The sequence below is a fragment of the Schistocerca americana genome, chromosome 4 (genome assembly GCF_021461395.2).
Source record: "Schistocerca americana isolate TAMUIC-IGC-003095 chromosome 4, iqSchAmer2.1, whole genome shotgun sequence".
NCBI lineage: Eukaryota > Metazoa > Arthropoda > Insecta > Orthoptera > Acrididae > Schistocerca > Schistocerca americana.
In genome coordinates this window covers 459,528,149-459,600,237 of record NC_060122.1, presented here as the reverse complement: position 1 = coordinate 459,600,237, position 72,089 = coordinate 459,528,149, and positions in this window count along the sequence as shown.

The window sequence follows — 72,089 nt, the reverse complement described above, 5'->3', positions numbered from 1 at the left end:
TTCTTTACCTGTCGATAAAAAAAATGTGCAGGTTTGCACTAGCGTTGTTAATTTGTGGGATCACTTTAACACTGCATGATGGCAATCCTTTGTCTAGAAAAATCTGGTCGTGTAATAATGGATTTGTTTGTCCTCCCGACGAGTCAGTTAGCAGAGGAAATACGTTCTGCTGTACGTAGGGCTTCAAATCATCAGTCGAAAAGTTTTTGTAGATGGCTGTTATGTGTTTCGCAGTCTGATGAAGTAGCAACGACATTTCTGTATTTTGCTTTCGCCTTTCCTTTTCATGATTGTATGAAAACATTAATAAAGACAATATTTTGGGCTTCAGTTTATTTTCAATGTAAGTAACGTAAAAACTGAAAATAAAGAAGATTAAATTGTTTTTGTACAGCGTCTCGATCCCGAGACCCTCCCATTACGAACTCACACTGTTTAATGTGCGCCAACAAACGAGAGGCTACATTAACATAAATGGCTCATGCCTCGCCCTACCAGCATCAGAAACTTTTTTTCTAAACGCTACATTTTTTGGAGCTCCTATTCCGTCACTTTCATTTTTGACCAAGCCGTGCGTATGCCATAACTTTGGAGGAAATTGGTAAGGTCGAGTGGTTGTGGTCCCCTTGGCAATCGTCAACAGTTCTTGGAAGTAAATGCACGTTTATCGAACTAGTGATCGCGATCTATTGCAGTAACTACTGCTGGAAGAAAATGGATGAAGACATTCTACATCAACAGTTACGTAACTGTAAAGCTAAACACATCACCATCGTCTTTTATTAAACGAATGTGGTTCATATTACTCGTACATAACATGTTAGAGTGCTTATACGTCTGAGTCTAATTCAAAACATTTGTGTAATTTAAATTTTAATCAGCCTATTGGCGTAATTTAAAGTAATACCTATGCGTTCCTTTCAGGGGGAAAACATGAATGAAAATTCCAGCACTGGTACAAACACTAAAACGCCTGCAGTGTTCAGTAACAGGTTTTTCTCGCGGAAGTGAAGTTGTTTTCTCAGTTCACAGCCCCAAAAAAGGAAAATTAAGGACTAAATTAAACTGCTGCCAGGAAAGACCCGATATTTACAAAACAAAGTAGCCTCATTGTTATCTGAAACTAGCAGCTTGGCAGTTCACAGCTTACACATGTGAACAGGAATTTAAAACCTTATGGGATAAGTTTGTAACTGAAGCGTTTCCTTTTGTGAAAGTTTCCATTTAGTCGGTTGGAGCCGTAGTCGTCGGCAACTGTCGGTCGCGTCTACTCGCAACGCTTGACTTCATACAAACCGAAGGAGCCGCCCTCTGCTTTCCTTTGTGTATACTACCTATTCTGTGACGCAACTAAGGAAATGATCGCCTTGCTGTGGATCGTCTGTGTCAGTAAACGTAACACATTGGAAATTCTATGCATGCGCCCGGGATATTTTATCGAAGGTGCCACTTATTGAATGGGGCTCATTTACACTTAGAGTGGACGTTCCCCAGTTTCTAAGACTAATCTTTTTCGCTCAGATAGCTTATTTTATTACAGAAGTTTTTATAACAGTTGTAACTGTGACACGGTGGTTGAAGTAAGCCATTCCGTGATACATTCTCACGGCTTTTGTACCATTTTCGACGACAGTATATGGAATGGAATTATCGACGAATATTTGAGGAAGCGGTACATCGTTCTCTGTCTAGCAGAAAAAAGGACTTCATTCTCTTTCGAGACATACTGACGGTGTTCTTGGAACAAGTGTCATCAAACATTGATGAAAATGAATGGATGGTGGCAGATTAATCAGTTAATTGGTTACACGTTACACAGGTCATTCGAACGATTCTTTTATCAAAATGATGTGGAACGAGTCAATATACAGGATATGTATACAAGATTAGCGCTAACATTAATGAGCCGCGCGGGATTAGCCGAGCGGTGTAAGGCGCTGCAGTCATGGACTGTGCAGCTGGTCCCGGCGGAGGTTCGAGTCCTCCCTCGGGCATGGGTGTGTGTGTTTGTCCTTAGGATAAATTAGGTTGTGTGTAAGCTTAGGGACTGCTGACCTTAGCAGCTAAGTTGCCTAAGGTTTCACACACATTTGAACATTTTTTGAACATTAATGAACAAATTATTAATTATAGTCCTAGTCGTGCAAATACACTTTCTTTACTGTTTACTAACTTTTGATTAGAAATTCGTCAATGGAAGAATGGGTTCAAATGGCTCTGAGCACTATGGGACTTAACTTCTAAGGTCATTAGTCCCCTAGAACTGAGAACTACTTAAAGCTAACTAACCTAAGGACATCACACACATCCATGCAAGAGGCAGGATTCGAACCTACGACCGTAGCGGTCGCACGGTTCCAGACTGTAGCGCCTAGAACCGCTCGGCCACACCGGCCGGCCGTCAGTGGAACAGAAGGAGTTGTTTAAGAGAAACGATTTTGAAATTAGATTTAAAACTTGTTTCGCTACTTGTCTGAAATTTGATGTTATTGGGCAAATAAATTGTTTCTTAAGCCACTGACAGCTTTAACTATATGTAATAAAGTTCACCTTCCCCCTCCAGTGTTGTAGGTCTGGACATCGCTGTTCTTCTCAAATTGTGACGAATTATTTGTGCGAATTTCATTAGCGAATATATGTATTGCGGCGACACAGTTAAAATTCCTTCGCAATCATTACTTCCTTTCTAAGTTATGAGTTACTCCAGAAAATTATTCCGCAAGACATTACTGAGAGGAAATATGCAAATTATGTCAGGATGCTGACATTTTTGTTTCCAAGATCAGCAATTATGCGAATATTAAGGTAGCTGAACATATTTGTTTGAGATGTTATGTAATGTGCTTCTTCCAATTCAGGTTTTCTTCAAGACGTACACCCAAAAAATTTGGAGCATTGTACACTATTTACTGACTCCATCTCATGTGCTGCATCATTTGTTCGTATGATTCTGTTTGTTGTACAGAACTGAATGTAGTGTGTTTTTCAAAATTTAGGAAGAGTCCATTCCCAGACAAGCACTTATTAATTCTTTAGAAAATATCGTTTACGAACACTTCTGTTGCTTTCTCTCTAACGAGATTTATTGCAGTACTAGTATTGTCTCTAAAAATTACCAATGTACCAATGTTGAAAAAGTCATTCACATATATAAGGACTAGGAGTAGAACCGTAATTAACCCCTGCGCGACTCCGTTTGTGATTTTCTCCCGGTCGCCGCTCGGAATGGCCGCGCGGTTTAAGGCACCATGTCACGGACTGCGTGGCCCCTCCCGCTGGAGGTTCGAGTCCTCACTCGGGCATGGGTATGTGTGTTGTTCTTAGCATAATTTTGTGTAAGTAGTTTGTAAGTTTAGGGACCGATTACCTCACCAGTTTGGTCCAATAGGAATTCACACACACACACACACACACACACACACACACACACACACACACACACGCACGCACACACATTTCCCCGGTCATTAAAATTTTTTACCTTTCCGACATTCTCTGAATCATTCAGTTCCCCACCGAAAGCACATCGGCGAAACATGGGGTAAAGGGGGTGATGTTCTGGTGAACCACGTGCTTAGCTCCAGTTAAGGTCTCTAGTGTTTCTCTCCTTTTCGATGTATTGTTGCGGAGGTATATGAATCTTTATATTACAACTGTTATTGCTGTTCTTCAATGTGAAATTGTAACTGCTATTCGTCTATACTCAATTAATTGCATCAATTTTTCGCGTTGATTCTGCACTGTAAGAAACGTCTATTAATTTTTATGCCCTGTAAATGTCAATTTTTTTGCGTGTGTAACGCTTATATTTTTGTACTCTCTAATCTGAGTGCAGTAGAGTATGTTAGTGAAAGAATCTGCAACACACAGCATTTATTCTTGAGCACTGAATATCATAGTCCTTTTGGTAAAAGTGCGTCGTGATACGTTTTCTACGCTTGAAGAGCACAGCAATAACGTGCACTGTTTCTGTTTGTGGCTGAGAGTGTTGCTCCTGTCACGGTGACATTTTGTGGGAAGGAGATCAAATTAAAGACGAAATCCATGATTAATCGTCTTGAGTTGTAAATTATTCCTGCTTTTACGGCACCAGTTGTTAATATACAAACCGTACCTACTATACAACCTTCATTAATAATTTCAGACATTTTGTCGAACACTGGTATCACTTCTGTACTTGTTCCAACAGTTTCCTTGCAATACTTGCGTCTTTCCTGCACCCTCGATATTCTATCCCAAACGTTACTTTTACCAACGCTTTGCACGCACAGTCAAATCTTTTGTCGTCGCTCGCGTTACTGCTGTCTTCCGACTCAGATTAACCTAGCACACTTTCTTCGGGTGCCTCTACTTGCGTCACGTGTTGTGACAATGAAACATACACCTTTCACGTGATCGTCAGAGAACTGCAACACTATTCTGCGCTTTTTCTTTCCTTAACAGTACTTCTGCAATTAGGCATCTACAGGGTGTTTCAAAAATGACCGGTATATTTGAAACGGCAATAAAAACTAAACGAGCAGTGATAGAAATACACCGTTTGTTGCAATATGCTTGGGACAACAGTACATTTTCAGGCAGACAAACTTTCGAAATTACAGTAGTTACAATTTTCAACAACAGATGGCGCTGCGGTCTGGGAAACTCTATAGTACGATATTTTCCACATATCCACCATAAGTAGCAATAATATGGCGCAGTCTCTGAATGAAATTACCCGAAACCTTTTACAACGTGTCTGGCGGAATGGCTTCACATGCAGATGAGATGTACTGCTTCAGCTGTTCAATTGTTTCTGGATTCTGGCGGTACACCTGGTCTTTCAAGTGTCCCCACAGAAAGAAGTCACAGGGCTTCATGTCTGGCGAATAGGGAGGCCAATCCACGCCGCCTCCTGTATGTTTCGGATAGCCCAAAGCAATCACACGATCATCGAAATATTCATTCAGGAAATTAAAGACGTCGGCCGTGCGATGTGGCCAGGCACCATCTTGCATAAACCACGAGGTGTTCGCAGTGTCGTCTAAGGCAGTTTGTACCGCCACAAATTCACGAAGAATGTCCAGATAGCGTGATGCAGTAATCGTTTCGGATCTGAAAAACGGGCCAATGATTCCTTTGGAAGAAATAGCGGCCCAGACCAGTACTTTTTGAGGATGCAGGGACGATGGGACTGCAACATGGGGCTTTTCGGTTCCCCATATGCGCCAGTCCTGTTTATTGACGAAGCCGTCCAGGTAAAAATAAGCTTCGTCAGTAAACCAAATGCTGCCCACATGCATATCGCCGTCATCAATCCTGTGCACTATATCGTTAGCGAATGTCTCTCGTGCAGCAATGGTAGCGGCGCTGAGGGGTTGTCGCGTTTGAATTTTGTATGGATAGAGGTGTAAACTCTGGCGCATGAGACGATAGGTGGACGTTGGCGTCATTTGGACCGCAGCTGCAACACGGCGAACGGAAACCCGAGGCCGCTGTTGGATCACCTGCTGCACTAGCTGCGCGTTGCCCTCTGTGGTTGCCGTACGCAGTCGCCCTACCTTTCCAGCACGTTCATCCGTCACGTTCCCAGTCCGTTGAAATTTTTCAAACAGATCCTTTATTGTATCGCTTTTCGGTCCTTTGGTTACATTAAACCTCCGTTGAAAACTTCGTCTTGTTGCAACAACACTGTGATCTAGGCGGTGGAATTCCAACACCAGAAAAATCCTCTGTTCTAAGGAATAAACCATGTTGTCTACAGCACACTTGCACGTTGTGAACAGCACACGCTTACAGCAGAAAGACGACGTACAGAATGGCGCACCCACAGACTGCGTTGTCTTCTATATCTTTCACATCACTTGCAGCGCCATCTGTTGTTGAAAATTGTAACTACTGTAATTTCGAAAGTTTGTCCGCCTGAAAATGTACTGTTGTCGCAAGCATATTGCAACAAACGGTGTATTTCTATCGCTGCTCGTTTAGGTTTTATTGCCGTTTCAAATATACCGGTCATTTTTGAAACACCCTGTACATCACCGGACGCGTGCGGTACGCAGTGCCGTCTCGGTGCAGTCGTCCACTTCACAGGTGAGTCACAGCTCCTATGGTGGGTATAATGACGGCGCAGTAATGCAGTTTGGCGCGTGACTAAACAAGCGAAGCATATCTAGCACCACTGTTGTGTGCTCGGCGCGCTGACGTAATTATTGAACGAAAACAAAACTGGCGGCACTGTATGCCGCCACGCGCCCGCCGCAGGCTTTAGGCGGTTTCCCACGCTCGTTTAGGCAAAAAATTTGCCTCGAAGAGTACGGTACACAAACAGTTAAAGTACAATCTCACATAAAACAAAGTTTAAACGATACACAAACAGACGGTGCCTTCACTCTCTTAGATTACCTTAACGACTCTGACGTCAGGGAAGCCATATAAGAACCAATTCAAGGAATAAAATAAAATTTTCCAAATTCTGTATGATGTTCGCGCTTTTTAATGTTTGTTCTCTGTGGTGATGCGTGTGGGTCGACTGGGATTCCGCAGTAACCGCTGCAAGCTGCCTGCCATGCTTGCGAACTCAAAACACTATTAATTTAACAAACAATTCTATGCCTTATAGGTCGTCAACACAAAAGAATGACATTCGTGATAACATTCTCTCACGCTGCTTAGAGCGCATGCAGATGAATTTTAACGAAACAGATTCTCAAAATCAAAAAGAAATTCATACAAAAGGGGCAGTGACCCAATTCACATTTCTAATTAGTCAAAATGTTTCTTGCAGTGGCACCTGTTTTAGTACAGAACCACCATCACAGAGAGAGTAATATAGAACCCTGTGACGATATAGTGTCACTTCATCAGACAGTTGTAGGACAAAATGGAGAAATTTAAAACTTTGAATTAGAATATTAATTTATTTATCTTGGAAATAACTTCTGAGATCAAAGTAGTCCCAATCACTGGACATGGGATGAGACAATTTACATTAATAAACAGCGTTAAATCAAAATTAATTCTGAAACGATGCTTAAACGCATGAGGTACCTCAACATTATGTGGAAGGCGGCTATTTAAAAAGCAAATTATTTTTCAAAGCCTCAGAAATGCAGAAATATTGAGGATGATCGACATACGATCTCAGTTCTAAAACTTTTCTACAGAGAGAAAACTCACGTCGCAAATTGAGAGCTGCGCAGATGAAAAGCAGGGCAAACGCAAATCGCCACACTTAACACGAAAACAGCGGAAATAGCGTATGGCTGGGGCCGAACGCCTCCTACAGGCTGTTTCCGTAAGATCGGGCTAAAATGTAACACGATAGAGAATGCTCCACTGAACACTTTGAGACAGGGGACCTGGGGTCGGAGAAGCCAGCTTAAGGAGATATGGAAGTAAACTTGTCTACCGCTTTGTCTAGGAGTACTGTTTTCCGGCTTATTTACAACTAACATGCGTACACGTTCATATTTACTGTGCTGTTTATTTACATGTACGCTATGTATTCGGAGACCTGGCTGACAATGACTTACAAGTTCGTGGCGCCCTCCATCGGTAATGTTGGAATTCAATATGGTGTCGGCCTAGCTTTAGCCTTGATGACAGCTTCCACTCTCGCAAGCATACGTCCAATTAAGTGCTGGAAAGTTTCTTGGGGAATGGCAGCCCATTTTTTAAGGAGTGCTGCGCTGGCGAGCGGTATCGATGTCAGTCTGTGAGGCCTGGCACGAAGTCGGCTTTCCAAAACATCCCAAAGGTATTCTATACGATTCAGGTCAGGAATCTGTGCAGGACAGTCCATTACAGGATGTTACTGTCGTGTAACCACTCCGCCATAGGCGGTGCATTATGAACAGCTGTTCGATCGTGTTGAAAGATGCAATCGCCATCCCCGAATTGCTCTTCAACGGTGGGAAGAAAGAAGGTGCTTAAAACGTCAATGTAGACCTGTGCTGTGATAGCGCCACGCAAGACAACAAGGGGTGCAAGCCCCCTCCATGAAAAACACTACCACCACCGAATTTTACTGTTGGCACTACACACGCTGGCAGATAACGTTCACCGGTCGCTCGACCATGAAATCCAAGTTCTATCAACTCCCGCCTAACTATCATACTACTTGCAGTGGATCCTGATGCGGTTTGGAATTCCTGTGTGCTGATCTGGATAGACGTCTGCATATTACACATTACGACCCTCTTAAACTGTCGGCGGTCCCTGTCAGTCAACAGACGAGGTCGGCCTGTACGCTTTTGTGCTGTACGTGTCCCTTCACGTTTCCACTTAGCTATCATATCTGAAACAGTGGACCTGTGGATGTTTAGGAGTGTGGGAATCTCGCGTACAGACGTATGACACAAGTCACACCCAATCAGCTGACCACGTTTTCGAAGTTTGCGAGTTCTGTGGAGCGCCTCATTCTGCTCCCTCACGATGTATTACTACTGAGGTATCTGATGTGGAGTACTTGGCAGTAGCTGGCAGCACAATGCACCTAATATGAAAAACGTATGTTTTTGGGGGTGTCCTGATTCTTTTGAGCACATATTGTACATTCATTATTTTCTGCAGGGAAACAAGGAGGACTAGCCTGATTACCAGGAAGTAATGATTCAGGGTTTGTTTACATTACTAGTGCATAAAGTGGTTCTGTGGTATTGTGTTTACACTCTCCCATGACAGAAAGTGTTATAATCAACGACAGACCCATTCATTACTGACTGCTACAATGGAGCAGTACTGGTACAGTATTTCCTGGTAGCTACATTGGATGGGGAGGTCCTATTACGTTACCTGTAAGGTCGCCTGACCTGAACCCCTTGGTTATTTCCTATCGAAACATCTTAGGTAACTTGTGTATACGGAGATGGAATTAGTGGCCAGAATTGAAGCTGCCTGTGATGCTGTTCCAAACACACCAGGGATATTTGTCAGGTTACGTCAGTATCTTTTACACCGATGTCATGCTTGCATTGAGATTGATGACGGTCAGTTGTAAGGTGTCATGCAAATTCAACACCTTCCATGAAAACCCTGACATGATAAGCAAATCCAGTAGTATGTCACATAGCTCCGAATAAATCGTGACATTAAATTAACCAAAGTAATACGAGTAACGAGTGAGCAAATGGAATACCACAGACTAACACAAGAATGCCTAAATGCATGTCATACCTTCCCACTGAGAGACAGACGCAGTTACGAGGGGAGAAACGAGAACAGAAGCCGAGAGCAGAACCGTGTTAAGCGAGAAGGCCCTACGATAAGGGACGGACGGACACCCACGTCGCCAGCTAACCGCTAGGGCTACACCACCCGCAAGTTTTAGCGTGAGACTTTTTCGCGTCTCTGTTACGTCAGGACCACCCGCCAGCCCATGTTAAAAGATAGAGCCCTCCAGAAGAACAGTATAGATCTTACGATAACACAAAAAGGGCTACACCACCCGCAAGTTCTAGCGTGAGACGTTTTCGCGTCTCTGTTACGTTGCAAACTTTAAAAAACATTACCCCACCACGAAAAGTATAACATTTCTCATTGGATAGACAGAATTTTTGTAGGTGGAGCTTAAGGTTAACATTGAGACCCTGATTGGTCAGATGAAAACACAGCCAGATAGTTTTTTTTTAAACCAACTTCGGTAAATTGTAGTAATGAGAAGTTAGGAGAGAGTTGCTTCCGAGACAGCGAGGTGAGCGGAGCTGTGCTGCCCGCCGCCCACTGACGAACACCGACAAGGTAATGAACGCACGCGATGCCGCATAACAGCACATAAAGCTTCACTCAGAACTGCAGAAGTCTCATCCGTTACACCCCCTTTTTACGTAATACTAGTGTCGATCGTCAATTAAAGCTCATGGTGTTTACATTTGCCACTTGAAGTAAAAATATGAAACTCGATGATTTTTCTGTTATATAGTTATTGAGAAGCCACATCAGCCACTGTGATTTACGACAAGTTAGATAAGTAATTAAAGATAATTGAGGCTCACTGTAGACCATTTTGATAGTTCTCTCTCTTGTGAAACTTAATTTAAACCTAGATTATAGATGTTATATGGCATAGGTCATCCTTCAATCCATTGTAGAACTTGGAAACCCTTTCAGGGAATATTCGTTCACATTTTTGTTGAACGCAGTTGGTTTTTACCATCCTGTATTAAAACATTTCCTTTTATCAATAGTGCAATTTATAAACGATGTTTTGTGAGTAGAATAAAATTTCCAATGGTAAACTTAACAGCTTTTTCGACGTTATTTTACCAGCTAACTAAAAATAGGAAAGCCTTGAACCCCTTCCACTAAATTTAGTTAGTATTAAGATTCCTTTACAGGGAGTGCAGTGGAGCTGACGCTGAAATCATTAAGTATTTGGTTGTATCATCGCTAGAATATATTGCTTCCCCCTACTTATACCTCCCGAGGAGATCACGAATGTAAAATTAGAGAGATTAGAGCGCGCACGGAGGCTTTCAGACAGTCGTTCTTCCCGCGAACCATACGCGACTGGAACAGGAAAGGGAGGTAATGACAGTGGCACGTAAGGTGCCCTCCGCCACACACCGTTGGGTGGCTTGCGGAGTATAAATGTAGATGTAGATGTAGATGTAGATGTAGTCTCACTGAACTCTTCTGAATTCTACATGTCATGTGTGGTCTGATGTCTCCTTACCAGCAACAGGTCCCAGGTTCAAACTAGTCAATTCCCTAAAAAACACGCTCACAGCGTCGTTGCGCGAAAGTGGTAGGGAGACACAATATAGAACAAACGGACACCACGCAGAATGTTTAGACAGTTTCAGCACATTTTGTAAAATACAGTAGAAACGGTACGATCATTGAGTCAATGATGGTACTTACAGTTAACTAATATCAATAAAAAAAGTACATAGTAGTGTGATTTTATTCCTATTATCTCCTTAAGCTGGCTTCTCCGATCGCACATTTCCGACCTCAAATTGTTCAGTGGAGCAACCTCTATGCTCTGTTAAATTTTTGCACACTCTTACGGAAACACCCTGTAAATCTCTGCGACAAAACCTCCTCTCGCGGTCCGGACACCGCTCCTCTATGCTATCGGTAAAGGGGAGGAATTGCAAGTTTTTCCAACCGTGAATTTCTCAGCACTTTCCGAAATACAATGGGAACACACAGAAATTTCTTCACAAGAGCATGTTGTATTTGATTGCAGCTGGCGATGGGCGCGAAATGCAGCTCTTTTCCCACTCTATGTACGCTTAAATCGCAATGGCTTATTATTTGCATAGGCTCCTAGGAAAGTCCGTGGGGCTTTCTGGTTACGCCTCAGAGACCACTTCTAGTTCGCAAAGCTCACAATAGACGGTTTTATAGTAGTGCGGTCTGGGATAACTGTTACCTGTAGCAGCCTTCTCACGCGGCTATACTATCCTTAAGGGAATTCAGGAAAACCTCCTGAATATCCTCTACTCGACAAACCAGTGTGTAAAGCATGCGTCGTGCATCTCCCGCCACATTATAGCAACTGTGAATTTCAAAAGCACGAACTCGAGGTTTCGTAAGCCATGTTTCTCCATCCAGAACATTAAGGAAAATACAACAGCAACGAATTTATTTATTGTTCCTTAGGGACATGTCACTAACGAGTTATGTCACACCCGAAACGGTAGACCCCGCACTAGATGAGGTAAACGGTAGTGAAATGAATAAAGAAGAAGGTCAGCTTATTGGACATTATCTAGCTAGTGTTACAAATATTAAACGGTAGAAGTACTGCCTTTATGCAGGTTTTCTCCATTTTTTCCATTTTTCTTTTGGACTTATCATGTTTAATGCCAGCCTGTTGATGCTCAAAGAGGTAATGTTGACCTATTGCTTAGCAAAAAACTAATGTGTTTCTTTGAAAATAAAATAATTTCTGTGTAGGAAAAGACTAGATTTAAGACATTTACCTTTGTATTGACACCCATACATAAAGGAATTATTGATTCATAGACATACGTCATTATTAAAATTTTTGTAAAGTAATGGACTTTCATAACTGCACAGTCGAAAATGGTGTAGCCATAATATTATTTTGCAAATTTTGCACTGTTATAATAGTATGATCATGGAAGAATGATAGTTGCTCCATTAATGGTAAAGCTCGATGTTGAAGGGATAAATTTGATCATGTTGCCAATGATTCTTTTTCTAATAAAAGGTCACACCTTTATTTGTAGAGCTTAAATAACTTTATTCCACGTATTGCAGACGCGATTGCTTAACATAGTGAGGTAAGGGTAAAGTTCTGCGTTCTGATCCTAGACAGGCCAGTCATACCCAACCGACCGTCGTGTCATCCTTTGACAATGGAGACATAGGAAACGATACTTAGGGGCATGTGTTCAGAACACTGCTCTTCCAGTCGTCGCCGGGTTTCTTGACCTTGGAACAGCTACCAGCACGGTCGAGTCGCTTTTCAGTTGCCCTCCAGCCGAGGTAAAGTATGGTGCGACATTATGGGAGGAAGGATAATTGGCCCCCATTTTATCGATGGCAACCTAAATGGTGCAATGTATGCTGATTTCCTACGTAATGTTCTACCGATGTTACTACAAGACGTTTCACTGCATGACAGAATGTCGATGTACTTCCAACATGATGGATGGTTCAAATGGTTCAAATGGCTCTGAGCACTATGGGACTCAACTGCTTTGGTCATCAGTCCCCTAGAACTTACAACTATTTAAACCTAACTAACCTAAGGACATCCTGCCCGAGGCAGGATTCGAACCTGCGACCGTAGCAGCAGCGCGGCTCCGGCTTGAGCGCCTAGAACCGCACGGCCACCGCGGCCGGCCATGATGGATGTCCGGCACATAGCTAGCGTGCGGTTGAAGCGGTATTGAATAGCATATTTCATGACAGGTGGATTGGTTGTCGAGGCACCATACCGTGGCCCGCACGTTCACCGGATCTGACGTCCCTGGATTTCTTTCTGTGGAGAAAGTTGAAGTATATTTGCCATTGTGATCCACCGACAATGGCTGACAACATGCGTCAGCGCATTGGCAATGCATGTGCGAACATTACGGAAGGTAAACTCCTCGCTGTTGAGAGGAATGTCGTTCACGTATTGCTAAATGCATTGAGGTTGACGGACATCAATTTGAGCCTTTATTGAATTAATGTGGTATATACAGGTAGTCACGCTGTAACAGCATGCGTTCTCAGAAATGATAAGTTCACAGAGGTACTTGTATCACATTGGAACAACCGAAATAAAATCTTGAAACGTACCTACGTTCTGTATTTTAATTTAAAAAACCTACGTGTTACCAACTGTTCATCTTAAATTGTGAGCCAAATGTTTGTGACTATTACAGCGGTATCTAGCACAAAGCGAAAAAAGTGGTCCAAGTGAAACGTTCATATTTCTTTACGTACTACGCGAACACGTAAATAAAAGGGGGTTCCTGTTTACATAAAACGCAGTTGATATCCGTGTGACCTACGGCAGCACCATCTAGCAGGCCAACCATAGCGCCATCTCGTTTCCCCCTTCGTTCTTTGTAGTTTTTTCGTTTGACGCTTATTGCGTGAGATAATAGGCCCGGTCACGATCAATCGCTCTGAGCACTTAACTTCTGAGGTCATCAGTCCCCTAGAACTTAGAACTACTTAAACCTAACTAACCTGAGGACATCACACATATCCATGCCCGAGGCAGGATTCGTACCTGCGACCGTGGCGGTCACGCGGTTCCAGACTGAAGCTCCTAGAACCGCACGGTCATACCAGCCGGCCGTACTGCATCAGTTGGATCCTTCTCGACATGGTGATACCCTGAATCCTGCAGTAAATCCATCATACTGCCGAATTAAGATGTTGCAGGCAAAAGAACAGTAGCGTTTCCCTCGTCAGCAGATAATATCACTACCTCAGAGTCTTCTCTTGAACAACGGGGACCTTTTCTTGTTTCACTGTTGATATTCTGCTTGGTTGCGTTCGTCCTAGTAATGGCCCTACAAGTCTTTCGCAAAACTTCTTCAGCAGTCGCACTGGGAAGTTTCAAGACTCCTTACTCAACAACAGTAATAAAAGCCTTTACAACCAAGGTTTCTGGCAAAACACACACTATTAATAAACTAAAATTTAATTGTACTATATACGCCGCTATGAAGCAATTTGTATATACTGTAATTATCTAACAAAAAATATTATTTAATTTTGTGTAAAGGACATTCGTTATTATTGTAATATTTTCTGTAGTACTATTCTCGATGTATTTATGATTCTAATGTTTCTATACTCATAATGTAATTACGAAATATGTCAATATCTGCAATAAGAAAAATGTAAAATACAGCCGCAGATTGCAAAGAGACATTAACGGTTCAGTGGTATAAATAGGAATACATTACATAGTGTGCATTCTTTGTCTTCTTCCTCGAGAGCTGAGAGAGAGAGGAACCTGTGACGTAGCATTTTATGAATGGGTAGACTTTTTTTGTCTGTATCTAGATTTAGCCGCCATTAGAGGAGAAATTACAAACTAATGTAAGTTGAATTATTGTTGTGGTCTAAATACATTATAATTTATCAAAAGTGTGTATTACTAATGTAAATTAGCTTGCCCGTGTCATCTATAATATTTCTTTAAAGAATTTTCAGCATTTTTAGCAATTATCGCTGGTGTTGCTGGGCTGTGTCGCGACCGAGCGATTTGCAGCGGCGGCACATTTAAAAAATTGTTCCACTAAAAAAAATTAACCAAACCCGTAAATCGGGAGCAGATAAAAATTAGCAGTGAATTAAGTAAATGTTTTTCCTTTACAGCGATCCTGAGACTGACGGAATTTATTACTAGTTTCACATTTGTGCATTCATAGGCGGATAGTTAACGTTGAAATTTAACAATTTGTTGGTTCTTTCAAATAACTTAAATGTATAGTGAAGTGTGTTTTATCAATGATAATTAAACGTCGGCTTTGGCAATATTTAACCATTTTCTGCTAATAGAGACAGTCTTGTGTTCCATAGCTAACGCCGGGAAAGAGTTCAGTAAATATCTTTAAAAAAAACCCACTGCATTTAGAAAATGTGTGCCAAGGCCTAGTTACGTAAAAGATATAATTCTCAACTAAATATTCTTAATCAGTTAATATGAATTTATCAGCATGAGAGGGATGACTAAGTTCACGTAATTTTAAATGTACTTAATTTTGTCTAAATGAATTTTTATTACCACACGTAATTAAGAGGTTCTACAACAAAGTTCGTACGTACTGAAAGAAAGAAAGAGCAAATAACAAAAACAATTGTGGACGACAAGTGTAGTCCCTTTTCCAGCACCGATATCGCAAAGTCACTTAGTTGTTTGTCTGCGAAATTAAACACAGTGCATGGTTTATACTCTTGCGATAACTGGCGTGTAAGGCGATGGAACTAGGAAATTTGACGTGCCCCAGCCTGCTGCATCGTCCAGTCCGAAAACCACCACGTAGCGCTGTCCACACACTCCCAGGAATCCGCTAACGGACGCGAGAGGTGTTCAGATGTAGTGAATGCAATGTCCTGAAGACTATCTAATTCTCGCCCAGTATATCAGATTCTTTCTCTCACCAATGCCATGTTGACTAGTTGTTTGATCCTCTTTGACGGCCGCAGAGCCTCTAAAATGAGTAAACTTGGCGAATGTCGGAGTAGTTTTCTGGTCCCAACATCTCAATAAAAATGTGGGAGAGCACAATAGTCTATTTCTCTTGTTGCGAAGTTTATCGAACTCACGTATTCTGTTGACCATCTCCTCCCCGTAAACTCTGCCAGCGCGCGCGCCGGGCCGCGGTATCCGTCCGCGCTTCTCCCGCGACCTTAGCCCGTTTCTCGGCAGGGGGCAGTGGTGTCGTCCTACTCTGTGATTCGTCTATGATGATTTTAGAGCCCCACCTCTTGGTGGGCCACTGCAGCACTTGCAGCGCAGTCAGTAAGCGCTTGAAGATGACGAGCAGCAGTCTCATTCAAATATTGTGCAGCTTCCACATTATCGGACGCGACGCGAAGTCGTCGCCTGAAGATGACGTGTAGGAAACTTGTTGAAACGTTGCTACAGAACGACGCCTTGTCTCGGCTGATAACCCGAGAGGACTTCATTACCTAATTATTATCAGAATTACAATGGGACTTGATTTATTTTCATTAGTAACATAGAAACGAGTCGACTGGGAACATAGACTTAGTCCACCAACACCCATCTACTCCTTCAACCTCTGAGAATGTGAAACAGCAATTACAGGCAGTTATTCATGCAATGTTTTTTCTACTTCCTATGTAAGACTTGGTCTATCAGTGACGTTGGATAGTGGTGACTACAGCTGCCAATGATTTTATTATGGGATACACCTTCAATTTTCATACTAATTACCCACTCAGCTGTGTTTATTGTTTACTTTATTTGCAGTCTATTTGGAGTTACTTTATGCTTCATCTCCAGGCGTTTAACCACAGTCATCGAAATCAAACAAACTCGCAAGTATTCCTTGTTGCTACGTCTACATTTGTGACCTTATATTGTATGGGTATTCCATGTGCCACTGCCGCCGTGTCCCGTTCCAGACCCGAATGGTGTGCGGTGAGATGTAACCGCCTTAGATGTTTTAGTACATTATTCGATTCATACTTTAGTGGAAAATCAGATAAAAGTAGCCAACAGGTCCGAACACTCAGTACAGAGAAAACAGTACATAGTTCTGGCAATACCGACCATGACCTTCTTCCGTGCGATTGCAGACATATTCCCCGAACTCTTACGGAACTTGGTAAGAATGCCTTACACGAGTAATGAGTGTGCAGGGGTGGGACACTACGAATGTAGTGTGTGGACATACAAGGTAAGAATGTGGGTCTCGCGGGAGGCGTCCGCAAGATACTCCCTACAGTCGCGCTATGCTCTGCGCCCTCGGGGGCTCAGATGGATAGAGCATCTGCCATATAAGCAGGAGATCATGGGTCCGAGAGCCGGTCGGGGTACACACTTTCACCTCTCCCCGTTGATATGTATCAACGCCCGCCAGCAGCTGAAGATATTAATGTAATTCTAATTCCCTTTGAATTGTTCCGCGCGCCCCTAAGTAGACTATTGCGACCACTCGTACTGCGGCAAAGCGCGGGCAGTAGAGACAACCAAAACACTATAGATATAAGCTACAGCTCACATTTTACGTTCTGTATTATACCAATTATTTCATTTTCGTGCGATATATAACGAATCCAAGTAACATTAAACAACGGAGTACGCGTCACTCGCATATTATCATTATAGACTGTTAATTAAACAAATGTCAGTACAAAACAAAATAATTACATTACTGACTAAAAGTGTTAACTCTGTACTGAAACGTATATAATGTCGCTAATACTTCGAAATGATAAGATCGAAATACACGAATCTATCCGCTTGTTTTTGGAGAGGGTCCGCCTTGAACAAAATCTTCTATAAAACAGGCAAAATGCTTTTTGGTACTTGTACACATATACGAGTACATTTTAGTTTTTTTTTGTAGACTATTTACGTTTTTGAAAACAGACAGAATTTTGTATGTATACCTTGTTACCACTTGTTGATTTCCTGGATGTTATGTTATTTAACTCATTTCTTTGTTTCACATTTTATCATCTACAACCATATAGAACTTAATGTAGAACAGTTATTTACTTCGAAAATTTACAACTGGGCATGTTATGGTTCTGCCTGCAATTGAGCAATAATGGGTAGAAGATTGTGTGCGTGTTTGTGTGTGTGTGTGTGTGTGTGTGTGTGTGTGTGTGTACGTGTTCACTAAATGTTTTGCTGACTTTTGCTTGTTTCTCCATTATCTTCACTATGAAGGCCGGCACTAAATAACTTTCAATCGCATTGTTTCCAAACTACAGAAACAAGATGGCGGACAGCTGAACAGTTTTCTGCGCGGCAGTTTTGAATCTTTGTGTGTTGTATCTGTTATTGTGTGTGTGTGTGTGTGTGTGTGTGTTTGTGTGTGTGTGTTTGTGTGTGTGTGTGTGTGTGTGTGTGTGTGCGGGTGGGTGGGCGCGTTTGGAAGGGAGGTCTGGGGTGTTTAGGGGTTAGTGTTGTCAGAGAGCAGAGTTCCATTGCAGAGAACTGCGTATTCATTTATTACTTGTTTCCTTCAATTATGGCTTTTTGTGTTTGACAGTTTTCTTCAGTTACCGGTTTTTGTGGGGAATTGTTGCTGCATTTGAGAATTTTGAAGTCAGTGGTGATGTTGCTTGCGCTGTATTTCATGTATCTAAGTTTTAGGAAACGTACAATGATAGTTGTTACTTCTTAATGCTGTTCTGTGTTCAGTGTATCTGGTATTACAGTTTCTACCTGTCTGTCCTACATAAATTGATTTTCAGTCTTGGCGTGTGGTAAATACTGGATGTGTTGAATAAAATTCGAAGGGGGTTGTCGCAGCAGCGAGACGCGGTGGACGTTAGGCTGGTTACCGACAGAGGGCAGTGACACTATCGGTCATCCTCATTGCAGTACTGGCCGTGCCGTGGTCTGTGGTGGACCGTACTAGCCCTGGGTTTGTTTTGACGGAAGCAACGCTCGTGAGTGGGCGACAAGGTGTGATACTTAATGCTGATGGCGGCACCGGGGCTTTGCTGCGTCTGGAGGACAGTGCAGCCGAGCAGAGGCCTGAATACCACCGCCTGCATCCTATCACCGTGCCGAGACTTCTGTCTGCCCTGCTACCTTCAGCTGTGTTATCTGTGGTGTGTAAACTGCTTTCCCATCCAGGATCGTTCTTGTACAATTAACTGTTGGGTGGTCCTTCACGACTCTCGCTTTACCTGTGATATCTGAAATGCAGCGTCGCGTTTGTGTGTCGGAGTTCCTCGCCCTGTAGGTGCCGTTGTGCTAACAAGTACTACCTTTGTCTGTTGCGTAATTTACTGGGTCTAGCTTTCGAAAGCTGTCTAAACTCTTCGAACTGGTTAGAGCTTGCGTCTGGGAAATTTTTCTGGAGCACTCAAAAATGTTCAGATGTGTGTGAAATCTTATGGGACTTAACTGCTAAGGTCATCAGTCCCTAAGCTTACACACTACGTAACCTAAATTATCCTAAGGACAAACGCACGCACCCATGGCCGAGGGAGGACTCGAACCTCCGCCGGGACCAGCCGCATGCTGGAGTACTGTCAATTTATTTAAAGCCCAGTGCCTGACAAGTTCTATAAACGCGATTGTGGTGAAGTCTGTTATTTTGTTTGAAGAATGTTGTATTGACTAGCAGCGTGTGTAACCTTAATTGTGAGTCAATAAGTGCTGGTCAAGATTTTTCTTTCAGCACTTGATTACGCATTGGTTACCTTTGCTCAACTGCGTGTGCAAACAGCTCAAACTATGCAGTGGCATTTTAGTTTTAATTATGAAGGTGTAATTTTATCTTGACCCTATAATTAACTACGCGGTTACTTCTTTGAATACTGCTGGAATATTTCCATAAGCCTCCTACTTAAATCATTTGATGGTTAAAGTATTGCCATTCGTTTTAATGATTTCAGGCTTTTCGACTGTTTATCAACTTCTACGTTAATATCTGATGTACAGTAACATCTTGCATGCAATGGTTGGCTGCCTTCACAGTTGGTGTCAAACGAGCCATGTTCCAATAGTATGTGTGGTGTATTATAGAAAGAACTTGTCTTCTAAGCCGGCTGGGCTGCGCCTCACGCGTTGCCGGACGACCAGTACAAATATGTGGATCTACGCCCATGGAAGGCTGATAAGTTTGAGCACTGCTGTAAAGATGTATGTATTCTACCTTTAAAGGCGTTTTTTACGATTTAAAATTGTAGCTTGTAATAGATTTTTTGGTGTTTTAAGCTATTCTAAAGATTTAAAACCCTCTCGGAGCGGCCAAGCTTCTTAGTTCTCTTTCAAATAATGTCGTCTAAAGTATTTGCACTGTAACGTCTTTTCTTAAAACCTTTTTTTTCTTTCATTAAAAAAAAAGAAAGCTATTTTTTGGAACTAAGTTTTACCACAAGAAAGAGCAAAAGTTACAGGTAAAAAATTTCTTTTATTAAAGGAAGTCATTGCCACTTGTCTTAACTTAGAATACAGGGCGTACATAAAGTCTGGGAACACTTTCAAATATTTATTGCTCAAGAACTAAACATTGTACAGATGTCATACTAATCGCATTTTGAAGAGAAACTCTGAAAGATTTTTCTTACAAACAATCGATATGCGAACCACGAGTGACCCGGCAGACGTCAGTAATTCTTGCCATACCCGTCCCGGCATGGCATCGTCGACTGTGGCACTCGCTTTCCGTATTCTCTCCCGGAGCTCTGCTACATCACGTGGTAGAGGCGGTACATACACCAGATCTTTAATGTGTCCACACAGAAAAAAGTCACACAGATTGAGATCTGGTGATCGGGGAGGCCATTTCATGAAACAGCTGTCCCCTTCTGTAGCATCGCCGATCCATCGATGCAGCTAGGTGCTCAGGTACCCATGCACTTCACAATGAGAATGGGGTGGAGCCGCATCCTGCTGAAATATGAACGGAGAATCCAATTACATTTGAGGCATCAGCCATTCCAGCAACATGACCAAGTAGGAGTGTCCAGTGACAGTGCTTTCGGCGAAGAAGAATAGGCAGTATAGTTTTCGACGTGACAAGGCACAAAAAACATTTACCTGTGGGAAATCACGCTCAAATTCAGTGCATTCGTATGGATGATTTGTAGCCCAGAATCGACAAGTGTGCCTGTTCACTTTCGCATTAGTGTGAAAAAGTTGCTTCGCCGCTAAAAATTAAGCGATCAACAATGCCATCCTCATTCAATTGTTGCTAATGTGAACAAAACACAAAGCGCTTGTCTTTGTCGTCGTCATTGAGTTTGTGCACTAATCCAATTAGAATGGTTTCATAGACAGCTTGTGTCGCAGGACTTTCCACACTGTCACTGGAGCCATTTCGAGTTCACGGAATGCACGACGCACCGATTTCTTTGGACTCATTATGAACGACTCTCGTACGCGCTCCACATTCACTTCACTCACACTGAGACGCCGGGCACAAGCAACCCGTCGTAACGAATTTGTTGTGCCAGTGGTAAATGTTCTTCCTTGTTGGTGGCTTCTTACCGTACTTCGTTCTAAACATCCGTTGAACAGCTGTAGCACACTTGTTTTTCTCGAACTCCAACACACAGAAAGCTCGCTTAGCACCTGAACTCGCCATGTATGTGACTAGCTCTGACTATCGGCAAATTACCAAACTACGCTTGACAGTATACATGAAAACGACATTCAGGATTCCTCTTCAAAATGACACATGGATGATATCTGTACAATGTTTGGTTCTTCTGCAATAAATAATTGAAACTGTTCGCGGACTTTATGTACACCCTGTATATGTTCTAAAACGTTACGCTTATTGCTTTGCAAGCTTTTTCTGATTTTTTGACTTTATTTATCATTTGAAAAATTCATAAGTTTTAATACCACTGTGTCTCTGTTTGTTGTTTCGGTGCCTGGTAAGTAAAGTTTGTTGTTGAGAATCGTCTGTGGACTTCATCCTTTCACTCCCCACAGCTTCGAGGCCCGCTAACAAAAAATCAAAATGACTCTTTGTAATGTAAAGTACTGTGTACATGAGAGAATTTAACGAATTTTGAGATAAACAGGAATATAAATAAATTTACGAGAGACTGTATGGTGTATGAGGCTGACTAAATATTTATATCAGGGAACTGAATTTAATAAAAGAAAGAGATATCAGCGATCGTAATGAAGAATATGGAATACCTTGTTACATACAGTCGTTTAAAAACTGGTTTAGTTGTAAGACTATAATTTTGAAAAGGCATAAAAAGATTATAAACAGGAGGGCGGATGCTACCGCATGGCTCATTATCATGGTAGTCACAGGTATCGTTTATTATTGTTTCAGGATCTGTAATGTCGTACTTTTGGCTCGTCGTTATCACGCCCACAGTCCTGCTACGTATTACCCCGTTTGAAATGCTTTGATTTTTTTTTTTTTTGTATTAAACACCACAGTTCACGTGAAGCAGAATGTTTTTATTTGCGCGTTTTCTTATGTACCAAGCTCCGAGGACCGAATACCATCCCATAGTGAAGTTAAATATATTTTGCATTTATAGCATACGATTCTGCAATGATTATTAATCCACTAATTAAGAAGTAAACTTTTCTACATAGTGTTCAGGTCTATTATACAAAAAGCGGTTACGTCAGGGTAGGGCTGTTACGTTATAACGATAAGACCGACTACTGGTGCGAGAACGAATTCTCTAATAGTGCCGTAATGATATTTTCGCGAAATATACGTAGAAGATAGCATATCTCACTTGAGCCTTCCACCAATGTACGCCCTCGCAATTTCAACAGGAAACCACTTCGTAATGAACAACGCTCCTCTTGCAGCCAATGCTACTGGAGTTGGATAAACATATCCGTGTAACTTTAACCCCTAATAAATAAACCAATAGCCGGCCGAAGTGGACGTGCGGTTAAAGGCGCTGCAGTCTGGAACCGCGCGACCGCTACGGTCGCAGGTTCGAATCCTGCCTCGGGCATGGATGTGTGTGATGTCCTTAGGTTAGTTAGGTTTAAGTAGTTCTAAGTTCTAGGGGACTGATGACCTCAGAAGTTTAGTCCCATAGTGCTCAGAGCCATTTGAACCATTTGAACTTCTGAACGTCACAGGCATTCCAATATCGTATTTATCCGCCGACACCGAGCAACGGCCTTTCAAATAAAATGTCTCCCCTGTACGGGAACGTATCTAATAAATCTACAAGTGTAGGTTGTAACACGTGGATGACGATGTATGGAAGTTTGGGTCTGACCTTGAGTTGCCCTCGTATAACCTAATGGCCATACTGCCTTTAATAGTGGAGCAGCTAAGACATATCTGTATCCTGGCGGCGAAGCGCTCGAGGAAGAGCGGTACCTGCGTATCTTACTTGTTGACACGAAATCAATGGCACATACGCTTCGAAAACTACGGTACATTTTACGTTCTCCAGGAAATATGCACTCCCGAAAGCATTCGAAATTGGACGTTTCTTGAGAGAAGAAGTGAGTATTAATTACTAGGAGCTCACCGGAATTCATTTATCGATCGTGAGCAGCACTATTTACGTCAAGATGATCGATGGCGCAACGTGTGAAATGATTTTAGAAGCCGCCGTACGAGGATTCAAGTTTCGCCATTCTGGTGGTCGTGTGAGCGACGCGTTAGTGGCTCATGCGGGTCTCGGCGTGCGCACGATTCGAACCTTTGACCTACTCTTCGAAGTACCTGAAGTGCTGATGATTGAATCACTGCAGCCACATGGTAGAGTAATTAGTCATACGCCCGAGCGCTGGGCACGTTTTAGCACGTATCCAGTGCTCAACGGTGTTCGTTAGGTGCTAATCCCTCTTACAAAACCCTCCTGTCTAATATGGACTGGCGTAGAGCCATTTTCATCTACGATGTCCAACCACGGTCGTGCTCTGGATGTGGTGGTGAAGGACATCTTCGATCTGAATGCACGATGAGGAGACTCGCGCAGCTACCCAACAGTGACTTGCCGAAGCAGGCCACACCGACGTCACTACCACTGACATACGCGAAGGCGTTCCACAAGTAGGTGACGCCAAGCGCATATTCGAAACACCGCAGTTGTCGGAGAGGCCATCAGGCCGCAATGATGCTGAGACGCTCCAGTCCCAGACGTTGCAGCTGATAGATCTCGAGGACGATTACACAAAAGATGATATGGAAACTGAAATGGAGAGGTCCACGGAGGCTGCAGCAACGGTGAAGCAACAGGAGCAGCACGATTCAATAACGCCGGAGATCAAGATCAGGGCGCGTAAAACAACCCTCCCCGAAGCGTCGCAAGAAGCGCCGCCTCGACTGGAGATTCGTCCCCTCCTCATATTGAGATACATGACGACTCTGACAATATGGGCCTGTCTGTCGTGGACCAACAGCCACAGGATGTTGCTGAAGAAGGCATTCGGGCAGTGAAAGAATGGTGTGTCGTTCCGACGATCCGTCCCCTCAGGCGTCCGTAGACCCTTCAGTAACGACGGATGACGCTGTGGAAACTGCACGAACGCCGCATACCAATACAGCCCCCAGCGTAGATGAGACCGACTGGCTGCTCATGACGGCGATATCACCGATGTGACTCCTCGCCTTGGTGGGGACACTTCCACAACTGAGCGCAACTAATGCCGCGGGAGGACGTCGGACGGGAAACCTTATGAGGACGTATAATGAGACCACCAAATTTGTAAATTTTCGCCAGTTCGCTGTGCACGGACGACGGATACGTCGACCCCGGCATACAAAATAGGGTTCAAAATGGTTCAAATGGCTCTGAGCACTATGGCACTAAACTTCTGAGGTCATCAGTCCCCTAGAACTTAGAACTACTTAAACCTAACTAACCTAAGGACATCACACACATCCATGCCCGAGGCAGGATTCGAACCTGCGACCGTAGCAGTCCCGCGGTTCCGGGCTGCAGCGCCTAGAACCGCAAGACCACCGCGGCCGGCACAAAATAGGGACAGTTAATTTTAATATTATTAGATTCCCTGTGGAACAACAGCCTTTCGGGGCCATGCTGTATGCCTCAGAAGTGGAGATAATGACGCTGCAGGAGATCAGTACTAATGCGTTCCAGAAAGTACACGGGTACATCTTTTCCACAGTGCCGCGCTCAGACAACGATAGTGGAATAGCAATGTTGACCCGAGAGGGCTCGCAGTTCGGGAACTGGACTATTATGAGTATTGGCGATAGCAGTTTATGGGATCAGTATTGTCAACCTTTTCGCCTCATCCGAAAAAAAAGACGAGAACGTGCGAAATAGTATTCGGAAGATATTGTGCACTTATTTACCGGCAAATTCGATCATTTACTGATATACGTAACTTCAATTGTGTTTGGGCCCCAAAGGACCTTTCGTAAGCTACAAGCAATATGCCGGGAAATGGACTTTTCCGACAGATGGGGAAGAATCCATGGGAACGGGGCGGGATACACGTTTTTATTAGTGAGTCGGCAAGCCTACTAGACCGGATACATGTCTCTGCAGGTCTGTGAGATAAGATAGGCTGTGCTGAACGATGGCCCACTGCCTTTAACGACCATCTAGCATATTTGTGTACCATCTCCCTTCCTCAACAACACGTGTGGGGAAGCTGCGGCAGGTGGAAGCGCAATTCGTCAAGTCGAGGATATACGAGCGAGGTGCCAATGGCACGTTCCAGCTTACGCTTCACCGGTGGTTAATATTTGCTAAACCGATGAGACGAAGACCTCCTATACAATACGGTCGGAATAAGACGAGATAGATAAGAGACACTGTTGATTGTTGTTATTACACCATGCTTCGTGAGTTCTCATTTCAGTATCCGTGTCCAGCTCATCACGTAGAAGTTAATCGTGTCTAGGCACGTGTCCTGTCGATCACGCGACGTCGACTGAAAGACACCCCGATCCGGGCAAGGCGTCTAGACAACATCCCTGGGGCACGCACTTCGATGCATCACGTGTCGCGAGATCACAAACGTTACCGCCGATCATTAGTCGCAGTCCTTCATGACCCAGAGGGACATCACCTGATGAGACAGAAGGACATTGCGGCTTGACTTTTTGGAGCGTTTCCGCCACTCCTTTGCCGGTGCGCCGACGGACCACCAGGTGGAGTTCGACATATTCCAACAGTTGCCACTACGACTAAGATGGATAAGGCAGCACTAATGGAGCCCCTCATAGGAGATGAAATAATTGGGAACACTCAAAAAAGGAGCATCAAATAAATCAACAGCACCGTATGGGATAACGTTAGAATTTTATCGAGAATCACAGAAATGATGATGCAACAATGGGTACCGATGTACAATGAAAGAATGCGTCCTTACATGCGCGTGCTGCTTAATTTTATGACGGGTTTTCTCCTTCCCATTCCAAAGTCGACAGGAAGTCGTAGTGCGAATCAATATCGGCCGCTCATCATGCTCAACAACTCCTAGCGTCTAGTCTTAAATTGGTGATATCGAGAGAGATCTCCCCTAATCAGCCATGCCTAGGTGTACGAAGCAACATCCACTCAACTATAAGTGAATATCGTGACGTCATATCTCTTGCAAAAACGTGTCGAATGCGAGCAACTCTAATATCAGCGGACGTTGATTGTGCTTTCGACAGGATAAACCATTATTTTTTATCGTCAGTTATAAGCTGCGTAGCGGTTCCACCGGTCTTAATCTCCATAGTTACGAGACTGATCCGAGGAGCAACATCAAACATAATGCTAAACGAACAAGGTGCGGGCTCAGTTCACATCCGACAAAGGTGCCTGCTTTCAGTGGTGCTTTTTGCAACAGCACACGAGCCGCTGACGCATGTTATGCGACGCTCTCTCACTGGAATAACGCTACGTGAGACCTCATTCGTTTATCGAGCTTACGCGAACGACCTGATACTCCTCGTCCGCTTCGGGCGTGAGGTGCATCAGGTCATCAGGTGTTGAGCACCTCAGTACTTACGGGATGGCGGCATTTAGTGTCGTTAGCATGACAAAGTCCAGAATACTACATATTAGACGAGGCCTGGAAGACGTGCCGGGACCGTTCCAGAGGGTTGAGACGCTGCTGTGCCTAGGGATCACATTACTCGTTCTTTGCGGCGGTCAGCGGAGGAGAGTTGTCGGTGGCTACTGTAGAATGCTCAAGTGTCCATACGCAACAATTCTTTGAGAGCCCTCGACGAGGTCATATGTGCAGCGTACACCACCGTTCACCTTGCTTACGATTGCCACATTTAGCGCATATCATACCAATACCGAAGAATATCTCGGACCACCTAATGGCTGCCTTTAGATACTGTGTCAGTAGAGAGATGTTATTTAATATCAAGTATGACACGTTAACCCTACCCTTTCGGTGCAGTGACGTCAAACTTTAGAACGTGCGTATCAAAGCTTTGGCAATTTATCTACGAGCAGTGGTTCGGAATTGGCAATAGCGGAAACACACCATTACATCAGCTCTGTTAGATGAACTTTCGGCGTCGTTTGAACCTCTGATAGCGGTGAGCAACATCTCGCCCTCACTTGAATACATAACCTCATTTATTGTGGATTATACTTATGTCCGCCGGGAAGTATCTTCCTTGAGAACACCCGAGACTCATCGCTACCCGATGAGTCACCACGTCTGCAACGTCATGGAAATCATACATCCAAGGAGAGCTTGCCAGCACATCTCGTGCGCAGTGCATACGCCACTGCTTTCAAAGGCAGATCCATCTACGTGGTATATCCTCGTCAACCGTAAGATCATTGTACGCCATTCATATGATTTATTCTCCCCTTCGCATAACCTGTGGTTTGCTGCACACGGAAATATATTGTTTAGTGTGTGCCGCGGCGAGGGACGTTTGGATGCTGACGCGTCGTATACTGGCCTTCCTTCGGCACACCACCGACACTGAAATAGCTGACAGCGGTGGCCGAGCGGTTCTAGGCGCTTCAGTCCGGAACCTCGCGACTGCTACGGTCACAAGTTCGCATCCTTCCTCGGGCATGGATGAGTGTGATGTCCTTATGTTAGTTAGGTTTAAGTAGTTCTAAGTTCTAGGGGACTGATGACCTCAGATATTAAGTCCCATAGTGCTCAGAGACATTTGAACCAGTTTTTGAACGCCGAAGTCACGTCAGATGCACTCTTTTTACGGGACACGAAGTTCTTTCCCAGACATAAGACGCGTGAGGTCAGCTGGATCACAGGAAATGCGACGCGATCCATGTTTTCGAGAAATGTATTGTCTGTGATGAGTTATTGGATGTACCTGCAAGAACGATATGACTTCTTACGTTATCTAACGAAATACAGAACTTATTTTGCCAACTGTCACGGAACTTTATTTCACAACCAGCCCGGCAGATGAGATTTCCCAGGATTGAGACCACTCGTGAAACCGAACGTGCACGTTTTATGAATATTGGAATACTGCACAGCGAGAAGACGACTGGCCGCCTGCTTTTGGTGCCAAATGTGATTGGATAATGTTTGCGAGTCCCACGAACGATGATACACAGTTACAATGACACACATAATATTCCGGTAAATGGTCGCCACCCAAAATATTGGTGTCACCCCATTGGTGGGGGTAATTAGGTTTATCCGGCTGGATGCAATATCTAATAATGCATCACCGCGTGTTGCTGGGAATGTGATGCAGGTGAGTATTTTCTTTTGGCTCCCGCCAGTGACGAGAATTGTCACCTGTCTTTCCTTTTCGTTGTATTAAAAAAATAATAAAAGAAAATAAAGCAGTATAAATGAAGCAATACCTTACTTCCTACCAAAAAAGCCTTAGTATCTTTTAAAAAATGATAACAGGACCGCTCGTAATAAGCGGGAAATCTGGGTTAGAGTGCCGGTCCAGCACAAATTTTCACTGTCGTCATTCCATTACACAGTTGCTGGTTGTCCATGTTCGCAACTGTGAATATCTTTCAAGTATTTCATAACGGTTGTAGTCGGCGCAATGCCTGTTCCTTCGGACTTGCATGCATATCCGAACGAACATTGCACTGAACTACACAAGCACTGTAATATCGTACTCTCACTTTGCTGTTGTTTTCGTTCATTTATGAAGATTTCTCCACGTTTCTTCTCTTTTTCTTGAAAACCCTTGTTTTTTATGTTGTTTATGAATTTTATTTTATTCTGAATGTCTTGTTTAGTTCATCCCTCACCAGTCGTTTTGAATGTCTTTGACCCCACCAGTTTTCGCTTTCTTACTGAAATATTGGAAGTTCCTGTTACTTACTCTATTGTCCTCTATTCTTTTAATATGTCCAAGAAAACTGACTCAACTTCTCCGGACTGAGTATGAGGGTTCAGAAACATTTTGACAAAATTCTGAGTTGCAACTTAATTTGTAGTTACCATTTTAATCTATGGTTGTTCACAATATTCTTCGACGGATTCTTCGCACTTTTTTCTCCATTTTTTTCTATTGCTCGTACTTGATGTGAGACAATGCACTCTTTTGCAAACAGCGATGACGGTGCTCTGCACGGTTTGCTTAAAAGAATTATCTGCAATTCATTAGTCTTAAGGGAGGTAGGACGTCAAACTGGCCGACTTGGAGCGGGAGAGGCACCACAGGACATTTTAATTTCCACTGTCTATACTTTTATAAATAAATTCATAAGACTTAGTCAGCATGACCAAGAAGGATTCATTATTCACACTCATAGCAGTGGAAGTTCGAAAACATAACGAAGTAATTTTTTTTATAAGTAAAGCATTTGTTGCTATAGGTACACTTTTCTTCATAAGTAAGAGAGATGGTTTGATGAATTTAGCACAGCATACAAGCCATACTTAAAGGTGCAGGAAACTCTAGAATTTTCCAAATCTATTAAAAACTGTAATAAAAATTGAGGTAATTAATTACAAAATTTGTGTTTTTTCTAAATATGAAGTTTAAAATACAACAGATCATTCGTTTTTTCATAAATTAAATAAATTCTAGAGTTTCATACACCTGTAAGTATGGTATGTATGCTGTGCAAAATTCATCGAAGAATCTATCTAACTTATGAAGAAAAGTGTACCTATAGCAACAAATGCAGCCAATAGTAAGTGAAAAAATGATGAAATTTCACACGTAGAAAAAATTATTTTGTTATGTTTTCGAACTTTCACTGCAATGAGTGTGAATCCTGAATCCTTCCTGATGATGCTGACAAAGTCTTATGAATTTATTTTTAAAAGTATAGACACTGGAAATTAAAATATCCTCTGATGCCTGTCCTGCTCCAAGTCGCCCCGTTTGACGTCGTACCCCCCTTAACCTTATTCAACGTGTCCCTCATAAGAGTCGACAGGTACATTTTTCCTGGTGTTTAGCACATAATTGGAATTTAGTTTTATCAGTGTGTAGTTGGATCACCCCAGACAAATACTGATCATCACTTCTTTCATGTGAGACCGAGCGCCGACAGAAAGCGCCAGTTTGTTTTCCGTTACAAACTAAACGGCTTTTAAAGATCAGTTTTACGAGCCTCTTCGAAATAGCGCTCCCAATTTAATCTAGCGCGAATCTGCTTTGTCGACGTGTGCTAACAAGGACAGTGAAACACCAAAAATAACAAATTCTCCAGCAGTGACCGAGCAGCGCTGCTGCACAGCGGTAGCAGTCACTGTGCGCTAGGGCGGTGCTGACGATGCTGGAGTGCTGGCTATTCATCGTGTTCTACTGTCCCTGTTGTTACATATCGATAAAACAAGATTTATTTAAGACCTCTCTATCGAATGGACTTCTAAAGTTCTGTACTAAAAATCATTTTGTTTGTAACAAGAAACAAACCGACCATTTCCGTCGATACTGGACGTCGCATTAAAGACGTTATAAGCAGTAGATCTTTGGGCTCATTCGAGCTACATATTTTAAACTGGAAATTGTAAACATCTGCTGATATACTAGAGGAAATGCACCTGACGACTGTTGGGAGGGACACGCTACAGCAGCACCACAGCACTGCTACGAATATATATACAAGTTACAAACAAATATATGTGATGCAAGTCTTCTGATCCAGACTGTACACTAATTAGGTTCCTTTCGGAGTATGCTGATGCATTAGCTCTATACTTAACAATCATATACAACCGTTCGCTCGACGAAAGATGCGTAACCAAAGACTGGAAAGTTGCACAGGTCACACCAATATTCAAGAAAGGTAGGAGTAATCCACTTAATTACAGGCCCATATCGTTAACGTCGATACGTAGCAGGATTTTAGAACATATAGTGTGTTCGAAAATTACGAATTACCTCGAACAAAACTGTCTATTGACACACAGTCAACATGGGTTTAGAAAACATCGTTCCTGTGAAACACAACTAGCTCTTTATTCGCATGAAGTGTTGAGTGCTATTGACAAGGGATTTCAGATCGACTCCGTATTTCTGGTCTTCCGGAAGGCTTTTGACACTGTACCACACAAACGGCTCATATTGAAATTGCATGCTTATGGAATATCGTCTCAGTTATGTGACTGGATTGATGATTTCCTGTCAGAGAGGCCACAGTTCGTAGTAACTGACGGGAAGTCATCGAGTAAAACAGAAGTGATTTCTGGCGTTCTCCAAGGTAGTGTAAGAGACCCTTTGCTGTTCCTTATATATATAAACGACAATCTGAGCAGCCGTCTTCGGTTGTTTGCAGATGACGTTGTCTTTTATCGACTAATAAAATCCTCAGAAGATCAAAACAAACTGCAAAACGATTTTGAAAAAATATCTGAATGGTGCGAAAAGTGGCAGTTGAGCCTGAGTACAGAAAAGTGTGAGGTCATCCACATGAGTGCTAAAAGGAACTCGTTAAACTTCGGTTACATGATAAATCAGTCTAATCTAAAAGCCGTAAATTCAACTAAATACCTAGATATTATAATTACGATTAACTTAAATTGGAAGAAACACATAGAAAATGCTGTGGGGAAGGCTAACCAAAGACTGTGTTTTATTGGAAGGACACTTAGAAAATGTAACAGGCCTACTAAGGAGACTGCCTACGCTACGCATGTCCGTCCTCTTTTAGAATACTTCTGCGCGGTGTGGGATCCTTACCAGATAGGACTGACGGAGTACATCGGAAATCTTCAAAGAAAGGCAGCACGTTTTGCATTATCGCGAAATATGGTAGAGAGTGTCACAGAAATGATACAGGATTTGGGCTGGAAATCGTTAAAAGAAAGGCGTCTTTCGTTGCGACGGAATCTTCTCACGAAATTACAATCACCAACTTGCTCCTCCGAATGCGAAAATATTTTGTTGACACCGACCTATATAGGGAGGAACGATCACCACGATAAAATAAGGGAAATCAGAGCTCGTACGGAGAGATATAGGTGTTCATTCTTTCCGCGCGATATACAAGATTGGAAAATAGATAATTGTGAAGGTCGTTCGATGAACCCTCTGCCAGGCACTTAAATGTGATTTGCAGAGTATCCATGTAGATGTAGATGCCAAGACACTTTTTATTTTTTTTAAGTGCAGTAGTAAACATAAGGTCATTTGGTATAATTGGTTCCTCACAACAAAAATATTAGTTCACAAAATGAAGGCAGTTTCTTTACGCACAAAAAGTATTCGCACACCTACAAAAAAATGAAGTTACGGTTTCTCTAATTCACTTAACTCGGTTCTAGAAGCCTGTGTGCATGCGGTTGGTGTTGACGACAGCTTCTTGACATCTCTGGGCATGGAGTGATCGAAGTTGCGAGTAGTACCTGGTGGGATCTTCGACCATTCCTCTTACAACACTCTCTGAAACTCCAGCTTCTCTGTAGAACGACATTTTCGAATTTTTGTATCCAAGTGCGCCCAAAAACGCTTTGTCGGGTTAAGAACAGGGCTCTGTGTTGGAGTGAAAACCCTTTTTGTGGCATTATATAATAACCACACCCGAGTTCTCAGAGCCGTTTATTTAGGGTTGTGGTTTTGTTGAAAGTAAAAGACGCCATTGAGACCCAGTTTTTGTGCATTACTACGTAAATGGCATCGCAACAGTCGATACATTTACGATGATCCATGAAACCTTCAATAATTGCCAAGTCACCTATAACAGAAGCTGCCATGCATCCCCAAATCATTATGATTTCTCCCCCCTCCCCCCTCACCCTTGCTTTATCGTAGGTAGCATATGTTATTCTTGGAGCTCTGGATTTTGTTTATGCCGCACTTTTCCCTTTCCGTCAGATTCAAGCAATTTAAACTTGAATTCGTCAGAAAATAGCACGGTACTCCAAAAATCAATCAGTTTATTGACATAACCATTGGCAAACTGCAAGCGTTTCCTTCGGGTAACTTCCGAAATAAATGAATTCTTTGTTGTAGATCTGCCATGAATATCAGCTGCGTTAAAAACTTTCCGGATAGTTCGAGCACTGACCTGTGTGTTGGACGTTGAGTGGATGTCCAATGCAAACTATCTAGCATCTTTTAAAGGGCTCTTTTTATGCAAGACGAACGATCTTTCGACGTTCCCTACATGTAACAACTCTTGGACGTTGGAAATCTGCGTTTATTGTTTGCTGGACCAGTCTCTTGAAACTTGTTGATGATTGCTTACACTGTTGTATAATTAAAAGAAGGTTCTTTACCAATCTCACCGCAGCTTTTTCCCTGTGAATGCAGTAAAACTGCCTTATTGCTGGAAGATACGGAATTCTCCTTCCTCTTCCTACTCATCGTGACAAGTGAATGCTCCTTACACTGACCGTCAGGCAAGCGACTGAAATGTCTCTCAACTCCGATTGCACAAATCTGGTACGCGTTGCACTGTCTGTCAAGCAAAATAAAAAACATCGTACAGAGTGCCAATACTTTACTGAGCAGGAGAAATTCCTCATTTAATTGATTAAATATTTGTCTATTGTGCCGGGAAAATATTTTAATACAAAAATTATTTCCGTTATTGAGACATAGTTAATGTTATACATACGAGCGCCTGAGAGCCAAAGCGGTGTAACTCGATCTTTCCCTCCTCTGAAAAATGAAAGGTTTTGCGCTTCGTTTAAAGTAAATTCATACTTTACAATATTTCTTGATTCATTTGATGAAACGTACAAACGAAATATTATGATTACGTTTACTACAGACGTTTTAATTATTTGTACCTTAATTTCCTTTTAATAGTTCCTAAAAGTTGAGGTAACGCTTTTCCTCTCAGCAATGTGCTCATAGTGAAAGGTAAAGTGGTATAAATCAAAAGTTGTACCACTCGTCTTGTAAATATTTTCGTGAAGTTGAGTACCTGTGAAGGAATGCTCTGTCTTTTAATCTCAGTAACTCTAATTCATTTATAAAACATAAACGTAATGTGATATAGTAAATGTAAGTCGGCACTTATTGCTCCCATTATGCACTTTTCTCTCACAATTTGAGTTAAAGTAATTCCATTATTGTTGTTGATTACAAGAATGCTACCTACCTCATTTGTCTAATCGTTCAGGTGGGTGTTAATCTACGGATTATAGATAAATTGTTGTTTATAAATGTTGAAATTACTTAAAACGTGCCGGCCGGGGTGGCCGAGCCGTACTAGGCGCTACAGTCTGGAACCGCGCGACCGCTACGGTCGCAGGTTGGAATCCTCCCTCGGGCATGGGTGTGTGTGATGCCCTTAGGTTTGTTAGGTTTAAGGGGTTCTAAGTTCTAGGGGACTGATGACCTCAGAAGTTAAGTCCCATAGTGCTCAGAGGCAATTGAACTTAAAATGTAATTCTTGTCTAGCTGATATTTCAAGAGGATTTATAATGGCGCGTATCTGTTTACTCGATATCATCGTCTACATCATCTTCTTCTACCAAGAGGTCAACGCGTCCAGGTCCAGATTTCTGACCCGAACTTGCAGTTGTCAGTTGGTTGAACACAGCCTGGTGCAACGGAGAGATTTACGGGAGAAGTATCATCATGTCTTTGCTTTTTGCCTCGTTGACAGGTCGCGCAGAGGGATGAGTTTACAGTTTACGTGAGACATCACTGCTTGATTCCTGCAGATTTTAACCTAAACTTCAACAACGAGTGCAAACTTCCCTTACAAAGACAAACTTCTGCTTTAATAACATCTAAATATTACAGGTATCAAGAAATAAAACAATGCTAATACTTACTAGCACTGTTACAATGCCGTTTTGATTTTAGAGCGTAAATAAACACGCAGAACCACAAGACCACGTTGCCTTGCCGGGACTTATACCACTGTTCCCGCGAACGGACTTGACTCTGGCGTGATGAATGCATCTGGAGCTCTCAAGTGGCTCCGTTTCGTGTCGTCATATCACTTCTGCATAATTAACTTCCGTGGATTGTGAGTAAACTGTGTGGTATAAATCAAAAATTAATTTTTTTTTTTACTTAGACCACTTTGGTTGTCAGCGGCTCATAATGTTCATAATTTTTATGTATTTTGTATTAGATCTGAAAAAGTATCAGCGCCAGTACTTTTTGGTGCCACCGTATAAACACAACGACTACGAAAAGAAAACGACACGAGAAGTGAGTGGCTGCAACAATCTGAGAGACACTGACGGTCGTCTTCTGTCCAATGCCGGCAGTCCTGATGAGAAGTAGCACTCTTCGCTTAGGTAAATGAGCGGGGAAGAGGTTAAGCCCAGAAGAGATCGAAAAACGTCTGGGAAAAGAAACAATTGCCTCTCGCGACGTGAGGCTTCTTTCAAGAGCCACGAGAAACTGCGTCGCTCTTTTTTTTTCTGCGTAAAGGGCAGGCGTAAATGGCGCAGACGAAAAAATGAAAGCGCCGAGGAGCAGCGAGACAGACGGACGCCGCCGCCAAACACTGGCCAGGTCCCGGGCGGTGTGCAGTGTCATTATGAATGAGCCTTAACGAAGCGGAAATTTCTGCGGCGCCGCTTCAGCTGCAGTCTGCGGGACCCCTCTCCTCGCCTCCGTGCGCGCCCACTAAACTGCAGACTTAAAACTTTGTTCCCGCGGACCGGCGCTGCCATTAGCACTTGAGCCCGGCGGCAGCTAGGGGGAGGAGACGTGGGGGGGGGGGGGGGGGCAGCGAACCGTCCACCCGTCGAGAACGCCACTGCGTCCCTCAGCTCCCTCCACCCCACAGGGCCACCTCATCACACCCGGGCTTCGCCACCGGTTTACCAATACTACCCCCCACCCACTCCACCCTACCCTCTCCTCTACCCCTTCAGTCCCCCCCCCCTCCTCTCTTATTTATTTTCAACAGATGCAATCTGAACCTGGAGTTAACTTTTCCTGTATGATATATTCAGGGGCGAGACACAACTTCCCATTCTGATGTAGCTGTTTGCGAGGGCGCCAATTCCTTTTCCTCTGCTTCCCACCGCCTCTCGCGCGCTTGCCACCCTTTCCGAGCCCCCCCCTCCCCCTCTACCCCCTACCCACACCACCAGTGCGACGCCACCGGCGTCTCTGCACCCTCTCCTCCTTTCTTCGCATCGCGCGCTTTCTTCGTCCGCCACGCAGAAGCGATCAATAAAAAGGCGCTACGCGTCTTTCTTTCATCTCCTCTCGCGCACCGCTCCGTTCCTCGCACAGACGCCTCTCTCTGTCTGTCTCTCCCTCCCTCTCCCTTCACACTCGCCCCCCTCTCTCTCCCCCCGATATTCTCTTGCCCTCGACCTCTTTCGTCCGTCCCCACTCCGCTTCTTATTAGAAAATTACATTGGTACAGCGCCGAGCAGGAGCACTTGTGTTGCCGGGGATCAAGAGCACAGCTGTCTCCTCAACGACGCGAAGAGTATTTTCCGAGCTTTCCACGTAAGCGGCGACGGCCTCGACCACAATAATCTCGACGAGAAAAAAAAAAAAAAGTTCCTTTAAGAGAGGAAGTGAGATCTCAGTGAGTGCTGCTTCTCACCGGAAATGAGTTGGGCAAGAGTATTTTCTTGCCTTGCTTGCTGCTGTGGTCTTCGAGAGTTTTTACCGTGCCCGGCTGAGGTGCGCATAGTACCCGATTCCCCGCTGACCATTAGAAGATCGATGTACTGGTTGATTCGATGTGACGAATGACTCTTTCCACAATTAATGTCCACTCTGAGTAACTGGTTCTCGGCGTACTGAAGCGCCCTTGTACAATGGAAGAAGCCTAACAGTAGAACACAAATTAAAACAATTAACTGTGTCTACCCCTTTTTATTTTGTTCGATGACACGTTTGTTCAACGGATGTAGCAAGTTTTCTGTCTTGAGTAACATTTCGTTACGAATGAGGTATAATTGGCACTTTTTAACATAATATGTGGTTAGTATTACAAATTTTAAACTATCGTAAAATTGCCAAATTGCCTATGGCCTTCTATCTAGGGTTGTAAAATGGTCCTGGCTAACAAAGGATTGATCATGGAAGTGGGAATGACTGGTTACCAAGAAAAGAAACTGTACCACATTTGTTCGCCACAATCGTTTTATTTCCTATCTCTGTTTTTCTTTAAAAGGAAATTTGCTATGATAGCAATTTTCATATGAAATCAAACCTTCATGACCCATCAGACCAGGGTACTGAGCTCATTTATACAAAACTTCTTTTATCTTAATGAAAAATAAGAAGTTTCAGCTACAGCAGTAGATAAATTAAGAAAAATTAAGCTTGTTTGAATGCAAGTGGGTGTGAATCTTACAATGTTCGGTATGAACTTACATAAAACTTAATTAAGCAGATAACATTTACGACTCCGAAAGCATTACTACAAATTGGTTAAAAAGAAGTTACACGTGCTTCTGATATACGTAATAGCATGCACATCTGTTACACAGCGGATTTGCATAGGACCAGAATTTTCTCGGATTCTCAGCAAGATCTCTTGCAATGATATGACGGTGGTAGTTGTATGCTTCGCGCATGGATTTCTTTTACACTCGCATGAATTTCAGCAAACTTTTGCCTATCGTCAATTGCGCCTTCTCTTTATCGAGAGTGCTACAGCCTTTGCTTGCTCATATTTTTCTGAATTTTTTCTTCAACCACCCTGGGTCTTTCTCGTCATTAATCCGCTTCCTCAGCACGTACTTTTCCAGAGCACGTTTTATAATCCGTTTCAACTTTGACCATAATTCCGCTATATCCATCATGCTGGAACTAATTGATCTCAATTCCTTGTCTAAGCGGCATGATAAGAACTTATTATCTGCTCTTCCTGTCAGAAATACTCTTTCAGCTTTCTTGATTGATTTATTAACCTTACCAACCATAATCGCTGTGATGGCATCATACTCACTATCTCTATGCTGACACTGTCGGTGAGGTCAGGGCTGTTGGTAGCTTCCGTGATCTAAAATATTTTCATCGCGCGTCGAATGTCTAACTAGCTGCTCATGACACCTTTCGGAAAACGTTTCCAAATTACTTCGCAAGACTGTCTGTCTCTACCTCTTGCAATAGATACATAGACGTCCAAGTCTACAGTGTTATAGGAAATTTAAGTTCGAAACTACTAGGATTATAGAGGGGAATGAGTAGATAATATTTTGAACTGGAACGCTTGTTCCGAAACGTACCGTTCACGTGCTTTTACCATCTGAAAACATGTTGGTAACGCGACCACTTGTACAAGTAATTGATTAGGCATGTCCCAGTACTTCACTTGTTTTCCAATTCCACTCATTAATAGCCAAACGTATTGCTCGTATTCTCGTTGAGCGGCGTGCGACGTCCCCATGAAGTACCACAGTGATGCCTGCTGACGGTGAAGGTACCCTTTCTCGAAGCCGTCGCGTAATTGTAGGGGAAAGGCTATGTGTTGGAGTCAGATGTTGTGGAGAACGATCCTGATAAAGGCGACGAGCAGCTCTGTCATTACAGTGAGCTTCGCCATTCAGAAGGATGATGTCGGTATATTCTGCACACATGTGCCCAGCCATGTTCATCTAACTCTCAGAGACATGTGCATTAAAGCACGGACCAGGTCAGAGAGGCAGGACGAACGTCAAATGACTTTAGAGACTCCGACGTAACCAACAGCTACACCCCCCCCCCTACCCGCCCCCAAGCTCCCACCATGACTATCCTGTTGCATACTCAATTAGGAAGCATGTTTTAAAGTGGCTGTTGCATGGAACGGTTTTTTTTTTTTTTTTTTTTTCGTCAGTCTACTGACTGGTTTGATGCGGCCCGCCACGAATTCCTTTCCTGTGCTAACCTCTTCATCTCAGAGTAGCACTTGCAACCTACGTCCTCAACTATTTGCTTGACGTATTCCAATCTCTGTCTTCCTCTACAGTTTTTGCCCTCTACAGCTCCCTCTAGTACCATGGAAGTCATTCCCTCATGTCTTAGCAGATGTCCTACCATCCTCTCCCTTCTCCTTATCAGTGTTTTCCACATATTCCTTTCCTCTCCGATTCTGCGTAGAACCTCCTCATTCCTTACCTTATCAGTCCACCTAATTTTCAACATTCGTCTATAGCACCACATCTCAAATGCTTCGATTCTCTTCTGTTCCGGTTTTCCCACAGTCCATGTTTCACTACCATACAATGCTGTACTCGAGACGTGCATCCTCAGAAATTTCTTCCTCAAATTAAGGCCGGTATTTGATATTAGTAGACTTCTCTTGGCCAGAAATGCCTTTTTTGCCATAGCGAGTCTGCTTTTGATGTTCTCCTTGCTCCGTCCGTCATTGGTTATTTTACTGCCTAGGTAGCAGAATCCCTTAACTTCATTGACTTCGTGACTATCAATCCTGATGTTAAGTTTCTCGCTGTTCTCATTTCTACTACTTCTCATTACCTTCGTCTTTCTTCGATTTACTCTCAAACCATACTGTGTACTCATTAGACTGTTCATTCCGTTGAGCAGATCATTTAATTCTTCTTCACTTTCACTCAGGATAGCAATGTCATCAGCGAATCGTATCATTGATATCCTTTCACCTTGTATTTTAATTCCACTCCTGAACCTTTCTTTTATTTCCACCATTGCTTCCTCGATGTACAGATTGAAGAGTAGGGGCGAAAGGCTACAGCCTTGTCTTACACCCTTCTTAATACGAGCACTTCGTTCTTGATCGTCCACTCTTATTATTCCCTCTGATTGTACGATAATTCTCGCAGTTGTCAGCTCTTCCCGTCTTCGGAATTGTGTGGATGATGCTTTTCCGAAAGTCAGATGGTATATCGCCAGACTCATATATTCTACACACCAACGTGAATAGTCGTTTTGTTGCCACTTCCCCCAATGATTTTAGAAATTCTGATGGAATGTTATCTATCCCTTCTGCCTTATTCGACCGTAAGTCCTCCAAAGCTCTTTTAAATTCCGATTCTAATACTGGATCCCCTATCTCTTCTAAATCGACTCTTGTTTCTTCTTCTATCACATCAGACAAATCTTCACCCTCGTAGAGGCTTTCAATGTATTCTTTCCACCTATCTGCTCTCTCCTCTGCATTTAACACTGGAATTCCCGTTGCACTCTTAATGTTACCACCGTTGCTTTTAATGTCACCAAAGGTTGTTTTGACTTTCCTGTATGCTGAGTCCGTCCTTCCGACAATCATATCTTTTTCGATGTCTTCACATTTTTCCTGCAGCCATTTCGTCTTAGCTTCCCTGCACATCCTATTTATTTCATTCCTCAGCGACTTGTATTTCTGTATTCCTGATTTTCCCGGAACATGTTTGTACGTCCTCCTTTCAACAATCAACTGAAGTATTTCTTCTGTTACCCATGGTTTCTTCGCAGCTACCTTCTTTGTACCTATGTTTTCCTTCCCAACTTCTGTGATGGCCCTTTTTAGAGATGTCCATTCCTCTTCAACTGTACTGCCTACTGCTCTACTCCTTATTGCTGTATCTATAGCGTTAGAGAACTTCAAACGTATCTCGTCATTCCTTAGTACTTCCGTTTCCCACTTCTTTGCGTATTGATTCTTCCTGACTAATGTCTTGAACTTCAACCTACTCTTCATCACTACTATATTGTGATCTGAGTCTATATCTGCTACTGGATACGCCTTACAATCCAGTATCTGATTTCGGAATCTCTGTCTGACCATAATGTAATCTAATTGAAATCTTCCCGTATCTCCCGCCCTTTTCCAAGTATACCTCCTCCTCCTGTGATTCTTGAACAGGGTATTCGCTATTACTATCTGAAACTTGTTACAGAACTCAATTAGTCTTTCTCCTCTTTCATTCCTTGTTCCAAGCCCATATTCTTCTGTAACCTTTTCTTCTACTCCTTCCCCTACAACTGCATTCCAGTCGCCCATGACTATTAGATTTTCGTCCCCCTTTACATACTGCATTACCCTTTCAATATCCTCATACACTTTCTCTATCTGTTCATCTTCAGCTTGCGACGTCGGCATGTATACCTTTACTATCGTTGTCGGTGTTGGTCTGCTGTCGATTCTGATTAGAACAACCCGGTCACTGAACTGTTCACAGTAACACACCCTCTGCCCTACCTTCCTATTCATAACGAATCCTACACCTGTTATACCATTTTCTGCTGCTGTTGATATTACCCGATACTCATCTGACCAGAAATCATTGTCTTCCTTCCACTTCACTTCACTGACCCCTACTATATCTAGATTGAGCCTTTGCATTTCCCTTTTCAGATTTTCTAGTTTCCCTACCACGTTCAAGCTTCTGACATTCCACGCCCCGACTCGTAGAACGTTATCCTTTCGTAGATTATTCAATCTTTTTCTCATGGTAACCTCCCCCTTGGCAGTCCCCTCCCGGAGATCCGAATGGGGGACTATTCCGGAATCTTTTGCCAATGGAGAGATCGTCATGACACTTCTTCAATTACAGGCCACATGTCCTGTGAGTACACGTTACGTTTCTTTAATGCAGTGGTTTCCATTGCCTTCTGCATCCTCATGTCGTTGATCAATTCTGATTCTTCCGCCTTTAGGGGCAATTTCCCACCCCTAGGACAAGAGAGTGCCCTGAACCTCTATCCGCTCCTCCGCCCTCTTTGACAAGGCCGTTGGCAGAATGAGGCTGACTTCTTATGCCGGAAGTGTTCGGCCGCCAATGCTGATTATTTATCAAAATTTATGCGGTGGCGGGGATCGAACCCGGGACCGAAGATGTTTTGATTATGAATCAAAGACACTACCCATAGACCACGGTACATTTCCATATATGGCCTCCTATTCAGAATACACTGATAAACCAAAAAATTATGACCACTGCTCAACGCGTCGTTGGATGGCGTCTGATCGCGGTACGGGCACGTGACTTGGTAACAAAAGCGGAGCAGACTCCGACGTGAGCTCACACCAGCGGAGATGTGGGGAAATCCACTGAAATAAGACACTTTGACAAAGGACAGATAATTATTACGCAGAGCCTGCGAACGAGTATCTCAAAAACGGGGAAGCCAATCGAATGTTCACGTGCTGCTGTCGTGATCACCTAAGGGAAGAGGTAGGACACAAACTACCACTAGGCACTGAATCGTTGGACGTCAATGACTCTTCACGGTAGTTGGGGTTCAGAGGCTTCTCTGCTCGGTAAATTAGGATAGACGGTGATTTATGGTGGTGCACGCACGTGTGTTTCGGAGCACACCGTTGATCGGCCCGTTCTTTACGCGAATTACATGACTTGTGCGTAGACATTTAATGCTACATACCTCCAAAAGCCTACCAACAAACTGTCGGGTCCCTGATACGTATATCGTTCATATATTTCGTGAGAGAGAAAAGCAAGCTATTAAGGAAGCGGTGTTTTGGCTCATCCCTGTGTTATGTACTCACTCCCCTATACATGGCTTAGATGCTGAAACGGGAACTTCCGAACAGCCTGAACACTCGGTAGGTTAAAGTCGCCTCCAGCTAATATTGCATCATCTGGGTATTTCCGCGCTGCTACCCTTCAAAATTTTTTGAATCACTCTGAAACTGTCACAGCGGAATCGGGCAGTCGGTAAAAACTTGATTTCACCCAGATCCGTCATACACCACCAGATGGAACTCAAGTAAGAGGAATACTCGCCTGTAACGTCCCTTTTGAAGCAGAGAAGAGAATATTCTCGGAGAGGACTAGAACGGATTTCCTGACATCGTGTCCTTCATATCTCTCCCTACCTCCACATTGCGGGTAGTATCTTGGTACAGTCCCTGTAAATGTTGAGTATGTCTCCATCGGTCCACGGTCCAACCTCAGTGATCCCGTGCCAACTGCAGTCGTAACTGCCGATTTGCTCTGATAGACGTGGGAACACGCCAGACTCGTCTCGTGCGGAGCTCTGCGCTCATCAACGAGCGTTGAACTGCGTGCTCTGAAACACATATCCGTACACCAGCTTTGTAATTTGCCTCAGATAGCTTCATAACCAGCTTTAAGTTGTGGCCAACATCGGACTTCCACTTTCTGTGATGACGCGTTTACGTCCAACACCTAATCGCTTACTGGTGGTTTCATCATCCTTCAACCACTTTCCCAGATATTCGTTCCCCGGCGCTGGGCCAAAAGAATCTGCCCTTTGTTAAAGTCGTTGATGTAAGTGGGTGTTCTCATATCCAGACCATATCGTCGCTAGGCAGATTCTCGCTTACATACTTTCCTGCACGCACCCTCAGCGCCACCCCGGGCTGAATTCAATCTCTCTGGGGGCAATGGTTTGGCATGTTTTAACTCATCAGTATACAATTCATGCCAAATAAGTTAAAAGCTTCATACATTAATAATAACAGTAAATCACAGTCAGTTTCACATCTTGCCACCTGGTCCATCTTTGAATGCAAATGTAATGAAAATTGTATGTTTGTTCAGAATACGGTCTCTTGAAGCATCATGACATGCAGTCTCTGGTTTCCAGAGGATTACGAAAATCGCAAGCAAGCTGCGTAGGTAACAGTCAAGTCGCAGCCTTGCGTAGTAGTAGCAGTTGTGGAGTGGTGGAGAGAAGATGTTATGACATGACAAACTGAGCAGCTTGGATATCAGAAGTATCGCACAGAGATTCTCCATGATGTGTAACCTGATGGTGGAGGATGGTTTTTAAGATGACGGTATAAAGAGACAGCACTCCAGGAATAGATAACTTTCTTGTTAGCTGCAAGCACGAGATCAGTAATTATTGCAATGCAAAGAGTTCATTGTCTCCTATAACATCTACGCGTTTATTTATTTATTTATTTATAGTATGCCGTATGGCATTACATATGAACAGCGATTAGCAATTGTTGATTACATAGTTTTACAAACATTTATTAATTTCATAATTTATAATTTAAAAAATAAGTCTATCAATTAATATATAATTTGTCGATCCATGCAAGGGCTGCCTCTGTCACTTCAAAGAAATCTTCCAAGTTCCCATGGTAGGCTCTTCTGCTACAGCTTGTTACAATGTGATGGATCGTCTGGTGTTCATTTCCACAGTCACACTGAGAAGATGAAGCCCTTCCCCTTCGGTAGAGGTTTGCAGCACAGATGTCGTGGCCTGTGCGGATCCGATTAATTGTTTTCCAGGCACGTCGCGTTAGTTCTATACCGGCTAGTCTTGTGTCAGGTCTTTGGAGGGTCTGATGTTCCTCATGGGCAATAGTGTTCCACATTTATGTCGACTTTTGTTGGTACTGAAAGTAGTTGCCTGTAGCAATTCTGCCAGTAGGACAGATGGCTGCCTGGATTTTAATCGGTTGATTCGGAGTGCAGGAACGTCAGAGTGCATTGGAAGCTCGAGGATTTTAAGTGATTATTTGGTATTCCTTGAGCAGGGCATTCAGTCTTCGGAGATCTGGTGGCTCAATATTGCTTAGAGGTGGTAACCAGTATAGAGGAGTAGATTTGATGCAGCCTATTATTGTCTTCATTGTTGCATTTAGCTCCATGTCAATTTTTCTCACATGTGTGCTACTGAGCCACACTGGGGCACAGTATTCAGCAACAGAATAGACCAGCCCTAAGGCAGATCATAGCAGTGTCGCAGCTCTTGCGCCCCATGAAGTGTTTGATGTTATTGCGTGATCTCAGCTTTGCTGTGGTGTTTTCTATGTGCTTCCTGTAAGAGAGGGTTCTATCAAGAGTCACTCCTAGATATTTTGGAGAGTCTTGGTGGTGAAGGACCTGACCATTAAAGGTGACATTCAACTTCTCCTGGCTCTAACATGAACGCGAAACTACCTCACAACGGTTCTTCTCAGAACCAACAAACCAGACACCACAGCCATAACATTCGGATCTACGCGTTAACATTCAGGGACAACTATCAACCATGTGTTCAGTATTCTAATTAGCCCCGACCTCCCATATTATATTATTTAAAAAATACTGTATTAGGATTAAAAAAAAAAAGAAACAAATTTCGTGATAGAAATATTTCGTAGAAGCAGACGTTATCGAGTATGACACCTCGGAGAGAGAGAATGCTGATTGTTGTTATTGGCTATAGTTCATTTTTGTGTCGTTAAAATAATTTAAAAGTTCTTCTTTTTGTTATTTATGTTTCACAAAGCATATCCCCACAATACGTTCCGTAAAATTCGCACTTATACACCATGCACTTTTGCGTGAACAATAATTAACAATTTGGGAAAGGGAATTACAAACTTATTTGATAAAACATCAGCTTAAAAGAAATTATTATGAGAAGGCAAACTGCCGCGCAGTGATTTACACTGACCAGTCGCAACATTATGGCTACTATCGACATAAACCCGTCCAGACGATAGCAGCGTCACTCCACCTGGCTATGAGTGACTGCTAATCAGACACACGCACGGTGCATGTAGTATCAGTGAGCGTGCTGTCGCGGTGTAGAATGGGGAAGGCGCATGAGTTATCTGAATTTGATCGAGATCAAATTGTGATATGCCGGAGGCTCGGCACGAGCATTTCGGAAACTGCACTACCTGTCGGGTGTTCGAGGAGTGCTGTGGTGAGTGTCTTCAGCACGTGACGGGACTAAGGGGAAACCACGTCCAGACGTCGCGGGTTTGGGCCGACATCGTTGCAGATGTCGGATGTCATAGGCTGGGGAGATTGGTAAAACAACATAGGTGGCGAACTGTGCAGAACTAACATCAGACTTTAATACTGGACAGAGTGCATGTGTTTACGTGATCACACAGTGCACCGAACACTCCTAACGATGGGCCTCCGCAGCCGACGACCCAAGCATGTGCCAGTGTTAACACGACGAATTCGGCAGCTACAACTGAAATGGGCACGCGGCCAGCGGCACTGGACCCTGGCGCAGTGATAGAGCGTTGCATGGTCTGATGAATCCCGATACCTTGTTCATCATGCCGATGGGAGGGCGCGAATCCGTCTTCTTCCGGAGGAAGATCTCCTTGACACCTGTACTGAGGTACGAAGACAAGCTGGCGGCGGCTCCATTACGCTCTGGGGAACATTTACATGGGCATCTATGGGTCCAGTGGAGCTCGTGTAAGGCACCATGAAGGCCAAGGAATATTGTACACTGGTAGGTAGTCATAATGTTCTGGCTGATCAGAGTACTTCAGATAATCATTTGCAGTGCATCCAGAGCAGAATCAAGTTATCCGTTGAATGGTAAGAATTTGTTGTAGGATGTAATACAAAGTTTTTCGACGGAACGTTAGGAACAGTTCTCAGGTAGTGAAATTACATGTAAGTTCAAGAGATGCGTTTTTTGTAATAAGGCACATTAACATAGTTAGTCATTCGGACAAAATTTGTGAATTGTTCTTTTATGTTACTAATTTACAAACAGTTAGATGCATTTCAGAATACTTAAAAGATTCCCTAAAAGTAATTTCATTAATAAGTCCATGTTCAAACGTAACGTATCTTTGCCGATTCTACATCTGAATCTGTATTAGGAATTCAGTAGTCAGACAGTTTTTAAATTGGTAGCGATCAATTCAGTTAAACAGGGTTTCATAGTATACCTTTGTAGGTAACTCTCAACATATCATTTTAACATCTACACTCCTGGAAATTGAAATAAGAACACCGTGAATTCATTGTCCCAGGAAGGGGAAACTTCATTGACACATTCCTGGGGTCAGATACATCACATGATCACACTGACAGAACCACAGGCACATAGACACAGGCAACAGAGCATGCACAATGTCGGCACTAGTACAGTGTATATCCACCTTTCGCAGCAATGCAGGCTGCTATTCTCCCATGGAGACGATCGTAGAGATGCTGGAGGTAGTCCTGTGGAACGGCTTGCCATGCCATTTCCACCTGGCGCCTCAGTTGGACCAGCGTTCGTGCTGGATGTGCAGACCGCGTGAGACGACGCTTCATCCAGTCCCAAACATGCTCAATGGGGGACAGATCCGGAGATCTTGCTGGCCAGGGTAGTTGACTTACACCTTCTAGAGCACGTTGGGTGGCACGGGATACATGTGGACGTGCATTGTCCTGTTGGAACAGCAAGTTCCCTTGCCGGTCTAGGAATGGTAGAACGATGGGTTCGATGACGGTTTGGATGTACCGTGCACTATTCAGTGTCCCCTCGACGATCACCAGTGGTGTACGGCCAGTGTAGGAGATCGCTCCCCACACCATGACGCCGGGTGTTGGCCCTGTGTGCCTCGGTCATATGCAGTCCTGATTGTGGCGCTCACCTGCACGGCGCCAAACACGCATACGACCATCATTGGCACCAAGGCAGAAGCGACTCTCATCGCTGAAGACGACACGTCTCCATTCGTCCCTCCATTCACGCCTGTCGCGACACCACTGGAGGCGGGCTGCACGATGTTGGGGCGTGAGCGGAAGACGGCCTAACGGTGTGCGGGACCGTAGCCCAGCTTCATGGAGACGGTTGCGAATGGTCCTCGCCGATACCCCAGGAGCAACAGTGTCCCTAATTTGCTGGGAAGTGGCGGTGCGGTCCCCTACGGCACTGCGTAGGATCCTACGGTCTTGGCGTGCATCCGTGCGTCGCTGCGGTCCGGTCCCAGGTCGACGGGCACGTGCACCTTCCGCCGACCACTGGCGACAACATCGATGTACTGTGGAGACCTCACGCCCCACGTGTTGAGCAATTCGGCGTTACGTCCACCCGGCCTCCCGCATGCCCACTTTACGCCCTCTCTCAAAGTCCGTCAACTGCACATACGGTTCGCGTCCACGCTGTCGCGGCATGCTACCAGTGTTAAAGACTGCGATGGAGCTCCGTATGCCACGGCAAACTGGCTGACACTGACGGCGGCGGTGTACAAATGCTGCGCAGCTAGCGCCATTCGACGGCCAACACCGCGGTTCCTGGTGTGTCCGCTGTGCCGTGCGTGTGATCATTGCTTGTACAGCCCTCTCGCAGTGTCCGGAGCAAGTATGGTGGGTCTGACACACCGGTGTCAATGTGTTCTTTTTTCCATTTCCAGGAGTGTACATTCAAACTCGTTAATATGTTTTAAAATTGTATCTTGGATTCTACTTACTGTAAATTATTGTGATAAGTTTCTCTCTTCCAATATATGACAGACGGAGAGCACTTTCTCTTTACGTATTAGCACAAAAAAGTGCTCAAATGTGTGTGAAATCTCATGGGACTTAACTGCTAAGGTCATCAGTCCCTGAGCTTACACACTACTTAACCTAAATTGTCCTAAGGACAAACACACACACCCATGCCCGAGGGAGGACTCGAACCTCCGCCGGGACCAGCAGCACAGTCCATGACTGCAGTGCCTCAGTCCGCTCGACTAATCCCGCGAGGCGTATTTCCACAAATTACACTTGTATTTAATAAAAATCCCACTTCTGCTTTGTATACACGCGATATCCTCTGTCAGTCCAGTCAGCTGGATATTCTAAATATACTGTCATCATTCCACAATAACGTACAGAAGTTACATGCCACAAGAGTAGGCTCGCGGCTGTGTGTGTGTGTGTGTGTGTGTGTGTGTGTGTGTGTGTGTGTGTGTGTGTGAGCAGATGCGTGTAAGTGTGCTTGCTCATTTGTATGTGTTTCCTAGGTTACGCCTTCTGAATCAATGAGTCACAACGATGAGTGTTATAAGGATAACAAAAACAGTAAAAGAAAATGTTGGCATATGCACTAACGGACACATTTTTTACAGTGTTGAAAGTATTTGTAGTGCAGTAATCTGCATTGCATATGAATACAAATCACTCCAAGACGATTCGAACCGCTTACATTTATGTAATTACAGACATTTGGAAAGCGTAAGTCATCTGCAGGCATATAGCCTTTCATTTTTTTCATTACAGCTCTTTCCTTATATACTGTTCATCTGAATTTGTCGGAGGCTTCTTAATGTTCACATGACGCCCCTAATCACATTTAGCAACATTTTTTTACTACACTGCTTTAAGTTCTGTTATGTTGCGCACAAACATTAGCCCACAACAGAGAATTAATACCGTACACCACCCGTGTTATTTTCGTGGGAAGGACAATAATCTCTAAACAGTATTCACGAGGAATAACTGAGAGAGACAGTTAAAACGTAATAACAAAATGCGACACGTTTTATTTTCTGCCAAGTGGGCGTCAAAAACACGTTGTAGCTTCCAGAGATAAAAGGCTTGAATGAGGGAAAAACAAGAAAACTAACGCGTTGAAACAAGCGTTGGCAAATAAATGGTGCTTCACATGATGTGAAAACATGCTTCGTCCAACCTCTCCTCCTAACGACAATGCTCAATAACTGCAAGCACACCCTACCACATCCCCGCGCTTAGACTGAAATACGCAGTGTGGTCTAAATGTTTGAAGAATCGCACATTAACAGAGCACAATAAATTCCTAGTTCGGTATTACAGATTTTGACATATAAGAATCTGAACACTAAAACATAGGGAAGGCAGATGCCTCACCGAATCTATTGTATCTCGCGACGTGAACACCGAATGAATTGTGGTCCAATTTTACTTCGTAATAAAATATCTCCATTTTTCTTTTAAATGTACACGTTCCAGTCTCAATAATGTGACCACCGCCTAAGGTCGACGTCAACGTGCAATAACCCCTCACGGACGGCCCGTTGTAGCACTAGCAGGGGAGGGTATATTAAGATTGTTGGAGGGACGGGGAAAAGAGTGGAGTCGTCGTCGCAATACGGAAACGGAGCGACTATCTGAATTCCAAAACGATCTGATCATTTCTGAAACGGCTACGTTTGTTCGCGTGCCGCCGCCGTTAAAGTATACCGTGCACTACAAAATGGCGCTATCCAGAAGCGGGGCTGAGGCAACAGTGTCGCACCATGGGCCGTAGATGGCTGCGACTGCGGGGATGTGTACGGGCGAATAGACGTGCAACTGTCGAGCCGGTGTGGCCGAGCGGTTCTAGTCGCTTCAGTCTGGAACCGCACGACCGCTACGGTCGCAGGTTCGAATCATGCCTGCGGCATGCGTGTGCTGTCCTTGGGTTAGTTTGGTTTAAGTAGTTCTAAACTCTCGGGGACTGATGACCTCCGATGTTAAGTCCCATAGTGCTCAGAGCCATTTGAATTTGAACTGACTGCCTAACGGACCAAAGGGCGAGAAAGAGCGTTTCTTCAACGACCATCAGCGTATGTTGCTGCGTATTGGCCTCCGCAGCAGGTACTTGGTTCGTGTATCCTTGCTGACTGCTGTTCATCGTTGAATGAGGATGGAATTTGCACACCAATACCGCAAATGTCTACTGTGCAGTGACAGGTGATCTTTTAACATAAATTGTGTTTCGTGGCGGTGCTAAGCTCCTATGGGGCCAAACTGCTGAAGTCATCAGTCCCTAGGCTTACACGCTACTTACTCTAACATAAGCTAACGTACGCTAAGGACAATACCCGCACCCATGCCCGAGGGAGGACTCGAACCTCCGACGTGGGGAGCCTGGCAAGGCGCCCCTAGATCGCGCGGCTACCCCGCGCGGCATCACATTTCGTGCTTCATCGACAGATAGCCGTTGGCGTGGACGTCGAAAATCGTCTAAAAGAAAACAGCTGCAACAACCAGGGAGCTTTATGACCTGGGGAATGTTTTCGTGGGATTCCCTGGGTGATACCCTCATTCTGGACGGCAGACTGAATCAACACAAGTATGCGTCCATCTTTGGGTGCAATGTCCGCGCTAACGTGCAGTTCATTTCTTTTCGGCACGAAGGACTATGCAACGTGTCAGACAGCTCGCAGTGTATGTGCGTGGTTCGAAGAGCACCAGAATGAGTTTATCGTACTCCTCTGGCCACCATTCTTCCCGGATTAAAACCCAGTCTGTTGGATCCTCAGCCGAGAAAGCTAGCGCAGTTTGCCACGGCACTAGAGTCGACGTGGCTCCACATCCCTGTCGGTGCCTTCCTACAGTTCAAAGACACTTCGTATGCGTGGAGAGAGGTAAGCACTGGGAGAGGTGGTTATTTAGGCTTTTGACGGGCGGCCACATAAATGTGACTGAATAGTGCATAATGCATTTTGACTCACGAGGAAATACCTACTCGGAAGTCCCAGCTGCCATATAGAAGACGGGAAAGAAGAAATTCAGAGTTGGAGGTCCCGATGACAACGAGGCCATTACAGGCGGATCACGAGCTCTTCTTCGGGAAGAACGAGGGAGAAAACGGGCTGTATCCGTTCCAAAGGAACCAGCCCATAATTTGCCTTAAGCGATTTAGGAAAATCATACAATGTCTAACGGTGGCTGGCTGGAAGTGGATGTGAGCCGCCGACCTCCTCTATAGGAGAGAGCAAGGAAAATCACGATGCAACGAATGTAATATCTTCTCCGTCCTTCAGTTATTCGTTAAGGTCAATAAATAGTCTGAACGGAAAACCATAATTTTATGAAGATAAACGTCATGAGAGGTCTCACAAACTCATCAACATTAACATCCATACACCTACCCCACTAACCGACGTTTCTGTTCCATTCAAAAATGACGCCTGAGACGAATATTTGTCGATAAAGCTCCGTATACCTCAATGTCTGTTTTCCTCGTCGTGATCGTTTCGCGAGACGTGTGTTGCCCAATTCTTCTTGGGACGTAAACTCTTGAAATTTGCATTGCAAACCTCTCCGTGATCCACAGAGCCTCTCCTGTGGCGTCTACAACTGGAGTTTGTTGAGCATCTCCATAAAGCTCTTGCGCAAAGAATCGTGTAACGCAACGCGCCGACCTTCGTTAAATCTTCTCTGCCTGTTCAATCACTCCTTCAAAGATCCCAGACCGATGAACAATAATCAAGGATGGGTCGACCTAAAGATTTTTAAACAACCTTTTTCGTGGATGAATTACGGTGGTCGTTCCGTAACTAATGCAAAGCATTTTCTTTCTCGGGCATTTTAGGTTGGAAAAATGCCCAATTTGATGCGGGACGTAGTGGAATATTCATGCTTCACACCCTATAGATTCATGAAGTTCCAATAGGTGGCGGCGGTATATGTAGTCCTCAAAATGGCATCTGTAGCGGAGGTGCTTTCCAGAAAGCTGGGCTGGCGTTGACCTTCCTAGGCGCTTGCAGGATGTCTACGGAGAACTGGCAGTGAACAGAACCACTGTGAGTTGTTGCGTGAAATATCTCTCTCTAACGGATTAAGGCCGCGCAAACCTGTCCGACGTCCCGAGTGCTAGCCAGCCGCGCACAGAAGTGACTCCTGCAATGTTGGAACGTGTGGACACTCTCTTTACATGTGATAGACGGACCACGGTCAGAGACCTAGCTGCTAACTGGACTTCTTTGTTTGTAGTCCTGACACACTCGTCCAGAGGTTCGAGTGATGAGAGGTGTTTGTCCCCTGGGTTCCTCGCCACCTAACAGAAGGCCATAAGGAACAAGGAACGACCAGCTGTGCGGCTTTCGTTGCGCGTTACAAGACTGATCGTGGCAATTTTTTCTCGCCGCAGGCGATGAAACATGGATTTATCACTTCGAAACGGAAACAAAATGGTAATCTATAGAGCGGTGCCACGCCACCTCTCCTCCGAAGAAAAAATTCAGAACCGCGCCGACAGCCCGCAAAGTCATGGCGACGGTCTTCTGGGAATCTGAAGGGTTATTCTGTGTTCTCCCTAATGGTGCAACGATAAACTGTGAAATGTCTTGTGCTGCCCTCAAGAAACTGAAGAATTGACTTCAGCGTGTTCGTGGTCACAAGAGTGCAAACAAACTTCTGCTTCTCCATGACACGTAAGACCTCACATAAATCTGCGCACTCGAGAAAGCTCACAAAACTTTATGTTCGACGGTTCTTCTTCATCCACTCTACAGCCCCGTCCTCGCATGTTTAGAGTTCCACCTCTATGGGCCAATGAAGAATGCACTCCGCTGGGAGCAATACGTGAGTGATTGGTGTGTGTGGGGGGGGGGGGGGGGGGGGGATGCAGCAAGACGGTGGCTCCAACGTCGACCAGTATAGTGGTACCATGCGAGCATACAGGCCTTCCTAGTAAGGTGACGTAAGACCGTCACACTGAACGGAGATTACTTTGAGAAATACGGTTTTGTAGCCAAAAGTATGGAGACTAATACGGTGTACTGGAACCCTGAATAAAACCAACCTGCTTTGAGAAAAAAAAGTGTTCCATTAGTTATTGAACGCCCCACGTACATTTCCGTGAGGTTTCTCTATTACTCAGAGCCAGGCATATGATTTTAGAACCGTTTGTTTAGGCTGCTTCAGTTACTTGCTCCTATGCAGTTAGCGTTGGTCACTGTTTCCAGCGATTCGTCTCCAATACTTTAATCTAACGGGAGCGGATCGCTTCGCCCGTTTATCCGCAATGCGTTAGATTTATTTACGTTCCGGATAAACTGCCAATCCCTGTGCCAACTGTCGGTCATCTTCAGTAGTTCCTGCATTTCGCTAGTCTTGCCGCGTTGTGTCCTTCCTATAGAGAACACATCGTCCGCTAGCACCCTGACGGAACAGTTACCATGACCGAAAGATTTGCATGTAAGGTGTGTAGGTTATCGGTTGTATAACATTCTTCCTTGGAGTCTCCTAAGATCACCTTTACATTTGTCGAATTTTTTTCCTCGTTAAGAATGAGAGATTTCTGTCTGCAAGTTTGGTCTGTTATTCGGTAAGCTCGTATCATGTTCACTAAACAACAGTGCGGAATGGTATCGATGCGTTCCTGTAGTTATTGGATACAGCAACAAAATGAGCGCCTTTGTCTGCTGTGCTCTGCATCTCGAGGACAAACAGATCGCACTGAATTTCGCAAGAAACCTGTTTGCTGGTTTTTGTAGGGGCGGTATTCGTCTTCGAGAATACCACAATGCGAGAACATAAAATTTGTTCCGTAATACTACAATATACTGAAGCCAGCGGTGCAGACCTAAAATTACGATCGTCTGTCCAACGACCCTTCGTGAAAACGAGGATGACCTGCGCTTTTTTCCAATCGCTGTGTACCCTTCGTTGCTCCAGTGACCTACGATAAACTACTTCTAGAACGGGAGAATGTTCTTTCACACAATTTCTGTGGAATCTCACAGATATTTCATATGGTCCAGTTGTCTTTGCCCTGTTGAGCAGTTTTAGTATAGTTTATATTGCTTGATCGTTCATCTCGATATCTTTCTCTTCCGTTATTCGTGGGATGACTGAAAGGAGAAATCCTATACAAACTTCGGCGGCGAAACAGTTTTAGACGACCAAATGCAGTATTTCGGCCTTCTCTCTGTCATTTTCTGTTTCAGTGCAAAAGGGATCATTGAGAGACTGAACAGATGATATAGATCTTTCAGACTTCACATTAGATCAATACGTCTTAGCATTTTTAGTCAGACTGGGTGACAAAATTTTACCTCGAAATTTATTGAATGCTTCTTACATCGCGCTCCTGACGCTTCATTCAGCTTCTGCTTGCCTTCTACGCTTTAGCTTCGCTTAAATCTGAGACGAATCTCTCTTTGCTTTCGCAGTATCTTTTTGAGAAGGGTAATGAACAATGGTGGGTCTTCTCCATTCCTTACGATCTTGCTCGGCGTATGGTTGTCTAAGGCATACTGCACAATGATTTTGAGTTTTACCCATTTATGCTCTGCATCTTCGTCCTCAGAGCTGAATATTTGGTGTCAACTACTTACATTACTATTCAGTTTACAAACTGTCACCCTTGTTAGTGAAAACTATTTACCTACTTTTCTTATTATTCGTTACGATACCAACAGGCATCCACGTTATCACAGCGTGACGACCACTGATGGCTCCCTCAATGTTAATTGAATTGAAAAGTTCGGGTCTCTTCGTTACTAGGAGGTCTAGGGCATTACCTCAAGTCTTGGTTCTCTAGGTATCTGCTCGAAATTATTTTCAGGCATATCATTCAGAACAATCCCACACGATTCCCTTTCTCTAGCACCAGTTTTAATTGCGTGATTCCGCCATTCTATAGCTAACAAGATGAAGTCCCCCGCTATTACAATACTATGATCAAGATATGTACTTGGGATTTCTCCAAATTGTTTCTGTAGCGCTCGCCACTATAGCCCCTCATGCAGGTGGTCTACAAAGCACTGATTACCGTGTTTCACTTATCTTTGATTCTTACATTTATCTAGAATATTTAGCAGCCAGAGCATCCTTCCCATCTCGGATGAGACCTGCCGGCAAACATACCGAGTGCACGCTGGCATTTTTTCTCGACCTACCTTGTATTTCCCCGAGGAGCTCCATCGCCCTCCTAAGTTTGAAGCTGCCAGTGACCACAAAACTCACCCTTTTGATCGTCCAGACTTGGCAGGAATGTCGACCACGCCCAATAGGTGAGACATCCCGTACTGGCTCAAATACGTTATAACTATTGGGCAGCACCTTGCACCTGTTGCTAAGGCGTAAGACAACAAAACCGTTCGGACAATTCCCACTTTCAGCTTCCACCAAGAGTTAAGTGAACTCATCACAGTCCGCCACTCACCCTCGAGTGAGGACATGCTGTTCAGATGATGCACATCGGAAGATGCTGTGACATATGAGTTGCGAAGAGAATCCAGCTATTCCAGCGGCACCAAAGGTGTCGCAGCTTTCGCAGCTGGCGCCCAACACCGCCAAAGCTTAGTGCAGCGCCCTGAAGCCCAGAAACCGTTATCAACGCAGCTTCTAGCTGTGTCTGCACAGTGGTCTATTCATCTTGTGTGCGCACGCAACAAGCACAGTCTCTACCAACTTACTACTACAGAGAAGAGCCAAAGAAACTGGTACAGCTGCTTAATATCGTGTAGGAACCCCCGCGAGCATCCAGAAGTGCCGCAACATGACGTGGCATGGACTCGACTAATGCCTGATGTTGTGCTGGAGAGAAGTGACACTATGAATCCTGGTGGGATGTCGACAAATCCGTAAGAGTACGACGGGGTGGAGACCTCTTCTGAACAGCACGTTACAAGGCATCCCAGATATGCTCAATAATGTATATATGGTTCTCGGGCGAGACGTCGGATGTCATAGTGAAAACTCCACAATATTTCGTCAGCGCAACTGGCCGACATCTTCAGGTGCGACGAACACACTGCTAAGGACGCTGACGAAATATTGTGGAGTTTTCACTACGACATCCGACGTCTCGCCCGAGAACCATATATACAACATGTCCGTCGGGAAAGCCTCAAGCAACACATGCTCAATAATGTATCTGTCTGGCGAGTTTGGTGGCCACCGGTAGTGTTTACACTCAGAAGAGTGTTCCTAGAGCCACTCAGTAGCAATTCTGGACGTGGTAGGGTGTCGCAGTGTCCTGCTGGAATTTCCCAAGTCCGCCGGACTGGGCAATGGACACTAATAGATGCAGGTCATCAGACGAGATACTTACGTACCTGTCAGAATCGTATCTAGATGTGTCATGGTTCCCATATCACTCTAACTCCACACGCCCCACACCATTACAGAGACTCCATCAGCTTGAACATCCGCGCGGGGTAGCCGTTCGGTCTGGGGCGTCTTGTCTCACGGTCCGCGCGGTTCCCCTCGTCGGAGGTTCGAGTCCTCCCTCGGGCATCGGTGTGTTAGTCGATAGTTTAAGTTAGATTAAGTAATGTGTAAACTTGGGGACAGATGACCTAAGCAGTTTGGTCCCATAAGATATTACCACAAATTTACCACACATCAGTTTGATCAGTCCCCATGGATTCATGAAGTTGTCTCCATACCCGTACACGTCCATCCGCTCGATAAAATTTGAAACGAACATCGTTCCACCAGGTAACATGTTTCCAGTCATCAACAAGTCAACGTCGATATTGACGGGCCGAGGCGAGGCTTAAAGTTTGTGTCGTGCAGTCATCAAGAGTACACGAGTGGGCCTTCGGCTCCGAAAGCCCATATCGATTATATTTCGTTGAGTGGTTCGTACGCTCACACACGTTGATGGCCCAGCATTGAAATCTGCAGCAATTTGCGGAAGGGCTGCACTTCTGTCACGTTGAACAATTCTCTTCAGTCGTCGTTGGTGCCGTTCTTGCAGGATCTTTTTCAGGCCGCAGCGATGTCAGAAATTTGATGTTTTACCCGATTCCTGATATTCACGGTACACTCATGAAACGGTCGTATGGGAAAATCCCACTTCATCGCTGCGTCGGAGATGCTCTGTTCCATCGTTCGTGAGCCGACTATAAGAACAAGTTTAAACTCATTTAAATCTTGATGACCTGCCACTGTAGCAACAGTAACCGATCTAACAACTGCGCCAGACACTTGTTCTCCCGTATAGGCGTTGCCCACCGCAGCGACGTATTCTGCCTGTTTACATGTCTCTGTATTCGAATACGCATACCCATACCAACTTCTTTGGCGCTTCAGTGTAAATAAAAATTATACAAAATCACTGAAAATTTCGTAAACAGTCAGTAACGGACTTATTGAGAAAGAAGGGGTTCAAATGGCTCTGAGCACTATGGGACTTAACATCTTAGGTCATCAGTCCCCTAGAACTTAGAACTACTTAAACCTAACTAACCTAAGGACATCACACACATCCATGCCCGAGGCAGGATTCGAACCTGCGACCGTAGCAGTCGCGCGGTTCCAGACTGAGCGCCTAGAACCGCGAGACCACCGCGGCCGGCATTGAGAAAGAAGATGCAGACCACAACGGTTGGAGTAATCAGGTAAATAAGGCAACACTAGCGCTTACAGCAGCTACATTACAAAGTTAACTCACTATGTACAACCGATCTAAAAATTCGCAAACTCTGACAACAAATAAGTATTACCTTTAAAGACAGATAAATGAACAGTTTCTGTTCACTTCTACTCAGAAGGAGATATGAATACTATTAAGTTAACAATGTACACAATCTGTGTACAGAGCGTGAGGTATTGGTGCTGAACTCTAAACTGCTCTACGACTGGGGCATACCAAGTGTCAGCACGAAAATGAATTAATAGAAGCAAATTTCTTTCATTTTTCAGGTTTTTGTTTTGTTGAATTGTGCAGTTCGGAGACTAAGCATCTGGAAGAAGAAACTTGATGTTCGTAAGTCCAAGACTGTATTTCTGTTGGAGTAGTTCAATGGAAATTAGAACTCTCCGTGTCAGTTTTAATTTGTGGAGAACATTCATTTTCGCTTCAACTAGACAAACAGACTGAAAAACAAAGTACATCAACTAGACGAAATAGCTCAGTTTGCTTAACGCAGATGAGTGTGTAGTTCATAAGGGTTCTCACGATTTGTTGTTGACGAAGCAATTCGCAGTATCACTGCGTGATATTGTTTCCTGCTCGATAGTGTTCCCGCAGATCATTGCTTGGGAATGGCGCACCATATACGGTACCTACTGGAGAAATGAAGAAAGGAACATACATTAATTAACAGTAATCTCGGTTTATTTCACAGAATCCATCGATCAGTACGATAGTACGATGAAAATCATTACCGTTTGGGTTGTCACGGATACACATTTTTTCCTATAGCGAAATTGCTTGTATCATTGCACCTCTCACTAGAACTTCCTCGTCTACAAAAATTGTATGGTCTGTAGAGTTTCATGACAGTTGCTTTGAAATGACGTGATCATTTCAGAGCTTGTGGGACATCGTTCAGGCATTTTTTAATATTTAACCCAGTTCACAGGCTACTGTAGTATTCGTTGTCATGGTCAACCGAGTCAGTTAAAACATTTAAATTTTATAATGTATTTCAGCAAACGTAACAACGGAGGAAAAAGGTGGGATTAGTATTTCAGTGAAACATATAGGGCATCAGATCAGTGGAGAAACGTAAGTTGTGATGATAACTGCTGAAGTAGCAGTTCAAAGAAAAGCAAAATTAAAATTAAAATCTATAAACCACTGAGATGGTTTTAAAGCAAAGCAAAGCTCCGCGTTCTACTGTCTCTGACGGGCCAACCGCGACTGACCGAGCGATATTCGTGTGGCCCTTTGCACATGGCATCATAGGATACGGTATGAAGAGGTATACGGTTAGCACATCGCTCTCCTGGCTTTCTTGACATTGGAACCGCACTCACGTTGCTGCTCAATTGGCATCACGTGTCTGATACATCCAGTTCCACTCGTATCACCAAGGAGAAATCCCTAACAGTAACAGGAACGAAGCCGGACTCTCCATACAGCAACCAGACATGCTAAACAGTGTGAAACGGTGGCAGACATAGGTGGCTTTAACCTAGAGCGAAATGCTGCTTTATTTAAAAAATGCAAATGCGTTTTGAAAATAATTACTGAAAGAAGTGGAGATTCGTGGCACAATGTGCATTTCATCTCAGTGTCTCGTGGTGACGCAGAGTGTTGCACGGACAGCATTCCTTGTTCTCGGATGCCAGGTGCAGATGTGAAGGAACCACGATGTGCTTGGTATTCATTCTCTGCCCAAAATCAGTGCACAGTCCGTCGATCCCTTGTGGTGGTTAGACGTGGTCGATCGGAGCATTGATGACGAATGTGCCTGACCTCCCATGTACAGCGTTAGGCCCTGTCACATCCGAATGTCCCGCATATCTGGATAGTGAACGATTCGACGAGCCGGCCATATGGAGACCCACATAGAGGCCCTGTCAGATGCTGACAACACTATCTCACAAGAATACACGGCATCTCAGCGTACTTCACAGTGATCATCAACATCTGACGCTGTGCATGGCCGTTACATACCCTACCACATCTGGTAACAACACTGTACGCGAATAACAATAATGCACTCTGATGGCCATTCTACCTGTGGACCTCTAACCATTTATATACTTGCCGATAGTGTGTACGAGTACGAAACTACACTGAGATCCTACCATGTGTTCTGGGTGCTTCACTTTGTTTTTCGTGTAATGTGTAACATATGCAGGAACTTCATGAATTCGTATCTCTGAAATCGCAATTGTTGGGAATATTAGAGGTGACCGTTTTCCAGGAGTTGCTGTCTAATCCCTGATTGTTATTTCTTTGTATGTGAAACATCAAATCTCTGATTACGAGAGACGCCTTACATATGGTTATAATTTTATTGCTATCTATCTGCAACGATATTTGAAAACTGAACGCAGGGTAGGACTCGCAACAGCATGGAATCAACATTCGTGTCCTGGTCTTGGCAGCAGCTTTCGATTTTCTACAGATGTATGCAACCAGTGATTAAGTCACTGGTTAAATGTTGTGCATAAAAAGTAAGAAAAATAATAATAACAATAATAATAATAGCAATAACAAAAATATTATGCCTGTGTAATGAACGAACTTCAAATTCGTAATACTGGGCAGAGAATGGGCACCAGTCATGGATCTGCCTTATCACACTGTAAGCTAACTGTTATTTTTTAATTAAAATGTAAATATATTTCGTTTACACTGTGACACGCATGATACATTTAAATTATTGTCCTGCATTTTAGTGAATGAATACGAATTTTTTGTACTTTGTTTGTATTTCTTCAAATTTCTTCTTCGTTTTGCAACTAGATTCTTCAGACTACATTACCGCCATGGAGCTGGAACTTAATGGCCTTACGTATATAAATGGTTGCGTATTGACGTTATGTGCTCCCGTTAGTTTTGTTCACAAATTAATGATCTTTAATTTTGCAAGATAAGCATAAATTTAACAAGCAAAAAATGAAAACGTAAATTTCAAACAAGAAAAATATGAATAGACACAATATCAGGGCGTATAAAAGTGAAATATACTAACATTTAGGATACATAAAACCAACAAAATGTTGCCGTGACACTGCATATGAAACATGAAGCGTAAATGTAAGACACAAAAAGGAAAAAGTATTGTCGCACTGCATTGGAGATATGGAAAGTACTGACATTGCGTGCCATATGTCGGTTGAAATTTATTAGTGGCAGCAGTCAGTCAGTCCATAGGAAAAGGCAGCATTTACAGTTTCTCAGGCTGAGATTGTGTGCTATGATTTGTTGCTGTAAATAGCAATTTGGCACTGTGCTTGCATTGTGTACCACCCCACACACTGAATCACTGCATATGGAGGGGGGACAATTTCGCTAACACGCCTTTTTTATCTACCAATGGTATTTTCTGCTTCACCATACAAACACCTTTATGACCAATAGGATATCAGCCTCCACACCAAGGAAGGCAAATCGTGTTCCTTGACTAGGACGAGATTGTCGATCTGGCGCTGCCATATTCCTCCTGAAGTCCAACACTGCATCACTGCTAGTCATGCAGCTGCTCATTGAGCCACCTCTCCAAAAGACTGAGTCAGCTATTGTATATGTTGCCACCTGTGCAAGTTATTGAATGGAATCTCAAGGATAGAGGCAGAAAGAGGATTTTCCCTTGAATCTCAGGTGTTATAGTCTCAGAGAGATTTGTTGTGGTTTACCAAAGCGGCCTACTAATCACCGATTTGCATCATTAGCTATATCTTGCTGGATGTGTGCCTCACACTATTTTGCTTGCACACAGCCTTGGATGCGGTTTGAGGAATTCTACATGATAAAATCCAACCAAATTTTGTTTCGATCAACGTGGGGTGCTTTGGTTTGCTAATTTTTCCTTGCCTAAGAAATCGAAGAAAGCATCTACCCCAAAACCATATCTAACCTACGATGCTTACAGGCAGACCAAATGGAATGTTCCAGCCTGTTGTGTCTATGTAACTAGATGGCAACTCACTGTTGACACTGTTCATGACAGCTCAAGTGGTTATAATGAGGATCATTAAGCTTGGCAGACACATCGAACTTACAAGTTTGTGACAAAGAAGTGGTATGGCTATCTTTTATCTATCAACTATCAAAATAGGTTTTACATCACTTCGATTCCTAGAGTTTCGGAACCTTTACTGAAAGTTGGAATAGACATCAACATAAACATCATTTCCGCCCTTTTTACTGGTCATGTAAACCACACATTGCATTTTGTTCCACCATACAGCCAGACCTTCAGATGGTGGTCCAGATTGCTGTACACACAGGTACCACTTATACCCAGTAGCACGTTCTCTTGCATTGATGCACACCTGTATTCATTCTGGCATACTGTCCACACTTCATCAAGGCACTGTCGGTCCACATTCTCCCACTTCTCATCGGCGATTAGATGTAGATCCCTCAGAGTAGTTGATGGATCACGTCGTCCATAAACAGCCCTCTTCCATCCATTCCACACATGTTCGATATTCATGTCTGGAGAACATGCTGGCGATGTCGTTATCCTGAAGGACGTCATTCACAAGATGTGCACGAGAGGGGCGCGAATTGTCGTCCATGAAGACGGATGTCTGGAGAACATGCTGGCGATGTCGTTATCCTGAAGGAAGTCATTCACAAGATGTGCACGAGGGGGGCGCGAATTGTCGTCCATGAAGACGAATGCCTCGCCAATATGCTGCCGACATGGTTGCACTGTCGGTCGGAGGATGGCATTCACGTATCGTATAGCTGTTACGGCTCTCTTGCCAAAATACGTTTTATACTGCTACAATGCTTGCTGATACAGGCGAAGAATCACCTCTCGTTTATGAATGACTAAATCGTCTTGAGATACGTAATGGACATCCTATAGCATTTTATTTAAACATCAAGTTATACCAGAAGTATAAAAAAGCCTTATTTTGTTGGCAACCAAGACCGTTTTCCTTCAAAACAATCTTTATAAGCCTCCTGTGCCGGGCAGAGTGGAAGCGCGGTTTGAGGCGCGATGTCACGGACTGCGCGGTCCCTCCCGCCGGAGGTTCGAGTCCTCCCTCGGGCATGGGTGCGTGTGTTGTTCTTAGTATAAGTTAAAGTAGTGTGTAAGTCTAGGGACCGATGACCTCAGCAGTTTGGTCCCTTAGGAATTCACTGACATTTGAACATTAGAACACACGCCTGCTGTACTAGCCAGCCTGAGGCACTGGGAAAAGTTTTACGGTCAAAAGCCTTTTCGGCATCAAATGATAATCGCCTTGATTCTTTTTTAGTACAGATTTACTCTACAAAGCGCAGAGACAGGTGGAATATGGCATTCTCGGTGCAGGATTCTAAATGCTCTGGGAGGAATTTCTGGAGCGAATGCGTTACTATACGCTACAGAATTTTTCCTAGGAGATCAAGGACGGAGCTTAGTGCATAGCTTTCTAAAGTTTGGGAAAGGGGATGACTTTAGCTACCTTCAAAACCGGTATATTTTTAAGTGCGGTTCTTGGATTCGTTCGTAGATAGCTGTGATACGTGCTGTGACGTCACTGGTGCTCAGTCCATCGCCGTACAAGGCTAAGCCCGCATCTGTCGCATCCGCTTTAACCTGCGTGATTTAAGCATGTCGCCTGTACATGTCGTTAATATGGGGATAGTTAACAGGGCACGGACTGAATTCTGAAATAGTGTGAGGTGCCATGTATCGCATCTCAAAGCCGTTCAACCTGATGGACCTTCGTACAAGGGTTCTTGCCATAGAAAGCAGAAGAGGAATATTTACCAGACATTAAATTGACATCTGTTTTCGTAATGGTGAGAAATCCGAGCACATATGGTGGTAGAACTGGCGTGGTTGGGGTATTTTTTAATTTTTTATTTCATTTTGCTTTATTTTTTTTTAGTGTCTGAATGATCTGGTGGATACCACCGAAAGAATGTCGGTTTGATACTGCTTGATCGCTGCGTACGTTCAACTGATTCGCCTATTCAGAGCGACATCTGGCATTTATTTCTTTATTCTTGTTTTCCTCTCTTTCCATTCACATAGATACAAGGAGGCTGATGTTCTTTCTGGGGACATATCCTATGTAGACTATACTCAAGGTAGTTTTCTCAGTATTCTGTATTTGCCAAAATTGACTGTGGCCAATACCTCTTCACACCTCGAGTCCACATGGTCATTCGTAGCTTCGCAGACGGACTGAAAGCCTGCCAAATTAAACTCAGCACGAACAGTCCCCGTAATTCTCAGCGGTGCCGGCCGACCGACGGGCGCGTCATCCTCAGACGGTAGGCGTCAACGGATGCGGGTATGGAGGGGTATGTGGTCAGTGCACCGCTCTCCCGGCCGTTGTCAGTTTTCGTGGCTGGAGCCGCTACTTCGTGATCAGTTAGCTCCTAAATTGGCTTCACAAGGGGTGAGTGGACCCTGCTTGCCAACTAACAGAACAGTGCAACGTGCCCACAGCTCTCGGTGTGCGTGCGTTCGCAGAGCACCGGGATGAGTTAACCGTACTCCCCTGATCACGCAACTCTCAGTATTTAAATCCATTCGAGGATGTGTGGAACCACCTTGATCGGAGTATTCGTGCCACGGATCGAGAAACGTTGCACAGCTTGCACGACACTGGAGTCTGCGACCTCCCAGCACCTTCCAAAATCTGACTCCTTTCCTGCACGTCTGGCAGCGGTCCACGCTCAGAAAGTTAATTACTCAGGCTTCGATAAGAGGTCACATTAAAGTGACTGGATAGTGTATGCGGCTCACTACGTAGCCTAAACTCATTTACCTTATTCTCACGATGTCTAAGCGAGATTTCCGATAGTGGCAGCAAATAGTCGCACAGTCTTCCTCTGATACAGGTACTCTAAATTTAGCCAGCAGGCTGTCGCGAGAGCTACGCCCCTTTCTTCAAAATATTCAAAACATACCAACCAGCCGCGTAGCGCATCTCTAATTCCCGGGATGTTAGTTGGCTACCTCAGGAGAACTATCAAACAGTATTCTAGAACCAGTCACAATGTCGCCTTGGATGTGACTTCCAGTAAAGGTTCAATGTAACTTTTTTAACTCTTCCAACGAATGTATGTCTTTCGCTTGTATTCGCCACTACTGATTTTAAGTGATCAAAATGTGTATCACTAATCTTGTAAGAAGATAATACACCGTATTTTCTCTTCGTTATAGGCATTATTTTCCATTTACATACATAGAATGAAAGCTGCTCTTTGTTACTCAAAGTGGAAATTTTGTCCGAGTCTACCTGTTTCTCTTCAAAATTGTCCAATGACTATACTTTCTTGAAGACGAAAACAACTGTATGGAACATTCTGAAAAATCGTTACTTCTATTGAGAACATCAGAGGTCGTATCACTCTCCCTTGTCCACGCAGTACTTTACTTTCGTTTCGTGATTCTTTGGCAGCGATTAAGCGACTGTTTTAGTAAGGCCCGAAGAGTATAAGAAATTTTGTCCACATCAGAGGCTGTCTGAAAATGAATCATAGGTCATTTTCTACGAGAAATGGCCGTCATCACACGGAAAATCCAGCAAATTCAAAGAGTAATCTACCAACGCTTGTGGTAGATTTAGGCTTTCCGTGTTTTCTCGTTGTCATTTAGTACAAATACTTGGGTGATTCTCTGAACGATGTAACTAACTTCCTTATTCGTATTTGATCTATTCCACTTAGTGTTCAATCCGTAATGATATCGATGGGACATAAGCCTCGGTGTTCTTTCCTTCATAGCAGGAAATCTGAAACAGCTAAATATAAATGCGAATAAACTTGCTAGGGAATTTTAAGAATATTGCACTGACATTCTAAGGTAAGTATTCTTGTTTCAGGAGAGGTTTGGGGTGAAAACTAGAAAAAAACTATAGAAATTCTTTCAGAAACAAATAACTTGAGAAAAGGGCCAGTCTACTCCATGTCAGTCATATTCCTCTACACGCTATAGCAGTTGCCCAATATAATTATTACTCATTCTTAGATATGCTTCACCACACCCTGTGTGGATCCCACATCGTTCGTAAATAATTACAGGCTCCGGAACGCGTATGTTCAGCGCACCGCCTAAGAAACTATTGACGAAAAAAATGGTTCAAATGGCTCTGAGCACTATGGGACTCAACTGCTGAGGTCATAAGACCCCTAGAACTTAGCACTACTTAAACCTAACTAACCTAAGGACATCACACACATCCATGCCCGAGGCAGTATTCGAACCTGCGACCGTAGCGGTCCCGCGGTTCCAGACTGTAGCGCCTAGAACCGCTCGGCCACTCCGGCCGGCAACAATTGACAGATCTGTAACCTGATATGGTGGTATTATGGCCGAACATATTGTAGACGCTATACGTGATATAGCTAATGTAACAGCCCTTGCACCGAGGGAGGTGGCGCATTGGTAGCACACTGGGCTCGCATTCGAGAGGACGACGGTTCAATCCCGCGCCCTGCCATCCTGATTTAGGTTTTCCGTGATTTCCCTAAATCGCTCCAGGCAAATGCTGGGATGGTTCCTTTGAAAGGGTACGGCCGACTTCCTTCCTAATCCGATGAAACCGATGACCTCGCTGTTTGGTCTCTTCCCACAAACAACCCAACCCAACAGCCCTTGCAGAACTGAGCATTCAAGAGCGATGTCTATGGCTGGACGAAGTCCAGTGAGATGTGGACGACAGTCATATGTGAGCCACAGTGACACTGGGGTGAGGATGTAGCCATGTGTTAGCCACGTATGGCCAACGCAGAGCCAGCAGAGAACCACAGAGTCCCTGCGAGAGGCCCGCGAGGAGGTCTCCTACACATTCGTAGTCTCCTTAAGGGCACGCAGTTCGTTATGCGTACTGAGATTATGCTATTCCGTCTTCCAAAGCTGAAAAATCTTGCGGCGAAATAATGATCGCAGGTCAGTTACAGGGATGCCGATCTCCAGAAGCGGTTTCCGTGTATCCTGTTTGGCCAGCCTGTAGGCAAGTTCATTTCCTGGGATTACGACGTATCCTGGGGTCCACACAATCACCACTGAACGATTGGACAGTTCCAGGGCATAGATGGACTCCTGGATGATCGCTACCAAAGGATGGCGGGGGTAGCACTGGTAGATAGCTTGTAGGCTGCTGAACTAGTCAGTACAGAGAAGAAACGACTCACCACTAGAGCACTAGAAATGGCCCTGCAGCCATCTGGTAAGAAGAGCTGTTCAATATGTCATTCATGAGCATACGTCAACGTAACCATCAGCCACCGAGCCGTCAGTGTAAATCACTTCATGGTTCCGGTACATGTCAAGAATCGAGAGGAAGTGACAGCGGAGAGCCGCGGTGTTAACTGAGTGCTTAAGACCATGTGAAAGGTCCAGGCGAAGCTTTGGCCTAGGTGCACACCATGGAGGTGTACGTGAATGGACCTCGAGTATCGGTGGTAAAGGCAAGGATTCCACTTCAGACAGAAGTCCTGACCTGGGCCTCCGATGCGGGAGATGAACCGCCGTGAATGGGAAAAGGAGACGGTAATTCGGATCCTCAGGAGAACTATGAATGTGTACAACGCAATTGGCGAACAGCTGTGCACGCTTAACCTTCAATGGAGGTACTCCACCTTCCACCAGGACGCTGGTCACCAGACTCGTCCTAAAAGCTCCTGTTGCAAGATGTGGAGAACAAATGGAAAGAATTCAAATGCATCGTTCAATATGCCCTAGACAATTGTATTCCGAGTAAGATTTTAAGGGATGGGAAACATCCACCATGCTTTAATAGCCGTATTACAAAAGCGCTACGTAAACAAAGAGCACTTCATCTCAGAGTCAAGAGAAGTAAAAACCTAGCTGACAAACAAAAGCTGAACGAAGCGAAAATGAGCGTAAGGAGAGCAATGAGAGAAGCGTTCAATCATTTCGAAAGGAAGACGTTGTCAACCGACCTGAGTAAAAACACTATGAGATTTTGGTCGTATGTAAAACCATTAAGTTGGTTAAAATCGTCTATTCGTTCTCTCAGCGACAAGACCGGCACTGAAACGGAAGGTAACAGAGAGAAAGCCGAAATACTGTATTTGGTCTTCCAAAGTTGTTTCACCGCGGAAGATCGTAACACTGTCCCTCCTTTCAATCGTCGTGCGAACATCTAAGTGGGAGATATTGAGATAACCGATAGCGGAATTGAAAAGCAGCTACAATCGCTTAGTAGAGGAAAGACTTCAGGACGAGATGAGATACCTATAAGGTTCTATAAAGATTATGCGAACGAACTTGCTCCCCTTCTAACAGTAATTTGTCGTAGATCGCTTGAGTAACGGAAGGTACGTAACTACTGGAAAAAGAGCAAGTTACTCCCGTTTTTAAGAAAGTCTGTGAGACGGGTTCACACAATTGTAGACCTATATCCCTGACGTCAATCTGTTGTAGAATTATGGAACATGTTTTATGCTCAAGAGTTATGACGTTCTTGGAAACTCAACAGCATCTCTACAAAAATCAACATGCATTCAGCAAACAGAGATCCTGCGACACTCAGCTCACTCTGTTCCTCCGTGAGATCCACAGGGCAGTGGACAACGGCTCTCAGGCTGATGCCGTGTTCCTTGATTTCACTGAGGGATTTGACAACGTCTCGCATTGCCGATTAATGAATAAATACGAGCTTACGGAGTATTGGAGCAGACCTGGGACTGGATTCAAGACTTTGTTGCAGATAGAGCTCAAGAAGTCGCTCTTAACGGAACTAAATCGACAGATGTAAAGGTAATATCCTGAGTACCACAGAGAAGTGTGATACGAACGTTTCTGTTCACAATATATATAAATGATCTAGTAGAAAGCTTCGGATGCTCTTTAAGGCTATTCGCAGATGATGCACTTTTTCATATCAAAGTAACAACGCCAGAAGATAGTAAGAATTTGCAGACGACCTGCAGAGAATTGATGAATGGTGGCAGACTCTGGCAGTTGAGCCTGAACGTAAATAAATGTAACATATTGCGCGTCCATAGGAAAAGAAATCCATTACTGTACAGCTACACTATAGATGACAAACACTTAGCTCCTACCGTAAAATATCGAGGCGTAGCTATCCAGAGCGACCTTAAGTGGAATGACCACAAATAACAGAAAGTGGGAAAAGCAGACACAAGACTCAGATTCATCGGAAGAATCTTATGGAAATGTAACTCATCCACGAAATAAGTAGCTTATAAGGCGCTTGTTCGCTCGATTCTTGAGTATTGTTCACCTGTCTGGGATCCCTGTAAGGTAGGAGTGATAGAGGAGATAGTGAAGATCCAACGAAGAGCGGCGCGTTTCGTCACGGGATCGTTTAGCTGGCGAGAGAGCGTTACGGAGATGCTAAACGAACTCCACTGGCAAACGTTGCAAGAGAGGCGTTGTGCATCAAGGAGAAATTTACTACTGAAATTTTGGGACAGTACTTTTCAGGAGGAGTCAGAGAACATATTACTTCCCCCACATATATGTCGCATGTTGATCACACGGAGAAGATTCGAGAAATTAGAACCAATACTGAGGTTTACCGACAATCATTCTTCCCGCGCACTATTCGAGAGTGGAACAGATAGTGGTACCGAAAGTACCCCCCAGCCACACACCAATAACTGGCTTGTGGAGTATGATGTAGATGTAGACTTAAATATTTCTAGCGGCCATTCGGCTGAATGACGGCGTATTCGGACACGGCCTTCCATCTGGATCAAATGGTTCAAATGGCTCTGAGCACTATGGGACTTAACATCTATGGTCATCAGTCCCCTAGAACTTAGAACTACCTAAACCTAACTAACCTAAGTACAGCACGCAACACTCAGTCATCACGAGGCAGAGAAAATCCCTGACTCCGCCGGGAATCGAACCCGGAAACCCGGGCGTGGGAAGCGAGAACGCTACCGCACGACCACGAGCTGTGGACCTTCCATCTGGAGTAACAACAAATGTGATTAATCCGACCAGGCGACACGTTTCCTTTGATCCACGGTCCAATTTCGATGATCCCAAACCCACTTATCCATAATTGACGATGCCATTCGGTCAACATGGGAACTCGTACATGTCGTCTGCTGCAGAGCCTCATGTTCATATGTGTGAGCTGAAGGATGTGCCCCTAAACGCTTGTGCCTGCATCAGCATTGAGCATTGTCGTCAGATTGCCACAGTTCGTTGCCTGTCCTGCTTTACGGAGAACATAAAACTCCGACGCCCACGTTCTGTGATGATGCGCGAACATCTAACACCTTGCTGTCTCGTCTCATGGTTTCAGCTCCTTCAACCAGATTCCACAGGAGCTCACGACCATAGCACGCGAACAGCAGATCAGCTTCGTCCTTTCTTAGATGCTCGTTACAAGGCTCAGAACAATACGGAACTTCCATTTGCCAAAGTTGCCTAAGTCTGAGGATTTCCCCATTTGCGTCCCATATTGTCGTTAGAATGATTCCCTATTTGTCTCTGCTCTTCTATTACACTACCTTACAGCGTCGTTTGCCCGCAGTGCCAGTATGCGGAATTAGGTTGCGGTGTGCAGTTGTCACAATGTTTTGTCTCACCATCTCAGTTTAAACAATGTTAAATGTGAACGTGTATAGTGCTGCAATGTTCCACAAAAGCAGCGTATGCTATGGCTCAAAACAACAGCTTAATCGAGATGTTACATAAACCTTAATGCGCTACATTACGTTGCAGCACGTAGTTTATCTGTGAGAATCTTAGTAGCAATCATACACTGAGGTGACGTAAGTCATGAATACCACACAATATCGTGTCGTTCAGCAACTCCACGTCGCATGGACTCAAAAAGTCGTCGGAAGTGTGCCTCTATAGCCGTCCATATTAGCGAAAGCGTTGCCGGTGAAGAATTGTGTGCACAAACTGACGTGTCGATTATGCCCAGTAATTATTCGATGGGTTTCATGTCGGGCGGTCTGGGAAATCAAAACATTCACTCCAGTTCAAACCAGTGAAGAACAACTGTCGCTCGGTCGGATGGCGCATTTTTATCCACAAAAATTCCATTATTGCTTGTGATCATGAAATCCATGAATGACTACAAATGGTCTCCAAGTAGACGATGAACCAGAGGACTCAGTCTATTCCTTGTAAACACAGCCCACACCGTTATGGACCAACCACCAGCTTGCACAGTGCCTTGTTGACAACTTGTGTCCCTGGCTTCGTGCAGTCTGCGTCATACTCGAGCAATCGGCTCTTACCAACTGAAATCAGGAGCCGTCTGACCAGAGCACGGTTTTTCAGTCGTCTAGGGTTCAACCGCTACGGTCACTAGCCCAGGAGAGGTATTGCAGGCTATGTCGTTCTGTTACTAAAGGCACTCATGTCGGTCGCATGTTGCCATTGCTCATTAACGGCAAATTCTGCCGCATTTTCCTAACGTATACGTTCATCGTACGTCTCACATTGAGTTATGCGGTAATTTCACGCAGTCTTGCATTCCTATTAGCACTGACAACTCTACACAAACGCTGGTGCTCTCGGTCGTTCATCGAAGGCCGTTGGCCACTGCGTTATCAGTGATGAGAGGTCGTGCTTGAAATATCGCATTCTCGGCACGCTTTTGACACTGTGGATTTCAGAATATTGAAATCACTTAAGATTTCATAAATGGAATGTCCCATGCGTCTAGCTCCAACTAGCATTCCACGTTGAGTCTGTCAATTTCCGTCGTGCGGCAACAATCGCGTCGTATACTTTTTCACATGAATCGCCTGAGTAAAAACTACAGCTCCTCCAATGCACTGCCATTCTATACCTTGTGTCTGCAATGCTGCCGCCATTTGTACATGTATGTATTCCCATCCTACACTATCTCAGTGTATACAGTAATGTTCCTCGCCGAAAAACAAGTCTCAGGTTCGACGTGGTTGCAGTAACAGCCGAGCTGATAACAACGAAGAACTAACAGCTCAATGTGAATCGTGAACTGTGTGGGTAGTGAGGTCATGATTGCTCAGAGATATCACATCATAACAAAGTGAGCAAATATAGCAGATGTCTATGCCGAGCATCTCTACTAAGGTTATCTTTCCATAATATTTTCTCCACTAGAGAAATGTGTTGCCCCAGGCGACCGAACAAGGTGCTTTTTGAAGCTAGGGAACGTCATATGTTATTCATTGAAGTATTACTAGCCGACCAACGCAAAAAACGCAGTACTAATATTCTAATGGTACGATAATCTCACAGCGGAGTGAGTGATCGACGCCCACACCTGAAAGATTGAAACTGGTAGTAGTAATATCTTATGAACAACACAGCTATGCGATATTTATCAAACCAGACATAGATGTAAAGTATTCCCAAAACGCCGATAACAGTGACAATGAGGTATTCACTTTAGAAGTTGACTCGTGCGCAGTCATATGGTATTACAAACCACGCAACACAGTTCTCAACTTTTTAAAATCAACCAATTTTCAAAACTCAGAGATACAACTCGTAGTCTGAGATTTTAACTGTAGTAGTATTGATTGAGGGTATAAGAACACAGGCAAAAATTGCGA